This window comes from Bos javanicus, chromosome 3 (assembly GCF_032452875.1).
Source record: "Bos javanicus breed banteng chromosome 3, ARS-OSU_banteng_1.0, whole genome shotgun sequence".
Taxonomy (NCBI): Eukaryota; Metazoa; Chordata; class Mammalia; order Artiodactyla; family Bovidae; genus Bos; species Bos javanicus.
Window position 1 is genome coordinate 33,738,543 of NC_083870.1, and position 72,089 is coordinate 33,810,631.

The 72,089-nt window shown below is 41.9% G+C and overlaps 1 protein-coding gene across 2 annotated transcripts; it reads right to left on the reverse strand.

The window, feature by feature from the left end:
* Positions 1–773: 773 nt before the first annotated feature.
* Positions 774–41,816, reverse strand: AHCYL1 (adenosylhomocysteinase like 1). Of its 2 annotated transcripts, XM_061410889.1 has the most exons (17): positions 41,401–41,816; positions 15,963–16,074; positions 13,558–13,701; positions 12,071–12,171; positions 11,560–11,662; positions 9,575–9,669; positions 8,890–8,996; positions 7,953–8,069; positions 7,634–7,697; positions 6,770–6,858; positions 6,345–6,415; positions 5,663–5,757; positions 5,485–5,583; positions 5,057–5,125; positions 4,557–4,635; positions 3,325–3,445; positions 774–2,821 (listed from the first exon to the last, which is right to left on the reverse strand). In XM_061410889.1, the coding sequence occupies exons 1-17, from the start codon at positions 41,518–41,520 to the stop codon at positions 2,815–2,817; spliced, it is 1,593 nt and encodes a 530-aa protein (XP_061266873.1). In that variant the 5' UTR covers positions 41,521–41,816; the 3' UTR covers positions 774–2,814. The 2 variants fall into 2 exon arrangements, with proteins under 2 accessions (XP_061266873.1, XP_061266874.1); XM_061410890.1 differs by lacking the exon at positions 774–2,821 and having other exon boundaries at positions 3,321–3,445.
* Between the last annotated feature and the right edge of the window lie 30,273 nt (positions 41,817–72,089).

A 72,089-nucleotide genomic window follows, 5' to 3' on the forward strand; every position in this document is an offset into this window, starting at 1 on the left:
CTCGTTTCACTTGTATCCCGAATATTTAAAACAGATCCTAGCACATAGAAAGCAATAAAAGACACGTTGAAGAATTAATTTTATAAAACTGCACAAACAGTTCATTTAAATTCTTTATATTCAAACACTTAATTTTCAAATATTTTCCCATCATAATAAACTTTTTATAAAGTTATCAGATTCAGGAAACAGTTTTTTTTAAAAGTTTAACTCTAGGCAACATGAAGTTTATCTTATATTTGGATTTATTTGCATGGATAAAACCTTGCAGAACTAAAAACACTCATTTTACCAATCTGCACTGCAAAATCAACACTGGGATCAGTTTAATAAAATAGAAAGGGTATTACTTTTGAACAATATTAACAGATACACTGTTAAATCAGAAAATATGGAGACTACTTCAGAGATGGATACAGGTATGGTGTGGGGTGGGGATGGGCTAAAGCTTATGTAACTTTGGAGGCATTTTTTAAGAATTAGGTACAGGGTCTTATGAAGGGGACTGTGTACCTGAGGAGGCCTGAATTTTAGGCAGCAAGGTGCAGGAACGAAGTTAAAGTGAAAGTGTGCAGGCCCAATGCTGGGCACAGAGCAGACACAAATTTAAGATATTACTGAGGAACTCTGCATCTAGCCTCTTCCTCTACATACTAGGTCCTAAAAAATCTCTTAGATATTGCTAACTGACCCATGACTTCTCTCATCTTGGAAAACAGATTCTAAATGAAGGTGTTGTTCAACCAAGAATGACACAGGATTCCAATAAGGTCTTATCATTTTAATTGACTTTAATGATTATTGCTCATCTGCAAGGATTAATATTGCATTCATTAAAAATCATTCAATACAAAATAAACTTGTTCCTCCTAAGTTGCTCTCCACATGCTCCCTCTGATGCCAGACATTTTCCCACAGTGTCCTTTGTTACATGGCTTGACAGAGACGGAGCCCTTACCGAGTATTCCTATGGACACAGTAATAGATATGGGAGCAGGGGGCAGGCCAGAGGGCAGCAGGACCTGAGCCCCATCCCTCTAGCAGAGCTGACATGATGGATACCACTGCTGGCCAGGTTATCTCCCCTAAAGGATGTGCTGTTCTGATTGGCTGGTTAAATGCCCTGGGAAAAGGGCTTAAACTCTTAGCATCTACAAAGAAGAAAGCATGGTTGCATTGGCAAGGAGTGGGAAGGGTAGGGAGAAAAAAGAAAGGGAAAAAATTTTTGGCAAGATCACTGTCCCCTGATAGGAAGTCACAGGGTGGAAGCTTTCCTTTCTTATATTTCTGTTTTTAATTAATGCCTGTCTCTCTGATCAATAGCAACAGGGAAATGAAAATTTCTAGTATCTAGCACTAATGCCTGACCCAACTTTGAAGGATCACAAGCTACAACAAGTTGAGGATTTAGAATCCTGGATAATTATGCACTTAAAGCTCATGAGCATAAAGCTCATCTGACCATGCAGAAATGCTGGTAAGCAGGGTTCATGGCAGGGGAATACATCATCTTTCTGATTTCTAAGAGCCTTTCTGGGGATTCTTACAGAGTGTGAGCCAGGACATACCGATTACTCTATGCACAAACTGCCCTTTGAGGTCTCAGTTCATACATTTTCTGTGTCACGTGTAAATCAAAAGTGGTACTACTTCTGTAAAACTAAAGTTATATGGGGCCTAATGTCCCAGACAAGTTAAACAGAGCCGATTTCCTTCGCCCTGGCCCAATTTAGCCTTCCTCCTCCCATCCACACCTATCTCCCTTTAAATATTTTAAATTGCAGAAGCACAGCTGATCAGACATTTGCTCTTAAAGAGAGTTCAGTGCTATATACTGACTAATGACTCAAGAAATTTGCTTCCAGCACAAGCTGATGGGCAGAGCTGATAAAATCCGCTATTATGGCCTCAGTTCATTGATGCTATGAACTATGGGCTAGAAACTGGGATTATCAGAGTTTGAAATCAGCATTTCTCTAGACTCAACTCTGCACTTTTAGCTCCAAAGGTTCAAAAGATAAACTGATAATAACTAATCACTCAAGCAGCTCCTCAATATTAAGACTAAACGTTTTTCTTACTTAAAAAACAAACAAAAAACCCTAAAACAGAAACAGAAATAAATGCTAGGGGACAAAATTCAACTGAACAGAATAGTCTGGTTAAAAACCTGGAAAATGAGAGGGTCTGGTGGGAAGCGGAGGAAGGGCTGTACTAAATCCAAGTGGGCCTACTGGATCTTAACAAGCAACACTCACTAGTACACATCTCTGAACCAAACATACCACCTTTACACAGGAAACAGGGCTTGGAACATCTAGGGGAAATTAACATGCACCACCTACATCTAACCTACCTGCCTGGTAGGTACCATCCCTGCTCCTCTGAAGAAGTGAAAGAGCACTGATTCCAGCAGCTGAGAAATGGGCTCTTTTAAGGCAATTTAGACATTGCAGATTGTTCCACACAGACGGTACCTTAGCGTCTCCTGTTAATAAGGTACCCAATTAAGACTATTAAGTCCCCAGAAATGCAAAAGAAAGGATCACCTTTCTGGGCTGGGAGAGTAAAATCCTTCTTTAGTGACTAGGGTGAGAAATCTTTAATCTCAGTTTCATCTAAAGAGCCATGAAGCAAGTTCCTGCGTGGTCTGTAGAACTTGGATAATGAAATGAAAAAAAAAAAAACAAGAAAGAAATTATAGGAAAAAAAAATCAAAAGGAAAGGATTAAGAAGAAAATAAAAGTTATTTTAAAAAATATTTCTTTTAGAATTGTGTGGTTCATGTGTTCTGGTCCTTGGTAATATGGTCCATTAGTATCTGTAAAGAAAGAGTGACTGGTTAGCACTTGTGTCTTCCACATGAGAGTTCCAAGAGAAGAATCAAAAACAGAGAACACTCTCCAGGGTCTTCCCTCGCACAGGCCAGGGATTCCTGCAGTCATTCCCCACGGATCATTTCTCACTGTACTTCCACAGGATTTCCAACAATGCCATCTCTAGCTTTCTCTCCTGCTCCCTAATAAGTCAGTGATTTTCAATGTGACAATATGTTAGAATAATCTGAAGAAGTTTTACAAAATAAGCCTGGGCCCCATTCTAGACTAACTCTATCAGAATCTCTGAGGGGAAGGCTCAAGCTCCAAAATTTTAGAAAATGCTGACTTCTTTACATTTACTACTAGATAAATACTTTTTCTGTTTACTTTTTAGTGTGGGACAGAGTTCTTGTATATTTCAAAATCAGCTATACTACTATTTAGAAAAGTCTGCTTGGCATAATATCAGGGACAACATCTTTTCATTTACTTTCCCCCAAGTTACCTGTAATAATTGGGTTTGAATGGCCCATTTTTGTTGAGTCCCAGATATTTTGCTTGGTCATCTGTCAGCTCTGTCAGGTGGGCATCAAATGATGGCAGGTGCAAGCTGGCAACGTACTCATCTAAGAAGAACAAAGCAGCAGGGAGCAGACTCCATATAAAATATGCCTCTCAGGGCATAACCTCCCATTACTTCATCTGAAGCTTTCTGAGAGATAGGACAAGGCTTGGAATAACACTGAAAGAATCTAACTTGGAATATTCGCCTAATTAAAAAAAACACTCAAAGCTGTCTTTAAGGTATCTTTCAGTACAACCAGAATGTATTAAGAAAGCCATTTGCTAGGGTGGTACGGCAACTTGTACCGCCCCATTCTTCTCTGGCAAAGCTTCTGGGTTCACCTCAATGGCCAACATACCACGGACTACCCTCACCTTCCTGCAGCAATTTCCTTAGCTGAATTATAGTCAAATTCAGAGTCAAGGTGGATCCTAGTGAGCTCAAAAGAATTAGTCATCAACATTTACTTAGGGTAAGATCCATAATGGCTTCAAATCTTTGGATCACAGATTTCTAAGGCAGCTGGCACAACTATATTAGTTTTCCATAGATAAGCTTCCTGGGCTTTTACCTTTATGAATATTAATTAAAAACCAAATAGCAATCAGAAGTAAGCTGCTGGAGGGGACAAGAATAAGGTGGTTTTTAGCTTTAAGAGGACAGGGGTTTGGGCTGACGAATGAGAGGGGAGATTGGCATCATATCTGGAAAGGTAAGCATCTAAAGATGATGCATTTGTCATGTAAATACAGCACAGCTGACCGCTGGAATGACAGGAGACTGCTTACATGTCTCACAGAGGATGGACAATAAAACCTGTATTTGGTTTCTGTTTCTTCCATTTTGGTCCCGGGCTGTAATCAGTGGTAGTTAAGTTTACTGAACTTCAAAAACTACTTGGGATATAAGAGCATCTACCCTAAACCACTGTGCTAAAGCACCTTTACTCATTAGCTGTATTTCTTGCTACAATTTTGCAATGTACGTATTCTCACCTTACCGATAAAGAAATTGAGGCTCATGGAGATTAGAACTTGTCCTGAGGTCCGAAAACCATTAAGTGCCAGCGCAGGGATTATAATCCTGACTCTAAATCCAATGCTTTTCATGATACTCATTTTACCAAACCACCCAACATCTAGGGGTCAACACAGGTTTCTCTTTCCACTCACCCATTTTCTTAGGGAGCAAGTATACATCTTGTTTGTATCGTCCCTCAGGCGCATTATAGAGTTCTATCAGTGCCAAAGCCTAAGGCAAAAGTGGGTCAGAAAACACAAAAACACTTCTTAGGGACATTAAAATAAAAGTAGGTTTAACAGGGTCTTGGGGTAAGTACTTAGTGAACTACCACAGCAGCAGCATCCAGGACTTCGATTGTAATAAACACCAGCACACATCATAAGAGGATTTATTGGTGTTTTTGCTTAGTTCCTAATAAAAGAACAGACTACATACAACTACGCTGGAACACTGTATTCCTAATGAAAATAGTTAATGCAAAGGAACACGAATACTGACTCTACCTAACGATTATTTTCTATACTTGACAACTTGTAACTTGAAGAAAACAGGTTGCTAAGAACCCAGGAGGCCACGCTCGCACTGGAACTCGGTCTAGGCCCAGATCCAGGCATCTCAGTGCAGGCCAGGCTGATGTTCTGTCACGTACCTGTGTTGTAGCTGTGATGGACAGAACAAAGGTAGGGACCGTGGAGCAGCTCAGATTGAGCAGACGACCCTGAAATGTTGAAACAGAGCCCTGGGGTGAGTTGTGTGATCCCTGTCACATCACAAAAGCCACGCAAATGCAAGAAAGGACTTTATACCCCTCTCAACTCAGCTGGTAGAAGTACAGTTCCAAATCAGGACTCTAGGTTTTATCTTATTTTCTGTAAGTCCATCTGAATCTGACACACTAATGAATCAGTTGTGGTCAGGGAGTGATTCTATTTTGGGAACCAGACTATATTTGAGAAATATACTTCTATCCAAAGATAGAGCTCAGGGAACAACAGGCCGAATATGTTTACCCTGCCACCCCTCCCCCAAGGGTGCTAAGCACACTGCTGTGCTGCCCGAACCCTACAGTATGTGCACCTCTGCCAGAAGGACGACACGTTTGCCATCCGGCCAGATGACATGATCCACCTGAGAACGTACTCGCTCCCATGTCAGCTCAGGAGTGCGGAGGCTGGTCTGAAAGGAAGAGAGCACAGCTGACTGGCTATAATGGAAGAAGGAAAAAAGGTCTAGTAACAGGTAAGAGAAACCTTACCACATCAATTTCTGTGTTTGAGTGGCCCATATTGCATACGATACAACTGTTTTTCATGCGATCCAAATGCTCCCGTGTCACTACATTCTTATTTCCTAAAAGTAAAATAGAGTAGCTGAGGAAAGAAATCCTGTGGGGGAAAGGTACTGACTGACTTTCAGTTAAAACATGGGAAAGAACTCCTGGCACTGAAGAGCATGTATACACTGCAAGCAAAGAAGTGTGTGTTGCATAACAGCTCTTTAGGTTCAGTTATTTCATTTTAAGATCAAGCAGTACATAAAGACATCAAGGAAAAAGGCTCTTTGTTCTGGAAAATATGTTAAGGTTCTGACTGCTTACTCTAGTTCTCAGACTTTTATGTAGGACACAGGTCTTACCTACTTTATATGAAAGTCAACTAGATCACATTCAAGATTTAACCTCAGTTAATACTCTTTCATGTATACCAAAGCACTGCTGGGCTTCCCTGATGGCTCAGACAGGAAAGAAATTCCCTGCAGTGCAGGAGACCTGGGTTCCATCTCTGGGTCGGGAAGATCCCCTGGAGAGGGGAATGGCTATCCACTCCAGTATTCTTGCCTAGAGAATTCCATGGACAGAAGAGCCTAGCAGGTTACAGTCATGGGGTCACAAAGAGTCAGACATGACTGAGTGACTAACACAAAGCTCTGACACTCACCTGTGCAAGTTATTACAACATCAACTTGCCGGATGACTTCATTTAGCTTTACCACCCTGAACCCATCCATGCTGGAAGAAAAGGAAGGAATACTATGAGTAAGAGTAGGACGGAAGCTGGTCACAAAATGAGGCAAATTTGTTTCTGAAGTTAGATCTAGGGCTACCTCACTGGAATGATAAGTGATAAGCTGTGCTAAGAGATACACACTGGCCCCTTCAGACTGCCCAAGATTCCATCCAGGAAGGGAAAATACCAAGAAGCTCTATGAATGCCCTATGATTACAATGCAGAGAACAGAGCAATCATAGCTGTCTCCTCCTTTGAGGAATTTTCCCAAGGACTAGTTAATACAATCAATCACAAACTCTTGGAAATACAAAGTACCTGGAGCCAATCTAATGGTATTACCACTCTGTTCTTACCAGGCCTGCAGAGCACAGATGGGGTCAATTTCCGTGATATAGACAATTGCTCCAAGGGCCTTGAGAGCAGCACAGCAGCCCTTTCCCACCTGCAGACGTAAAACAGAAGTCAGGTACACTAAGGCGTGGGTATTTAGGATGGGTTTCCCTGACGGCTCAGCGGTCAAGGATCCACCTGCAATGCAGGAGATGCAGGTTCGATCCCTGGTTTGTGAGATTCCCCTGGAGTAAGAAATGGCAACGCATTTTAGTACTCTTGCTGGAGAAGGGAATGGCTATCCACTCCTGTACTCCTGCCTGAATATCCCACGGACACAGGAGCCTGGTGGGCTATAGTCCAAAGGGCTGGACACGACTACTGAGAAACTGAGCACAGCACACACACATTTGGGCAGATAGGCTCTCTGGGAGATGGGAATTAACCTCCCTAAACCCATCAATCATCTAGCAAATCCTTGCAAAGATGCTCCAATCCAAGCAGAGGAGAAACTGATCCTGATTATATTGTGATCAGAGAAGTGATTTAGCAGACATTTCATAGCAAAGGCTGGAGACTGGGACAGTAAAAGAGATAAAGGAAATGAAAGTATCACCATCAGGGAAATGGACCAAGGAAGAGCAGCTTGGTCTGAAGGTTACCTTCAGATTCTTATTCTAGGAAAACTTGATTAATCGTCACTTAATTCATTCCCTATGTCTGTATTTGTAAGTGTGAATAAAGGACTTTTACTACAATTTTGAGATACTTTGTCTAAAAGCATATTTTAAACTCTATCAGTACTCTACACTGACAACACAAATCTCCTTCACTCAACATTTGTAACAAGCCTGTGAAAAGGCAGACACTGAGGCCCAGCTACTTACCTCACCATAGCCACACACTACCACTTGTTTCCCACCAAACATTACATCTGTGGTCCTCTTCAGGCTGTGGAAATAGACAAGGGCTCAACTCAAACATTATTAGCTGAAACACAGTCCCTCTGAAAGTAAGTGTGGGGCAACGCCCCATGAAAACTTCAACTAGAAGCAGGTTGGACTCAGTATGAGATAGAACCCCTCTAACAAACTTTTAAAGCCACTGGAAGACCAGGGGGCAAAACTGGAATGATATCAGACTAACATTATAACCCAACCCAAATTTATCTCCTACAAATCTGAATAATTATACGTTTCAACCTACCCATCCAAAATGGATTCTCGGCAGCAGTATAAGTTATCAAACTTCTGTTTGGTAACAGAATCATTGACGTTCATGGCCGGAACACAGAGCTTCCCAGCTTTGGAGAGCTGATACAGCCTAAAGGGGGAAGAAAGCCACAAAAACAAAAACAAAGTTAGCTGGTAAAACACAGTAACTGGCAAAGTCTGCCTAATTCTCTTCAAGCTCTGTGCTGCCCTCCCCAGTCTTATTTATTGCCCAAGAATATCAGTAAACAAGATATTTCCTTGTTATCCCTCCTCATGTCTTTTCATTTTCTCTTCCCCAACACCCACTCCTTTTTTTTGGAAGGAAAAAAACAATCTTTCAATTTAAGAAATTTACTTCTCTTCCATAAAAGGGGATACAGTTCCTTAGACCAAGCATTTTCTCTATCTTTAAAAAAAAAAACAAAACCCACGCCTACTTCTGAATAAGATTATCAATGATTCTGATATGGTTCCGTGTGTGTGTGTGTTTAAGCATATGCAAGGTGCCCCCAAATGAGAAATACTCTCTCAGGTATTTTTTTAGGTATTACAACAAGCAAATCATATTTTGCCCAGGTTTATTTTTTTAATATGTATAACATATAGTTTTACAATAGATTTTTTTATTTTAAATATAAAAGTATAATCTAAAATCAAATACAGGTTTTCAAGATATACTCGCTCCCTACCTCCCAGCACTGATTGAGAATCACAGTGGAATAAATGGGTGAGAAAATGTCTGAACTAGAATCTGAAATAACTTCTTTAGGGTCTCCTTGATTTTTTAAAGGTAAAAACTCAAACGTTTTATCTAATGAAAATACTCCCATTTAAGTTACAAGTCGGAAACACAGCCCTAAAGCCTAAAAGAGACCAGAAGAATCTGCTGAGGCAAGGACACAAGGGGCAGCTACTCCAGAGTCTGTTACCTGTGAACACCAGTCACGCTCTCTTCCACAATGCCTCGGATCTTCTTAAACACGTTTGGATACTTCTTATAAACCCAGTGGGTTAAGTCTCCCCCATCATCCAGGATCTATAGAACAGCCAGAAGACTTCTATGGGCATTCAGGCTGCTAGAGCTGGGGGGAACTTTGAACCCACTTTCTGCACTAGTAAGAGAGCCCTATATGTTTTGGAAGAGCACTCCTCAGAGCTCCTTAGAGCAGGTTTAGATAATGGAAACACAGTCAAATTTGTTGGTGTAAATGGTTAAAAGGATTCCTAAGTTTGTTCTAGGCTACAGTGAAGAGTAGTGTAGGCTAATCACAGACTCATTTTTAGTCTAGAGCCCTGAAATACAGCCCCTTGGAACACAAAAGGAGCTGGGGCAGGAAGGAAAGAAACCATAATTCTACTCCAAAGAGATACCATATCACGTTCTTCTATTTCATTCTGCTGTGTTTGAGCCACATGTGTTCAGTTGGTTTTACCCTTCCCCCGCCTTTCCATTCAGCACTGAGACCCATTTTGAAAAGCTATCAAGCTAAACACTTTGGCAACAAAGTAAGTGCGTAAGACCAAACATCCAAAACATATTTAGGGAACCATGCTTTGAGGGAAAAAAGGAAAGAAATCCATTGTCAAAAGTATAGGATGAATATGCATTATTACCATATTGGCTTGCCACCCATCCATGTTCACACAGCGGTCAATACACCACCAGAAGTCATCTTCTGACTCGCCCTTCCAAGCAAACACTGCAACTCCTGTAGAGATGAAAACAAATCAGCTGATTCCTCCTTTGGGCAGTGTCCTACACCAACATCTCTGAGATCTGAAGAGAAAAAGGCTATGGAAATTACTCTGGAAAGGAAACAACTTAGGAAGGGCAAAAAGTTAAAAGAGCATCTTTAGTCCAGAAATCAGTTAAGAATTTAAGGGATTTTTATTTTTAAAAGTATTTTAGAACCTTAAATGTTATTCTCTTTGGCCAAATTTTTCTTTTAAATGATTTTATTTATTTATTTTTGGCCGTGCTGGGTCTCCGTTGCTGCATGGGCTTTTCTCCAGTAGCGGCAAGCAGGGACTACTCTCTACTTGCAGGCATGTGGGCTTCTCATTGTGGTGGCTTCTCCTGTTTTGGAGTATGGATTCTAGAGCATACAGGCTTCAGTAGTTTAGCACATGGGCTCAGTAGTTGTGGCTCCCAAGCTCTAGAGCACAGGCTCAATAGTTGTGGCGCACGGGCTTAGCTGCTCTGTGGCATGTGGGATCTTCCTGGATCAGGGATCAAACCCATGTCTCCTGTATTGGCAGGTGGAATCTTTACCACTGAGCCATCAGGGAAGCCCCTCTTTGGTCATTTTTTATATGGAATTTTCTTCTAAGGAGATAAAATGAAGCGGGAATCAAAACGAAGTTGTTCATTACATTGTTTATGTTAGCAAATATCTTGAAACAACCTAAATGTTCAACATTAGGAAAATAGTGAAGTAAAAAATCACATGGTCACATGACTATTATAAATGATACTGTCAAATTTTTGAGAGACATGGAAACTACTTCTGAAGATGTTATATTTAGGTTATAAAATTGGACATATACTGAGACTTATTTCATCTCTGTAAAAAGTGAACAGAAAAAATGAGAAATATATTTATCATATATCATGCTATGCTATGCTATGGTAAGTCACTTCAGTCGTGTCCAACTCTGTGCGACCCCATAGACGGCAGCCCACCAGGCTCCCCTGTCCCTGGGATTCTCCAGGCAAGAACACTGGAGTGGGTTGCCATTTCCTTCTCCAATGCATGAAAGTTTAAAGAGAAAGTGAAGTCGCTCAGTCATGTCCGACTCTTAGCAACCCCATGGACTGCAGCCCACCAAGCTCCTCCATCCATGGGATTTTCCAGGCAAGAGTACTGGAGTGGGGGGCCATTGCCTTCTCCGATCATACATCATAATATATGATAATAAAAAAAGGAGATAATATATTATCTCTGTGTAGCAGGATTTTAGGTTTTTTTGGGAACCTCTAAAATTTTCTGCAATAAATATCTGAAAAGAGTAAAGAAGAAAAACAAAAGTGAGATACAGTTGCTTTCTGAGGATCACAGGAAAGTGGAAGAACCTTAAAAACCTTCAGAGTGATTTTCCTTTGAACATTTTAACAATAAAAATTGTTTTCTGTTTAACTGAACGCATAACTAGTTCATATATTTTCAGTTCAATACTGAACACCAAATTATCTAATGAACTATCAGATCTAATGAACACAAGGTACTTCTTGTGTCCTCTCAAAAGTGATGAAACTTTTGTGAAAGGAGACCAGCTGAGCTCATACTCATATAGCTCACATAGTTTAAAGTTTTTATTCATTTAATATTACAATTAGGCATTTCTCCACATATTAGATTCTTTACAAAGATCACTTTTTAAAAAAGTGAATGGGTACAAAGATCATTTTAAATGACTATATAATGTTCCATTATGGATCTGGATCTTCACTGTCCATTTCCTTCCTTTTGACATTTTTTATTATCCTCTACATTTTATAGCTCCTAGACATACATGACAGTAAAGATAATACTGGTATGTAAAAATTATGTTTGGATATTTACTTTGAGGTAAAGTCAGTGAAAAACAGCTGAACTTACCGGCCTCAGCCAGTGCTGCAGCCACCTCATTCTGAGTGGAGTAGATGTTGCAGGCAGACCAACGGCACTGTGCCCCCAGGGCACAGAGTGTCTCAATCAACACCTACATAGATGTGTCAAGAGACAAAGTGAGAAAGATGAGGCCCAGACAGGAGTGCTGATTAAGAGAATACCACCTAGGAACTCAGTGGCAACAGGTGCAACACTGGGAAGTAACAAAAGGGTGTAATCCCCTACTTAATAAACTGGAATCTACCTTTACCCAAAATAGGTAATCTGAATAACATATTTATAGCTATCATATTTTGCAAATCTAGATCTCCCTAAGGCAGGTTTGTTAAAAGTAAGCTATACAATCAAAGTAGAAAACCCCGTTATAGTGTAACTGGAAGGTTCAGTTGGTAGTCAGCATTTGGAGGTTAGGTAGGGAAGGAAAAGCAAACAAAAAAAATCACCACGCCCCTCCTCAACCCACCACCAGAAGTCCATCATTTTCTCCCATCAAACTCACCGCTGTCTGGGCTGTGATGTGTGTACAGCCCACTATTTTAGCACCAGCCAAGGGCTTCTCCCCCTGAGCACGTTTCCTGAGTGAAATCAGAGCAGACATGTCTGTGAAAGAACAGAGGATTTGAGCTAGGTCTGCACTAGTGAGATCATTAATTTCTGCCCCAGCAACATCTAGGGCAGAGATGTGGTGAGGTAAGGGAGAAAAACTATTTTTTTTTTTTTTTTGGCCTTGCCACACAGTTTGTGGAACTTTAGTTCCCAATCAGGGACTGAACCTGGGCCCTTGTCAGTAAGAGCACAGAGTCCTAACCACTGAACCACCAGGGAATTCCCTCTAAGCATATTTATTTGATGTCCAGCAGCTTCAACTGCAGAACAAGAGGAGGCAGGGAGTTGTCATCTAACCACCTGGAATTCCTCTCTTCCTCTACTGTTTCAGCCTTATATGTAGAGGGCTTGAAAGTGAAAAGTGAAAGTGTTAGTCACTCAGTTGTGTCTGACTCTTTGTGACCCCATGGACTGTAGCCCGTTATACTCTTCTGTCCATGGGATTTCACAGGCAAGAATACTAGAGTGGATAGCCATTCCCTTCCCCAGGGGATCTTCCCAACCCAGGGATCAAACCCAGGTATACTGCATTGCAGGCAGATTCTTCACCATCTGAGGCACCAGGGAAGCCTGTAGAGGGCTTATATGTAGTCAAATTCTCAAAAGTGGAAAGTGAGTGTCATCCTTCCTTTGGGAGAAGAAGGAATAGTTATGTCACTGGCTAATGGATTCCTACAGAGTAAAATCATCAGACCTGGAAGAAAGACTTTGCATCAGCAGACGCCACTTGCTTCTGTTTTTCTATGCTGCCTAATCCTATTCTGTCAGTTTTTCTGAATTCTGTACTCCCGCCCAGTATAGAACATGTTTCCAGTGTGAAAGCAACAAAAGTAAAGAGACATTATTTTGAGTGGGGCTGGGTAGAGAAACCAAGATTTAACTGATGGTCAAATTATTTTTACTCTTATTCCAGCAGAGGGTGCTCAGGATCAAAGATCAAAAGAGACCCTAGGTCACCACATCCTTAGCTGAAAACCCTCCCAACATTTGCTACTTCTGAGAAATCTGGGTCTCTGAGATTGGCAGCGATGGAAGGATCCCGCAGAACTAACCACTAGGTACTGATCCAGGACTTGCTGACTCTGCAAGCAGATCTCTGAATATGGTGTCATGGGGGAGGAAAAGAGAAACTACTCTGTGTAATTACCACACGCTGAGAACAGGAAGCAGCAGAGAGAACAAGAACAAGAATCCTGAGGCTCAAGCTCCATACAGAGAGAGCTGTTACATAAACAGCTCCATACAGAGAGAGCTGTTTATGTCCAGGATATTGGAGTTTCCCAGGAGACTTTCGTTAGCTTTCAAGCCTTAAATTGTTTGTGCATCCTGATGACCAGCAAGTGGGTTGCTTCTGGTCCCCAACCCACTCCCTTTCTTTACCTTGCTCTGCAATCTCAATCTCCCGGCGTCCAAATTCTGCCTGCTTGATGTTCTTCACACAGAAATTGCTGCTGCCCTTGGAGTTGGTTTGCTGCTTTTCTCGGGGGGAAACCTCATCATCAGAGCTATCTGTGTAGGATGCAGCTAAAGCCAGGAAAGAAAGAAATGAGGAAAGAAAAACCTCAATGGCCCCAACTCCACAGGGTGCAGTCCCCAAAGGACTCTCATTTAAGTTAAGCAAATGCTCTTAATTGGAGCCACCTTTAACATCACTCTCTGTTCTACCTTTTACATCACTCTCCATTCTACTTCAGGTCTAAGAAATGGTATGAATGAAACTCCTGTAGATCCTTCAGTGTTGTGGCTCTTTTACCCATCCTGATAATTCTGCCATCAATGCCTGTGATAAGGAGCTACTGATCCCAAAATATGCACCAGCTCATGAGGTGCTTGGTCCCAACTGGGACTGGAACCAGACATGGCGAAAATGGAAGAGTAATTTAGGGCATATAAGGAATGCTATTTCCATAGATCACCAGTTCTCAAAATATCTAAAGCATATACCAGAATCACATGGAAGGTTCACTGAACCACAGAAGGCTAGGTCCCACTGCCAGAAATTCCCATTCGGTAGGTCTCAGGTGGCACCCAGGAATTAACATTTCAAACAGGTGCTGCTGATATCGCTGTTTAGAGGACCAAACTCTGAGACCCATTAATGCAAAAGGATACAAACAATAAGATAATCTTTTATTATAAAATCTTTTAGAGATTTTACACTAGGTTGCACCGAGGAACAGAGAAATGACACAAAAGATAAGCAGCTCCGGTTCTATTGCCAGCCCTGAGACCACTCAAGACATTCAACTTTATACAAGCAGCCTCACAAAACACTAAAAAAGTCCTTTCAGATAGACATGCAGGAGGACATGTAACAGTCACTCTTTACCTTTCAAATCACTCCTTTTCCATTTTCCTCATCACAGACCCAGTATACCAGGTCTCTCAGAGTGCTACATACACATCCTCCTCTGTCCAGCCAGCACAAATAGTACTAAAGGTTATCTACCCACTAGCACAATCTAACTCTCTCACTAAGCTTTTTAACATGCTCTACTAGGTCCCCATAAAACATGGCCATCAAGATCTTTAAAACTTCCTTAAAGCTTTTGTCACTCATCTCAATCTTCTTTCTCTTATAACTCAATCTTTCAAAATTTTTTCTTTCTTAGCTATAACTAACCTGCTTGTCACCTATCACTTTTTGTATCTATCTCACTCCAGGACACTTTTTCATTTATGACAGCCGTTATATCTGGAACTTTCCTTGCACACAGGCCCACAGTGAGTGTGCACGTTCCCTTCTCTTCGAACTAGACCATGTGCATACACTGCCATTCGTACTTGTCTGCGTATCCTGTCCATGGGGGGGACACAGCGTAGTGGCACAGGGCAGAGGAGAAGTTTCCAAAAACTGTTTGTTTATTTTTTAAAAGTCCTTGTACCTCAAGCCCAGTCCTTAAGTTAATAATACAATGCAAACAAGATTCTGGCAAAAGAGAAGAAATGGCTTTTGGTACAAATTCCTTTGCTGACATTTACAGCAATCTATGACCTTGGGCAAGCAAGCCTTTTAATCTTTTAACAATGTTTCCTCAAGTTGAACATTGAGGGGGTTGGATTATATGCCCCATTTCCTCCAGTACTCAAACTAAGATTGTATATCCTTTTCCATGGTAATTTTCTGATACCCTCCTCTAAAGTTGAGAACAGCACAATTCAAAGCAAAAAAAAAAAAAAAAAAGATTATATAAGGTTAAGATAGGAGAGGAAAACTAAAAAGAAACAGCTGGAGCCATGTAAATTGGACTCTTTCCCATTCCAGAGATTAACAGGGGAGGATACTTCAACATCAAGGGTAGCCTAGTAACTAAAAAGAGTGAAATACCAATTTTTTGTGATGATTCATGCAGTTAAAAGGCAAGAAAAAAAATAGGTGACAGGGTATATCTTAAACAAAGAAATCAGAAATTATGCTTCCAAAGTATACCTCTTTTTCAAGGCCAGTTCTGTCAGCCAAAATGATTCTCTCCCTTCTCGATGTGGGCAGTAAACGTGGGAATGGGAACTGGCCCAGTACTATCAACCACGCACTGGCCACAAACCACAATCAGAAATCATCAGGGGAGGAAAGTCTCAAGACGACAAAAGCTTCTCCAGCTACAAGCCTGGCTGGGAACATTCCCATTGCCACCCGCTAGTTATCAGCTTTTAGCACAAAGATGGGCAGTCCTGACATGAGGCATTTTCAGATCCTAGATACGTGAAGAGAACTGGGTAGAGCACTAGCTCAAGGCTCTGGAACAGGGACGAGAGATCAGAGAGAACAAGGAGTTCACACCTACCTGAACTGTAGCTGTCAGTGGAGGACTGAGAGATAGAGCGAGACAAAGATCGTCGGCCAGTCTTGGTGGGGAATTTGGTGAACTCCTGCATGTCATCAGCAAACTGAATTTGCTGTAAGAGGAAGATGAAAAGTTGAAACTTAAAACAAGGATTCTATGAAATGTTTCATTTTTAAAGGCCATACAATGTCTCCCTTAAAGTTAATGTTACCATGTGAAAGTGAAAGTGGCTCAGTAGTGTCCAACTCTGCGACCCCATGGACTACAGTCCATGGAATTCTCCAGGCCAGAATACTGGAGTGAGTAGCCTTTCCCTTCTCCAGGGGATCTTCCCAACTGAAGGATTGAACCCGGGTCTCCCACACTGCTGGTGGATTCTTTACCAGCTGAGCCACATGGGAAGCCCAAGAATATTGGAGTGGGTAGCCTCTCCCTTCTCCAGTGGATCTTCCCGACTCAGGAATCGAACCAGGGTCTCCTGCATTGCAGGCCGATTCTTTACCAACTGAGCTATCAAGGAAGCCCTAATGTTATCATGTGGCTCCTACTAAATCAGCAATTCTTCCACCAGAAATGAGGATGGCAGAAGCTATTCTTTGACTCCTCCCAAAATGCCAATTACTATCTCTTCTCAAAAGTTTCAGCAGAATTGGTGGGGGGGGGAAGAAGGGGAGCAGAGAGAGAAAGCTTAAGATCCAACTTGGTTCAGCATTTGTTTAATTTTACAGGTCTTCTTTCTCATATTCCATAAAGTTTTCTTTCCTCTTATAACCTCGACACATTAAACTCTTTACCCCCTTGTTCACAACTCTATCAAAAAGCAGGCATAATCTCTTAGGGCTTCTTCTTGTTTTTTATTTCAGAATATTCTCTTGTAGCATATCTTATCCTGAAGTTAGCAATGGTTTTGTTACTTGAAAAGATTATGAAGAGATGCCTTAAATGGTGATGGGCATGGAGGTGCCAATAGCCAGAGTCCAGTCATACACCTATCCTTTACAAAGGCAATGGAATAACACCAGAGCCTGCTATATCCAGTAAAATACTAGAATATCCTAATAAAAATTTAAAAACACACACCATAATAAATTCCAACTAATTTGAAGGAAGGAGAAAATAATAACTTGGTAAACTCTAGGTTTAAACCTTTCTTAAATGAAATAAAGCAGAACAATATAACTGTGGAAAGGATACTTGGAACAACTGGCTTTAATAAATGGCAAACAGCTTACAATTAAAATTATTTATAGATAAATTCATGAGTGTTTCTAAAGTGTAGGAAAACACTCTATTAAGTGTTTTAGACCTTCCTGAATTCCTGTTTAAACTGATAAACCCTTTCTTTGAAATGTAAAATAAACCTCAACCTCAGCTGAAAAACAGAACTTGAGATTCTGAATTGAGAAACAATTCAAGTTTGAGAACTTGAATCAAGCTTCTCCTCACAATCTGACTAAATCTGAAAAGGTTCCACGGAGAATTCATTAGGCTGTTTTCAGCAAACAACTGGAAATGTAACCTATTACTGGAAATGTAACCGATTACAGATGAAAATCTTCTCTCCATAATGCTGGCAGCCTGGTTACAGGCATTTTGAAGCCAGCATTAGTAAACTGTCCATTATTCACCTCTGCTAAAGGTTCCCCCTGTCTCATGTACCCTCCAGCTAGGGCAGCAGCTGGTGGTAGTGTAAGAGTCAGGCTTAAATGTGCAGCTAAACGTGAACAAGGCGATTACTGAATTAGGAGGAAAAAGTAAGGAAGAGGGAATCAAGAGAATCAAGATTTGTGTTTTTATGTCAAGAATCAAAGCAGAGAATACTGATGTCTTTGGTGTTCAGCTTTCTTTACGGTCGAACTCTCACATCCATACATGGCTACTGGAAAAACCATGCTGACGTTACTTTGCCAACAAAGGTCTGTATAGTCAAAGCTACGGTTTTTCCAGTAGTCATGTATGGATGTGAGAGTTGGGCCATAAAGAAGGCTGAGTGTCAAAGAACTGATGCTTTTGAACTGTGGTGTTGAAGAAGACTTTTCAGAATCCTTTGGACTGCAAGGAGATCAAATCAGTCAATCCTAAAGGAAATCAATCCTCAATATTCATTAAAAGGACTAATGCTGAAGCTGAAGCTCCAATACTTTGGCCACCTGATGTGAGAGCCAACTCATTGGAAAAGACCTTGATGCTGGAAAAGATTGAAGGCAGGAGAAGGGGACGACAGAGGACGAGATGGCTGGATGGCATCACCAACTCAGCGGACATGAGTTTGAGTAAGCTCTGGGAGATGGTGAAGAAGAGGGAAGACTGGTGTGCTGCAGTCCATGGCGTTGCAAAGAGTTGGACACGACTGAGCAACTGAACAATAATACTGATGTCATAGGTATTCAATTTTGTGGTTTTTCTTTAGGTTATTTTGTGAAATAGAGAGGAGGCAGAGTCCACAAACTTTTTTTTTTTAAGTATAAGGACAGATCCTAAAGGTGTGGAAGGGAAAGAGAGCTATATTCTTGGCACCTAGCCCAAGGTCTTGCACATAGAAAGCATTCAATAATTATCTGTGGGATGAGTGAGGCTTTCAAATTTCTTTCTTATATAAGATCAAACCAATCAAATTTCAAAATTAAATACTAAAGATTCAAGCGAAACTACATATACTACACCTGAACTTAATTAACAAACACTTTTAAGCATCTGAAGAAACAGCTTTTTAAGTTTAGGTGCTAAAACTTTAAATAGCTTAAATGTCAAAAACACAACTGCCTTTCCAAACCCAAACAAACCCACTTACTGAAGTGGCCACTAGTCAGCATCTGCCCTTCTAAATAGGATTTCCCACTGCGTGTTCACATGACTTCTGCAGTCAACAAAACTAGTTTTACTGAAGGGATTAATCCAGGACCAAGGTGATGACTTTCAACCCAATAGGCAGTTATTTTGGTGGCAGAAAAAAAACACAGTCAAGAGACTATCAACACCATTCAATGCTGCGCAGAGGCAGCTCCTTCTCCAACAGCTTCCCTGCTCCTGATACGGGCAGCCTGTTTGGGAGCCGCTTTCCTGTAATCGCTGTTACAATTCCCCGCCCTGTTCCTCTTTTTAGTTCCAAAGGTTCTGGATATATTCTCAGATACCACCTACCTGGGGGTGGAAGGGTGGGGGAGGGAACTGCAGTAACCTTTTCAGTTTTAAAAACAGAAAACAGAGAGAAAGCCTGCTGTGTCAAGATAGAAATGTATTTCTTTGGCAACCTAAGAACTAACAGTCATAATCCCACCTTGTATTAATACAGCTCATCGGTAGCCTAAAGCTTAGCAAAATCTTTCCCATCTAAAAATAGGAGACTGTTGCACGTGGCTTACTAATCACTGCAGTACCTCAACTCGCAAATAATGAATATGGTCCATATTTCAAGTGGGTAAAAAGTTAACTCAGGCTGTGACATGAATGGTTACTGTCTATTCTTGCAGCATTTTGATAATCTCAGTGCTTACAAATAAGACGATTCAGATACACACAGATGTACGATAACCTTGTCTTCTCTTCGACCCTGAGTAACTTGCAGAAGAGAACCTGTATCAACAGTTGCTGTTGTGAAATGCAGCTTCTTTGCCAGATTCCACCAGGCCCGCAAGCTCCACTGGCTGTCTTCACAGCAAGAAGCTCTGTCTTCTCTGTGGTGAAGTACCACCTGGAGTGTTATTCACCTTCACATTGTAAATAAAGACAGTGCTGCCAAAAGCAATTTATAGATATCACAAGTTTTCTCTCTAGTGAAATCAGATCTCAATAATAGCCTTCTAATTGGGTTGGACTCACTCCATTTAAGCTAAACATGGTCATTTAGGTGAAAACAAAACACAGAGAATGACTACAAAGTTGTTATGTTTACATTACTTCCTATTTATTATGATTTCTTCTAACCATTATTAAGTTTTTACTGGTATGCTTTCACATTTCTTCAAATCTAGATCTGTAAAGACTGCCAGGTCTAAATATGACATAGGATGGGGATGGAAGGGAGGGGAAAGAAGATAGGTTGAAATCTAAAGTGGATCTGAAAACCAAAAAGTCCTATGCTAAAGAACTATTCTGTGTTTTGATACTCACCTCCATAAACAGCAAATACACAACAAACATACTAATGTCCCTTTTTTTTTTTTTTTGGTTTATTTTTGGCTATGCCACATGGCTTGTAGGATCCGGGTTCCCTGACCAGGAACTGAATCTGGATTCACCGCAGTGAAAGCACCAAGTCCTAACCAATGGACCACCAGAGAATTCCCACCAGTGCTCTATTCCTGAACTAATATCAATCACATCTGAGAAAGGTTAAAATATCAGACTGACCCATTCTCCAAATAGGACATTCAAATATGGAAGTCTACTTGCTGTGCCTTAAAAACTCAATTAAATGTCAGGCCAATTTTACATGCTAACTATCTTAGAGCACTTTTTAAAAGATGACTCTTATCTATGTGATACTGAGAATGGTAAAGAAAAGTTCTACTGAAGATACAAATTGGGGTATGGTATACCACCATCTCGTGGTAAGTCTGGTGACAGTGAACTAAGAGTTGCTCTACAGAACTTAGCAAGAAAAAGGAATCACAGGCAATTGAAAACAACTCCAGAGAAGAAAAACAGTTGTATACTATTCCTTGTTGCTGCTGCTAAGTCGCTTCAGTCGTGTCCGACTCTGTGCAACCCCAGAGACGGCAGCCCACCAGGCTCCCCCAGCCCTGGAATTCTCCAGGCAAGAACACTGGAGTGGGTTGCCATTTCCTTCTCCAATGCATGAAAGTGAAAAGTCAAAGTGAAGTCACTCAGTCGTGTCCGACCCTCAGCGACCCCATGGACTGCAGCCCACCAGGCCCCTCTGTCCATGGGATTTCCCAGGCAAGAGTACTGGAGTGGGTGCCATTGCCTTCTCTGATACTATTCCTTAGTTGATCCTAATTGATACTGTTTTTACCATCAGAAGCTGAGTTTACTTCCACAAACACATGGTCTATCTACTCAGATATTTAAATAGCTTAGTCACACTTCCTTCCCAGGTCCCACCCAATTTTGCTTTCTAGCTCCTAAATCAGAATTAACAGCCACAAGAATTCTGCTATGATACTATGGCCAATGGACAGTGATCAGGGTAACACTCAGAGTATTACATTCATTTAGTCAACACATCTAGGAGGCACCAACTAAGTTGTCGGTGCTATTATAGGAAAGAGCTATGAAAGGAAATATGGTCCCTTACAATCTGTAGATGTGTTCTGATCCACAGTATAACAACCCAAAGCCATATGACAAATGGCTTTGTCATGGAATTTCACTGTTTCTTTAGGAACATGCTAGATACTGTAGTCTTCACAGCGTAATCTGGATATTGTTTAACTGAGGCCTCCAAAAACCAGAGGTTAGGCTAGACAACTTATTATTAAGATGTTATTTCACATGCCTATCTAATAGTTTTTAATTTCCTCAGAAAGGTTTCCTCCTAAGGGTGAAGAACTAGGCTCAAAGGTAAATAGCAATTATTAGGAAAACACATCATTAAGAAAGCATAGCTTGAAGTGAATAGAGGGTTCAGTCTTCCTTACTGCTGAGGATTATTTGAAGGGCCAATTATCTTTTCTGGTACACTACTGGTTTTCTCAGATGTTCTCAAATTTACATGATGTCCCACTGTCCCCAGCATATTATCTGTGCAATCTTTTCTGTTTAGAAATTATGGTCAGCACTGAAGTGACTTAGCAGCACATCTCTTAGCTAACCCTTGTCAACTGAGCAAAAAAGTGACTATCAGAAGCTAGAAATTTTAAAAAAGGCAATTATTAAGCAGTATGCTAGAACACCTTTCAGGATTCCAACCACATCTTTTCTAATCTTTTTTTCCCGCACATCTTCTGGCTAACTTATTCTTTCTTCTACAGACTTTACTCTCATCTGCCTTTTTTTCCCCACTCAGAGGAAAAGAGAGAATGGCTATCAGGATAAAAAGGTCTAAGACCTGTTCTTAATACTTACCATTGATCAGTCTGATTCCCATTTCAAATGAATCTAAAGAAATAGTTATCAATAAACACTAGCTTCTTGGTACAAGGACTATATAAATCTGAACATCTTTCAGACTTGCAATTATAATGGCAAAATAAATTTCCCAAAGATGAAGGACATCCTTTTCTCAACTTGTAGCCTGCAGGTATATCAGAAAACAACTCATCTCAAGGGAATCAATCTCAGGCCACACAGTCAAATCAAGAGCCATCTCCAGTCATTTCTTCCATTCCCTGGTGCAGAAACCAGTCTTCTGAAACTTGGTAGGTTTTGGCTGCTCACTCTTCTCCTTCCCTGTCTCAAGTTTCTTAAGTTCTCAGTTCCCCCAGATGGGCCCTGAGTTTCTATAGGGAGGTGGGCAGGCAAGCTGACTACAGCACACATCTCCCTCCCCCACTCCACCTGGCTCTGTGTCTCAACAGTAATAGGATATAAAACACACACACACAGCCAGAAGCCAATTCTGCAGTCAGAACAAACACTGTATCTCAACAGTAGTAGGATAACACACACACACACACACACACACACACACACACACACACACACACACACAGAAGCCAATTCTACAGTCAGAAGAAACACTCCTTTCAAAATGGAACTCAACCTGATCCTTCTTTAATGTTGCTGGGAGCAAGGGGTGAGCAACACCAAGCAAGGCCCACACTGTTGAGTCACTTAAATGGTAAGTGAAGTGAAAGTCGCCCACTCATGTCCGACTCTCTGCAACCCTATGGACTGTAGCCTGCCAGGCTCCTCTGTCTATGGAGTTTTCCAGGCAAGAATACTAGAGTGGGTTGCCACTTCCTTTTCCAAATGAAAGGAAGGAACATAGAGCTTGAAAAACTCTGCCAAAGAGTGGTTTACCCTATAAGCTACTCCCCCTCTCTTCATACCAGACTGTGCATTTCATAGGCTTTCTACTGATATTATCTCCAAAAGTGCACCAGTGAAAATGAGTGATCTTGGCCTCTGATTGCCAAGTAGAGATAAAACTAATAGGTTTAAAAAATGGCAACAAGAGGAAAGGCGTCCCGATCTTCTGAAAACCACAAATTACAACAGAACATAACATGCATCCAGACTATGTTTCAAAGCGTATTTAGCTATCTGCCTGGCCAGTTCCTAGTTTCTCCTCTTCAATCAATACCAATATTGTATGAAAACATGCCTGTCATTCTTTTTCTCCTGACACTGAATTATCATTAACTCCAGGTTAATTTTGGGGGGGGGGGGGTAATAGGTGACTGAAAAAATCTAGGTTCCTGAAATATACCCATGTCTTTAGAGATACACCAAAACTCCTCCCCACTCCAACCACTGCACCCCCCCATCACCACTCTTGCACTTTGCCTATCTTTATTATAATCATTTTCAACATAAAAAATTTAATATAAAGGACATTTGTATACCCTCCATCTAGACTGAAACTTTCCCTTTTCCATATTAGATTTCTTTCTCTATATGCACACATGCATACTTTCTAGCAAAGCTATTCTCCTGCGGAACCACTATAACATTGTAATACTTAAGAACATTAACAGTTCCATATCATCAAATATCCAATCTGTATTCAAATTAATTTTTCTCAAGTATATCCTGCATAGTTGTAAACTCAGCTCTACCACCTCAGGATGGAATCAAGGTTCACAAAATATATTTGCTGTTAGGTTCTTTCGGTCTCTGCTAATCTAAACAAGTTCCATCCCTGCCCTACCCCCACCCACCACCCCCTCCATAATTTTCCTCCAGAGTCCAGGTCAGTTGCAGTATAGAATCTCCCATATTTTGAAATTTTCAGGTTGTTTCCCTCCTGTGAACTGAAAGTTCAGCTTTGAAGTTGGATTAGAGAGAGATTAAATTTGGCAAGAATATTCCATAGTTGATATTATATACTTTACTTTGCACTTCAGGAGGCACCTAAAGTCAGGTTGTTCCACTATTAAGGACACTAACTTGAACCCTTGGTTAGAGTGATTAACATCAGTCTTTGAAAAGAGTATTTTCTCCTTTGCAAGCAAAGGTTAATTTGTGCGGTGATCCTTGTCAGCAATGTCCTGTTCCCTAGTGACTTTACCATCTGTTCATAATCCTTGCCTGAGTCAGTTACATTGGGGAGGGGGGGTTATAGAACCCTGATTTCTGTCATTCCTTCCACATACATTAGCTGGCATTCTTTTGCAAAGAAAAGTTCTTTTTTTTTTAACTTGTCATCCGTATTTTTATTTATCTATGTTACACTCAATTGCATGAGTGCACTGAACGCTCCAGTTGTCCCAAACTGGGCCAGCGGGAACTTCCTTTAAGCTAACTTTTCTTCTGACATGATCGCCTTTAAATGACTCCTCTCTTTCTGACATACAAGATATATCAGGCTCATCTTGTTCTTTCTCTGCTTCCAATCTAGAATCAAGTCATTTCTCCAAGGAGCCCTCACTTCTTTCAGAGGGAAAAGGTATTTAGAAACTAAAATCTGGATACAAGGTCTGCCCATTGCTATGAGGTGTCAGTGCTTCTAGCTTCTTGCAGTAGAGAGAGAAATTAATCTTTTGGTTTTACTCATGAATTCATATCAGTACTTCTATTTCAAATTTAACACTCAATTTTTAAACTTCTCATTTTCCTATTTATATCTTTTCTCTTTGGTGACAATCCTGACTTCGAATAGCAATAAAATATTTACTTATTTGCTTTAGCCTACAATGCACATAAAATAATTTCAGAATTATAAGACTAATATTAACAATAATCTTTGCAGTGAAGTGTCAATATTTCCTTGAAGTTCTTTTTGTCCTTAGGATATATTTCATACAAAAAAGGAATATATTTCACAAAGAGTATTGCATAAGCAAAGTACTTTTTTTCTAGGTGACTGTGTAATCTTCCAGATATGCAGTTAGGTTCATTTGTTTGTTTATACACAATTTTAAGGTTTCCTTTGTCTTCTCTAATTTTATTTTTGACATATGAAGTACACCTCAAATTTTAAAGATATATTCAGGAAAGGCTCATTTCCATTCTTATCCCCCCAACTCTGTTCCACTCTCCTCTATTAGTTTCTGGTTTACACTTATGTTCATTTTTGAGGTGGGGAAAGCAAATATGAATTTATATTCTTATTTTCCTTCTCTTTTTTCCTACATTTTCTGAAAAGGTAGCATGCTAAAATATTCTGCACCTTTTTTTTTAACTTGGAAATCATTTGTATTGGTTCATAGAGTACAAGAATCAACAATTCTTGAATGCTGGGAAAGACCAAGTCTGGTTACCTATACAAATATTATATGTTGTAATCAAAAGTCATCAGCCTTAATTTGCTCTTTGGTGCCAATATTGATTTTAAGGGAAGCTCACAAAGGGTTGCTGAGGGTTGGACACGACTGAGCGACTTCACTTTCACTTTTCACTTTCATACATTGGAGAAGGAAATGGCAACCCACTCCAGTGTTCTTGCCTGGAGAATCCCAGGGACGGGGGAGCCTGGTGGGCTGCCGTCTATGGGGTCGCACAGAGTCGGACACAACTGAAGTGACTTAGCAGCAGCAGCAGCACAAGATGTTAGGGGGCTTCCCTGATGGCTCAAGCGGTAAAGAATCTGCCTGCGATGCAGGAGTTGTGGGTTCAATCTTTGGGTTGGGAAGATCCTTGGAGAAGGAAATGGCAACTCACACAAGTATTCTTGTTGGGAAAAATCCCAGGCACAGAGGAGCCTGGTGGGTTACAGTCCACGGGGTTGCAAAGAGTTGGACACAACTGAGCTCACACACGCACAGACAAGATGTTAAACTGGCAAACCTGACTGCAAAGTATACTGGAACATTTCTTAAGATGAAAACTTGTCAACTGCTTACAAATTAGGTAAATCTGTATTCTTCAAACAAATTGCTATGAGGAAAAAAAGTTAACACCGAAAGCAAGTAAATAGTGGACAGCTCTAAAGGAAGACGGAGTCTGTGGCATTTTGGAAGGAAAGCCACATAGATTGAATAAATGTCATCTGTGTAACTTCTTAGCCTATCAAGTTGGAACAAGATTAATTCTTCCTTCCTTGATTTGGAAGGCTAGCTTAAATAAAGTTTAAAGTCAATGGCATCTTAGAAACTTAAATCCTCTTCACATATTCATCTGAGTGAGTGAATCCCACCTGTGATATGGCAGAAGAAATACAAGTAACTCCAAATAAGTAGCAGCTGAGTCTAAAAAGAATCAGTTTCCAGAACCCTAGACTAATACTCAACAAGGGTTAATGAGATTTTTTTTTAGTCACCATCTACTGCTTTCCATCAAGGAAGGAAAAAGCCATCAAAACTCAATATTAAATAACATAATCTGACTTTAAAGACCTAACATTAAATACTATGTAGTAACAGGCATTGTTTCCAAAGATGAGTGGGTCAATGGGACCTTTCAGAATCCATTCAGTAGTTAGACTGGATATTTTCAAGTTCAATGGACAAGGTGAAACCACTTTAAAGATAAGCAGCACAAGCTTCAGTTTCCCAGCTCTTAAAAATAAAATACATAATTTTAAGCTTCTAGAGGGAGAATAGAGACAGTAACACATGGACAAGAATCTATCAAAGATAATCAGTCACATTAAAAACATAATTGTATTTTTAATTATAGAGAGGCAGTATTTGCCATCCTTCTTGACTTTCTAACTTGAGGTGTTTATGTTCAATTTTAGTTAAAAATCTCAGTTTAAAATCATGACCTTAGATAGCCTATAAGAAACAAGCTGGCTGAAGAAACTGTCGGCTGCAACTTCTTTGGAGTTAATGAAACATGAGAGATACCTGTTGCTCCAGAATGAATACAGTACAATCCCCCTCCACTCTCTGCCTCCCATACCAGACAACAAAAGTCTGGGTTTTCCTGACCTATGACTTCCTGACTAGCCATTTTCTAATGAGTAAAGCGGACAGATGCACAAGGATAAAGGTCTCTTGCTTTGGGCTGTATAGTAAATGAACAGTCAAAATCAACTTTTGCATAGGAAAAGTTATTCAGCGAATTTTACCAGTAACAGTGCTAGAATAATATTAATTTAAATGTCTTTTCACACCATTTTTGTTTAAATCTCGACATACAAAGAACAAGTAAAACCACCTGAGACCACTCAATTAGAACTTTTACTTAAAGCTGATTAGAAGTTTGAAGTTCACATTTAATAGTATTGTGAAAACCAAGGTTCTGAATGCCAGGATTTCTATGCCTTTCTAGTTTAAGCACCTGCTTCACAATTAGGGCTTGCCTGGTGGCTCAGAGGTTAAAGTGTCTGCCTGCAATGCGGGAGACCTGGGTTTGATCCCTGGGTCGGGAAGATCCCCTGGAGAAGGAAATGGCAACCCACTCCAGTATTCTTGCCTGGAGAATCCCATGGACGGAGGAGCCTGGTGGGCTACAGTCCGCAGGGTCACAAAGAGTCGGACAGGACTGAGCGACTTAACTTTCACTTTCACTAACTTTCAAAATTAGTGGCATATGACTAAAATTTTTCTTATAGAGGATCTGTATTTTCGAAACATTTTGGAATCCTTTGACGGTTGGATCTACTCTTTACAGATGACAAAACAACAGGGATGGTGGTTAAGTGCCTTGGTCAAGGCAATCTGCTACCAACATTAAGATTAAAACAAGAACAAAAACTCAGAGTAAAAAGCAACAAACAAACCAAAAAACCCACCAAAAAAAAAAAAAAAAAACCCTCCAAAAATGGTACTATTATCCTTCTTTTGGAATAGTCTAGGGGAAGCAGCAACTTTCCCTTTATTTTCAAAGGGTTAGTTTAGAGAACACTCCACTATTGCACTACTGCTTTCTGAACTTACAATACCAGATGAACATGGTAAGCTTTGGGATGGGAAAAGAACTTTCAGTTCCAAAATCCAGACTGATTTTGGAGAAGTGAAACAATGCAAAGAAAATATTTTAAAGTTGCCTATGAATTGCCATTGAGAGATACCACTCCTTAGACTTGGAAAGGGTGAGGAGACAAATTAAGCCCAAACATTGTGGAAGCAAAGAGCTCCACTCCGATACATACTTCCAGCTGTCTTTTGGGGATGGAGTGGGGAGGAGGAGAATGTACAGGCGACCCAATCATGACACTTTACTAGGATGAAAGAAATGACCTCAGAGTTTACCATCACAATCAAAAGCGATTTTAAAACTCCACCTGTATTTATTAATTTACACAAGGAGATTTTCAATTTGGTATGGTTAAAACTGAATAATAATTTTTGGGGTGTCATTTTGGAAACCTGCTGGCTATTTTCATAAGATATGATCATGCTTTGAAACATGCAAAAGAGAATATACTTAAAATTTGGATTTTATCAGTGTTAATATTTATCCTGTGTAGAACAGTGATGGGAGGATGTTTCTTTCACAGACCAGCACTTAGTGTAGTTAGAGCACATGTCCTAAAATTGAGAACATTCTACTAGGTTCTTTTCTCAACTGTGGCATACCACTCAAACAACACCCACTTCAACTCACCCTGTACTTTGTAACATGTCTGAAAGACCAAGTGAGGTTGCATTTTCCCAATTCAAAATGAGCTATAATAAGTTTGGGGACCTCCCAGTAAAAATTTTAAATAAAAATACATTTTGTCATTGATGCCTTCCCATTTTCTGGTACCACTTCTCTAACTCTACAACTAACAAAAAGTTCCTGTAAGGTTATTAATTTTATTGAAGTATTCTGGACTTACTTGACACGATATGTGATTCCTGGATCTTGGTTTCATAGCCATGGTAGACATTATTTAAAGTACTCATTTAATGAATAAATTAAAATATCTTGGCTATATGGTTGGCTATATGGTTTTTAAGAATAGAATTTTTCCAAAACCTGAAGAGCAGGTTTTAACTATAAAGCTTCGTAAGCTGAATAGAACCTCAAAACAAATCTAAACAGATGCAGGAAGTGAGGTCTGAAACTCCTTTGATCATTTTAAAGGGTTTCTTTAAAAATAGAAAACAAAGATAACTGGTGGTATGATTATATTCCACTAGATTAGGTAGCTTTGGCTTCAATGCATCATTAAGCAAACAGTGAGATGTCTTTTATGTTAAATAGCAGGTTGTAAGGTTTCACAGCAGATCTGTTTTTTCCATATGCTAGAGCAGTTACAACTGGAACCATCTAGAGTCTCCTGGCTCCTCTGGGAAGGACTGTGACTTCTGTTCTCCGAATTTACAGAAGTGTGGCCTGAAGGGCCTTGAATACAGCACTTATTCAGCAATCCCTCAATGTGGGTCTGGAAAGTTTCCCTTAGAAACAAGAATATCCCTGTAAAGACCACCTTAAAGAGGTCTTGGCCTGTGGTTACACTGGCACAGGGTTCTGCAGTGCATTGTGCTTCAATCTCTAAATCTGGCTGTGTCTTTTTTTAATGTAATTCTTTCTCCTATTGCCCAAATGAAATTTCATTCACATTTCTGTAGTATGTTACACATTGTACTAACACTGGGCAATCCTTTGGCCATTCATGTAAGTTAAACACCAACTTTTCTAGGGATAGACATGTTAATATTTGTATCAATAAAGCCAAACCTTATCTGCCCTTCCTTTTTTATCCTGAGTTCTATTTGATAATCAAACAATAGCAACAGGCCCCTTGAGGGCTAAAAAGGAATAATCTTTTGTCTGAGTCTCAAATCCATTCACTTTGGCTTAAGGAGGAAGCTGCTCTCCTGGCTACCTGGCTTACCAGCTTAGTGCCCTCCTTTTTCTTCTACCATCTTTCTCCAATCTTTACTCTTTGGCTATTGCCTCAGCCCCTCAATCAACTATGGTGATTTTTCTATGTTTTGAAGCCAGAATTTCATGAAAATGTCCTCTCGTATAATTTTACTATCACCCTCAGTCCAGGAATTCACAATAACCATGTTAAGGAAATCTTATATTCTGACCTGATTTTTAATCTATTGAGTCCAAGAAGCTCAGCCAACCAGAAGCCAGAGGTAGGAATGCAGATGGAGAGTCAAAATCATTCTTGGCATTTCAAAGACAACACAGACTAAAGAAATGCTATTGATTTCCTGGAGTTCTAGCCATTCCTTATACTATTTCTAGAGGTACCCTTGAGTCCTTGGCAAACTGCCTTGGCTATATAGACGAAGAAATCACAACCCAGTCTTGTTAGGAGAAAAAAATGTCCAAACACCCAAACTCCTGGCCTTGCTTTATCCCAATCATGACATTCTTAATTCCAGGCAAGGTTTTTAGCCTGGGGTCCATGGATGGGCTTCAGGCTGCCAACTCCCCCTTATATGCAAACTTACATATATGTAATTTTTCTGGAAGATAAGCATAGCTCTGATAGGGCTCTAAACTCCAAATTGTTAGAACCACTACACCAGACTCATGTGACCCAAGTAATAACCTCAGAAGAATGTAAATGCCACAGGACGGACAGGGACGCTTGTCTTGTTCACCAATGTACCGAAGTGGCCAGCACAGGTCTGGGGACACAGGAGGTCCTCCACCTTGAGCTGACAGGGTGGCATGATTTCTGGTTATGGCTTACTCTGTACACCTTGGGAAAGAAGAGCAAGGAGAAGCTGTTTTCAGGACCTCTCATAAGGGGCACAAGATTTCCCTCAAGGTCAAAGTCATCCAAGATAGGTGGTAGCGGCATTACCATCCAAATATCAGATTTCAAAATTTTGACTAGCCTTGCTAGATAATTCTAACAGAGTGTTCTAAGTCTGGGATCTCTCAAGTTTAACTGAGGAAGCTGTACCAAAATCCACATCCCATCCCTTCTCCACTTGCCCCTTACTTTCACACCCCCTCCCCATTCTGATTAAGTAGGTAAGGCTCCAGTAATGAATAGGTAATGAATATTTTTTTGGGGAAAAAAAAAAACTCCCTAGGTGACTGATACCTTTTATTCCTTCTTACTGCATAAGAAGGACTGATCTGAGACAATCTAAGCAGGATCTGGAAAAGCAAACACAGGCACGTGGAGTTTACCAGGCTCTTGATAAAGTGACTCAAGGAACACAGGGAACAAATGAGTTAGACAGTATTCTTCAGAAAAAAATAAGGCCAAGGAAGTAGAAAATCTGCTTTTAATACCAACTCCATCTGTCAGCTGTGGACAATCCATTAGATGGATCCACAGAGGTTTAGTAGAACATGACAAAGAGCCTGTCTAAGGAAGAGAGACTATTTTTACAATGGGTTGGTCCAAATTCAGTAAAAATTGGCAAGGTATTCTCATTCCAAACATGCCCAGGGCTCAGCTAATCCCCTCCCTGTGGAGTCAGAAAAGAATGTGCAGAATTCTGAACCCTCTACTCTCCAAATAGAAGAGGTTCCTTCTCCTGAAAGTAAAGGTTGAAATTAATCCCATCAATTCTCCACTCCTAATTACAAACAAGGTAGAGAAAGGAGGTGCCCCTCAACATGGGTATTCTCTTTAACCTTCATGATTTGTAAACACCCTTTACCCCACCACACTAAATACCAAGCCTCTGCCAACCTTGATCATTCTCAACTGGCAAAAAAGAACAGAAACCATCACCAGAGTAATGCTTCCCTCTGGGAAATTCCAGGGAAGGGGTGTGATAGGGTCAGTCTGTCCAGTATGCATCTTGCTTGGACTTACACTTAGAACACCATGTTCCCAACTAGCTTGGTCTCTTTTCTGTTACAAACCCGAAGTAAACAGATTCTACAGCAGCCACAAGCCTGTTACCAAGGTCACTGTATTGATCAGTATAATTAACATTCACAATTCATCTAGTTCAGTATGACAAGCCAGTTGGGCTATTCTCCATAAGAGCTGAACATTGGGAATCTTCTTGTCTTGCTTGCAAAGAAGTCCGGTGCTCTGGACACTAGAAACAAGTACTGTATTGGAGGCTGGATACCACCTGGCCACCCATAGGAAACTGAATTAGTTACTGGAACAAGTGAACATTTGCCACCTCTACAAAGCACAGATTTCTACTTTTAAAGCTGAAAAATTCTGGAGGTCTTCCATTCCCCTGAATCCTGCCTGGGTTACCTACTATAGAAAAACAACCTACACAGATTTTTCAGTGCCAACCAGAGTCCAAGTTCTTGATTACGGCAAGCACTGGCCCAGCTCCCTGAAGACTGTGACTTGAAGAAGGTGTGTTTCAAAAACAAGGGCACATACAGCTTTTGAGCACAGAGCTCAGCCTTTGGTGCAGAAGGGGCAGTCAGGATTGCAGAATGAGAAGAATCACAAGTTTCCTCAGCACCGCCAGGCAGAGATGTTGTTTATTACTTTTAGGATTCCAACACAGACTCCAAAATGAAACTGTTCAACTCATCATTGGCCCCCAAATCTCAAGGACCCTAAGAGTAAGCTTAAATCAAGAGTAAACCAGAATACCAGTTTCAACTGGTATTCTCTGGGCAGTGTTTCTAATGCTAAGTGTTCAGAACTTGGTGGGAAATTCAAATGACCTTTCCCATTATGTCTAAGGACACCTCTACGCTTCTAGCCTACTGGCTTGTGGTTCTCATCATCTTAGCTCCAAAGATTCTCTTACCTATTTCTGGCATTACTAAGCTGCCGGAAATTTCCATCAATTTCTTACCTGCAGTTCTTGGTACTGCATTATCATTCACATTAGAGGGGTTCAAGAAAAACAACACTGGCCAGCGAAGGGGAAAGTAAGCCAAAGTCACCAAGAGAGTTCAACCCACTTTCTCTAAGGGACAATCATCTCACGGTATTTTACTCAGTGAACAGTTATTGACACTGTAGGGTGCAAAGCCCTTCATACTATACATATGTTATGGGATATGGTCCTTGTCCTTAATAGACTTGGTCTAGAGAAATCAAATGAAAAGATTCGGATATCAAGTCAGTACTGAAAACAGTCGGAAAAGTACTACACTGAAATCAAACCTACTTCTGAGATACACAGTGGAGCAAATTATTTTACTGAGTTTTGATACTCAGCCTAAAGATGTGAGCCCCCTATTCTAAATACTCCTATGGAATGAACTCTAGAGCTCTTGGGGTATCAAAAGTTCATTTGAGGACAATGGGGCTGAGAAGGTACAAAACCCCCCAAAGTTACTGAAATGCTGGTTTCAGTGCACACAAGTTCCTGAGTTGAACCCTCAAGGCATTGATAATGAGTCTCTTAGGAAGCTGAGGAGCATCCCAAAGAGGGGGGTGAAAAGAACACGAACAACCTCAGCTTTGTTTCAAGGATAAACTGCAAGCCTGGAAATTTAACCTCAGCTGTTTCTGAATCTGTAAGGGAGAAAGATACCATGGCTTAGAGCCCTGTCCTTCTAAATCAAGGTTTTTAAAGCCAGGATCCAGAGATGAGTTTCAGGGAGCCCCATAAATTCTCTGAAAGCATAAATAAGTTTTTGTGCTCTGGAATTTTGCTGAAGAAAGAACAGTGATTTTTGTAAGATTTTTAAAGGGATCCATGATTCAAAAGATAGGAATCACTGTTCTAGAGTCTCTAATCCAGTGACTACTTCACTGGTTTGAGCATTCCCTCAAACTGGCAAAAGAGAAGCCTATTTATCTAGCTTTCACACAAATTTGTCTACTAATTGACCTCTTTTGAAGTTAGAGACAGGATGCTGCATTTTGAGAATTCAAAGCAAAGAGCTCTTTTCTAAACGCTCAAAATAAAGCTAACTGTCATGAGAGCCCCAAAAGGTTTCCCTTAAAGCCTCTGAGTAAGGAAACAGTGCAGGGTGGTCAAAGGAGGCAGAGCAGAATCGGTCCTCTTAACTTTCCCTGACAGGCCTCTTCTGACTTCAGGATCCTCAAACCGTTAATAGGGTTAGGTCATAGCCCCGAAACTTTGACTTGCAGTCAAGCCAGTCCTGGGGTAAAGGGACACAGTGATTTCCATTATGCCCATGGAAACCTATACTCCAAAGGTTCACCTTAATACAATTAAAAAGTACTAAAAGACGTGGAGCCATTTATGAAAAACAGAACTTCCAAAATCCTGCTGCTGCTGCTGCGTCACTTCAGTCGTGTCTGACTCTGTGTAACCCCACAGACGGCAGCCCACCAGGCTCCTCTGTCCCCGGGATTCTCCAGGCAAGAATACTGGAGTGGGTTGCCATTTCTTTCTCCAATGCATGAAAGTGAAAAGTGAAAATGAAGTCACTCAGTCGTGCCCGACTCTTAGCGACCCCATGGACCCGAGCCCACCAGGCTCCTCCGTCCATGGGATTTTCCAGGCAAGAGTACTGGAGCGGGGTACCACTGCCTTCTCCATCCAAAATCCTAACACTGCTCAAAGCTCGGAGATATGAACAGCTTCATTGCTACTGCTGCTAAGTCGCATCAGTCGTGTCCAACTCTGTGTGACCCCATAGACAGCAGCCCACCAGGCTCCCCTGTCCCTGGGATTCTCCAGGCAAGAACACTGGAGTGGGTTGCCATTTCCTTCTCCAATGCATGAAAGTGAAAAGTCAAAGTAAAGTCGCTCAGTCGTGTCTGACTCCTAGCGACCCCATGGACTGCAGCGCACCAGGCTCCTCCGTCCATGGGGTTTTCCAGGCAAGGGTACTGGAGTGGGGTGCCATTGCCTTCTCCCGAACAGCTTCACTAGGGAGGCCAAAATGAATGAAACATGGTTACACTCATCTGCTCCAGCCTTTAGTCCCTTCATTCTGCTACTCACCAGCTCACCATCTACCTCACAGAGCTGTGCACAATGCAGATCAGCACGTGAGCACTTTCCTTGGTACCTTGAGCACACAGGCACAGTGGATCCCACCGAAGCCAATGCACACACACAGGTTCAGGAAAGAAGAGACAAACACGGAAATAACAGGGCTTGCTCGAGTCGGGCAGTTCTTCAGATTGTAAAGAACTAAACTTGAGGCAGGTCCAAGATGAACAGCATGGAACAGTGAGCAGTCCCAAATCCTTCCTGTTTAAGCCTCCCTGCTAGCACACAACTAAGAACAGGGTGCCCATTTTAAAAGAACTGAACTGGTTTGGGCTGGTAAAGGAGAATACTTTAAGCCCATTAAGCCGGAGAAATTAAGTACAGGGGCACATTAGCTGAGGCACTGGGGCTTTTAAGACAAGAAAGCAGAAACAAGCTTTGCAGTCTTAGATCTGTGGTTTTGTCAAAGTCCTTTCTCAATCTCTACCCAACATCACAAATACTACCTTTTACCAGCAGTTCATTACACTTTTTTACTTTGTGTCCTGTTTGGGCAGTAAATGATTAACCCCATTGTACATTACTAAGCAGTACTAATCACTATATACATTCTGAGATTAAGGTACTTGACTGAATTGTTTTAGAAAAACTGAACAGAGATAGGAACAAAAATGAAACCCGTATGACTGTCAACAAAGGCAAAGGGTGAGCCACCCTAGGTCCGTAATTGCTGTGGAGTAAAGGCCACACATTTCTACAAGAGAAAATCAGTTACACATAATTAAGAGCAGGCTGTTAGAGGAGAGAGAAACAGAACCTGAGTGGGTTTGGAGGGAGCTGGGGTACATAGGGATGGGATCTGAAGGTGACTGTATACACAAAGACAAGGTTACAGCTCAGAAGAGCCTCTGGAATTGCTTCATTTGATTCTAGGATTCTAGTTTTGGAAGACTCCCAAACTATTGGTTGCAGGTTAAGGAAATAAACTCCTGGACTCAGCTAGGCCAATGTCTGAGAAACACCCATATGCTATAGGTACACTGTGTGTCACAGGGAAAGAGGTGGGGGAGCAGTCCAGTAGAACCCACCTCATTTCCGTTACAAGCTCTAAGCTCTCCCACTGTCTATATACCTCCTGGAACTCAGTCTAGTGTTCAACAGGAATAAGCTCTACATAAAATAACATTTTTGTCAGGGAAATTTCCTGCTGAAAGATACTCCAATAGAAACATCTTTGTTTTCACTCTTTGAGAGTATTTTGAAATTCCATATAAAGCAGGGTACTTTTGTGTAAGAAGGCACTCATTGAATAGCAGGCTGGGATAACAGGCATAAGCCAGAATTGTACTAGGCAAACCAGGACATATGGTCACTCTAGTCAGAAACAAATAAATACACTAATTAATTAGTCTTTATTACATTCTAATCTCAGCTATCCTGTAGTACTATCATTATTCCTCATTTCACAGATAAAAAAAAAAAACAAACGGAGGTTCAAACAGGTTAAGCTACCCAAGTTGTCCAAAGGTCACATAACTTCAAGCTGGTAGATTCTGAAGGCAAACCTTACTGCAAAATCAAGTGCTTAACTTACATTGTACTACTCCTCACAGTTTTAGAAACAGAAAGGGGGACATTAAGAGGTCTTATGTAACAGCGAAACCAAAGTGGGATCGCAAGAGAACTACTTGAATGAGATAAAGGGAAATGAGACAAAGGGAAATATGGAATCAGAACAGAATTCATGTGAATAGAAATTGATGTGAATTTTTAAATATTTACCACATTCAAGGCACTGATAGCACTGACAAGAGTTGGAAGGAAAATCTGTGTTAAGAATCTGTCTTTAACTTTGGATTCTTGGATTTCAGGAAAAAAATTATATTCTATGTGAATGGATTGTTCTTCATACAAGAGGGGTGTGCTTCCGACCCACCTCAATGTGATGTATTCTGAATTATTATATCCAGTACAAGGGTGGCCTTTCTTTATAAAATTTTAATATTCAAATTTCCAAACTTGAGAAACAGTCAGGTATACATGATTCTCCTTTAGTGGCTAGTTCCTTTAAGTAACAGCTTCAAGAGAGCATTAAAGGGTTTATTTACAGATTATAACTACTTGAGGTGGCAGAATAAACTTTTAGGAGTCACAGGCAACTAAAGATCGATATGATTCTATGTATCAAAATATCTTTTACAAACAATTTTACAAGAATAATACACTGGGTAACACACTGGAGCCGGAGGACACCCTCCTCAAGAAACAAAAGGTACAGATTTATAACACTGACAGCAAGGAATGTAGACAATGAACAGATTTCTGTTACAAGCTAAAAATCTAAAGGAACTTACAACAAAGTAATATGAAAACTGTGCCTGACAAACTGAACAGAATCCAATAAGAAAAAGAGAGCTAATCAGTATCTGTAGAGAAATCTAAAAGAGATAGGATCTTCTTACACCTCTGACTCCTGTTCAAAGACTGCACTACAACAGTGGTCATTCTAAAGAGAAGTAACAGATACTAATGATGTGGAGAGGATAGGAAATGCCAATCTATCAAATCACTTCTCAGGGAATCCAAGAAGTACTGGTGTGAATTTTATAAAACTGCACCAAGAATTAGCCACAACAAAACCCTGACTAAAAAAAAAAAAAATCCTGTATTTCGCTTAAATGTCTAAGCATTACTTACTGGGTCTCTATCTGGTATGCTTCCTAAGTCTCAGCTGACCCTTCTGATGAATTAGTTCCACATATGCTTTATTCAAATACATCCTACAAAGAATATCCTACAAGCAAAAGTAGTTCTGTCGTGTTCTTTTTCTCTTCTTCCTACTATGTTGGTGGTAAGGTTTGACTGTATAGATCCTAGTCAAATGCCTAATGTTTCACTCTACAGAGTCACTCTATATGTTCAAAAGTACAGGTGTTCTGACAGGCCTTCCAAAGAAACGTGTCTATCTCAGGAGGCTTCCTCAACAAACTTGGGTTTACACTATGGGGGGAAATTAAAAAAACCAACAATCCAATTTGACATAATCTCAATTTCCAAAGGTCCAAGGACAAATATTACCATTGCAATACAAAGTAGCAGAAAAAGAGGGATGAATACCCAGTGAAGATGAAGAACTGGCTGACTTGTTCAGTTTGACTGATAACTGCCAATATTAAACAAGGATCCTCTTCAGCTGTGATACAATGTACATGGCCCTTACAACTCAAGGTCTCCTTTTCTCTCCCAAATTTTCCTGGCAATTCCATCTGAAATCACCAGTGACAGCTGGCGAACAAGACTTCACACACAAATCATACTATAGCTATTAATACTATCACATGAAAATATCCTTTAGAACTTAGTGTCAGCAGAAGTTGCCTCCCTGAGGAATTGGTATAGATTATTTCCCATGTCTGCTAATAAGACTGTAATTCTGATTCATTCTCCAGCTCCTAGGGAGCTTAGGGTTGCATGTGATGATCAGCCAGCCTCATCAATTGTCTTAGCCCTCAGGGTTAACAACATTTTTTCCCTTTTTTCTATTATTCGGGCTCCTCATGTATATTGTATGTGTCCTGTGTTGTAAATCATTTCAAATGCTCATTAAAGACAGAGAGTATACTAATATATTTCTTTTTAAAAATCATTTTTGCTTACTCCCAACATATACCTATCTGCACATATTCTAAACACAAAGCACTTATTCAGCAGATAAGAAAATTGAGGCACAGCAGCTCATTTGCTCAAGTTGGGACCCATTTAGCTGGCTTTCTGATACTCAGATCAAGCTTTGAATAGGACTGTGGAGTCATATTATCTACATAGTACTGTGGCAGATCTCACGGCATACAAAAATGAGTAACTTGTGATTACAGTTTTAGAATCTTGCTATTTATGCATTTAATGGAAGGACATCCAAACTTCCCCAAAGTGAATAAAACTTCACAAGTTGCACAGGAATCTGATCTGACTGAAGACCATCAGGGTCACCCTGAAGTAACCTATAGCCTCTGGCTGGCACCAGAAATGTCCTCATTTCCTAAGGGGCCTCAGGCTTAGAATGATCCAAGGATTAGCTGGTTTAGAGCCATGCTGAATTCTCACAGGCAAAGGACAGCACTATTTGAAGAGGCCTTTTCTCACACCATTCAATACATGCCAAGATAAAATTTTTTCTCTTACTTTGCTCATGCTTTCTCACATTAACAACACATGGCAGAAGTACAAAAGTGACCTAAGTCATAATGTCCAGTTCAGCTAAAGTGGTGAAAAAACAGTTTACTTAGGACTTGCTATGTGACCTTGACTAGTCCTCAACAAACCCATTAACTAAATAAAGGCCTTTTTTATCATCACTGGGGGAAGGGTAATTAGTCATCATAAAGCACTTTAATAGAAAGTGCTGTGCAAACACTAAACAACAAAGCTCACAAAGAGCAAGATTAATAAGAAACACAGGGGTACATTTACCAGCAAATGGAAACTTACAACAGGGTCTTCCCACATTCCTGGCAGAGACCACTCCTTTGAGCTAATGGAATATGAATCTCTTTTTAGAGATTTTTCATTAGTACTTGACCTGACAGTGATACACATTAGCAACACTCCGCCTTGGGAAAAAAAGGGGAAAAAGAGTTATTTATTCCTGGTAGGCAGCCATACAGACATCTCAATTACCAGTTAGCCAGCCAGATGGGCAATTACTATTTGAATACCTACTATATGCTTGGTACAGAGCTGGGGCACAATGGATACAATGGTGAACACGCGTTGCCGCCTTTATGGAGTTTACAGTCTACAACACAAACTTTTGTTTTATTACTAGTGGCACCTGCAGGAATAAAACCTTACTAAAATAAAGGCAAGTAAGAATAAAGAGGCCTAATCCCTGAAGCCACTAGGCCAACAAAAGGCTATGCGCAGAGGAAGAGTTCAGGGAATGAGGGTACCAGGGTGTTCCCATTCTTCTCCCTAACTCATCGCCAAGTACTATCCTTAAACATTCTGCTTATGTACACTTTGTCTCCACCTAGTGCAGATTACAACGGAGAAGGCAATGGCACCCCACTCCAGTACTCTTGCCTGGAAAATCCCATGGACGGAGAAGCCTGGTAGGCTGCAGTCCATGGGGTTGCTAAGAGTCAGACACAAATGCAGCAACTTCACTTTCACTTTTCACTTTCATGCACTGGAGAAGGAAATGGCAACCCACTCCAGTATTCTCGCCTGGAGAATCCCAGGGACAGGGGAGCCTGGTGGGCTGCCGTCTATGGGGTCGCACAGAGTCGGACACAACTCAAGTGCCTTAGCAGCAGTGCAGATTACAAAGGGTTACTGCTCCAACAAAGCAGTCAGCTGAACTGAGAGCACTAAAAATAAGATTAATCAGACTTCTTAGAATCAAGGGATCTTCTGCAAGGTTTTATAAGGCATTCTGTGGGGTAAGATCTAAATTTTGTGGGAAGACAGAGCTACAGCACACAATGGTGACCTATCTTCTCAATCCTGTATTAGATTTCTGGAGTGGCAGGTTCATTTCCTTAAAAGAAAAAACAAACAAACAAAAAAATCATCTCTCCCACAGCCTGAAGGACTGTCACTATCTACAAATCTTGCTTTGTGCAGCTTACACCAGCAGTGCATCCCATCAAACACTGCAGGTGGGGACAGCCTTGAAACTCTGTCTTTATATAGGAGGGAAATATTTACCCAGGTTCTTACTGGTTTCAGAAAGGTCACCTCTCTGCAAAGGTTCTCTTGTTCTCCGTTAACTGGTGCCAGTGATGTAGAAAATCAAAATGTGGTTGGCAGTAAACACTCAGAAAGCACCAAGGATCCCAATTCCACCACTCAGAGAGCTGGTTAGATTAATACTTCCAAAGGCTGCCATTTAATCTTCCAAAATAAAAGAATTAGAAGGATGGTCTTTGAGCTCAACCCACAGCATAATAGACTAAACCTGTTCTTCCTCAGTAAGTGCAGTAAAGAATGAGCAATCGCTCCTTACCACCCACCCCTCCAACCCACCCAAGCTCCTTTCTCAAGGGATGCCGAAGTGATCTATTCACACGACTCTACCATCAACCTGTATCCATGAGTGTCTGCTGTCACTAACCTCCAAACGTTAATTTCTTACATGTGTCGAAGCAACTAGACGACCACAGAAGATGAAAATTAGTCTTCAATTTCATGCTGCCCTCATGCTTTTCACCTGCATAAAAGAGCTAGCTAGCTCCACGCATTTTTTTTTTCCCCATCTTGCCTCCAAGATCACACGCAGTTGTTGGCTAAGCCGGCCACTGCTCCCAAAGAAGCACTATCAGATTTACCTGCTCACCTGAGGGGAGAGTTCCCGTACACCCTCATCCCCTGGGGCTGGTCACTGGGGTCAGCAGACTTCGCTCACCTCTCTCCCACTCCCATCTCTGAGGCCCTTCATCTAGGATAAGTCAGCCGCAAATTTAAGGCCTGGCCGTGCTGGGTTTCGAAAAGATCCCGGAGGACTTGGGCCGAGGGACAAAGGAAAGTGAGGTCAGGGTCGACCTTTCCAGCTTGGGATAGGCCTGGGGCCGCTCACTCTCCACCCCTCACACCACCTCCGTAGTCCTGGGTCCCTGAAACCTCGCCCCTTAAGTCCCAAACTAGCTGGAGCCCGGGGCCGGGGCTGGCTCGCGCCCCTTCCTCGAGGCCCCAACCCGGACCCCCGCCGCCACCCAGAGCCCCCGCACCTTTTTGGGCGCCTTGGTGACGGTGGCCATGAAGGAGTACTTCTCGGCGTCCTCAATCTCCTTGGCCTGCTTCAGCTCCTCCCCGACACCGGGCAGCGGCATCGCGTCAGGCATCGACATCCCCCGGCCGGCCGGGCCCGCGGCTGACCCGCCGCCCCCGCCTCTTTCCCTCACGGGCGCCCGCCCGCCTGCCCGCGCGGCGCCCTCCGACACGCGCTCGCCCACCCTCCCGCCGGGCCCCAAGCTAAGCCGCGTCGGGTGCTGAGGTGCTGTGGCCCGCGCCTCCTCTGCTCCGCGGTCCAAGACAGCCGGACAGCGACAGCGGCGACAGGAGCACCAGAAGCAGCAACGCGGAGCTCCGACCGGCCCGCGCCGCCACCTCCGCCGCACGCAAACACGGACGCAAAGTAAGGGTAGAGGGCGGTGACGCCACGTCGAGTACTGGCAGCTCCCAGCGGGCGGGGGGAGAGGCGGGGAGAACGGCGCTCTGTCATGACGTCACTACGCTGGACTGGGCCGCTGAAGCCACCTTTTCTTCCTCGCTCGAGGGGGAAGGGAAGCTCCAGGGGTGAGCCGCGTCCTTGTATGCCGCCAGGTGGCGCCATTACCTTGCGAGGAGCGCGCGGTTCCTGCAAGGTTGCCGCGGTGCTGGAGGGCCTTTGGACTGCGGAATGCCAGGGGAGGCCTCAGAAGGGTGTAGGGATGCTTGGGAACGAGTACCAGAGCCTTACACAACACAGCCTACAGCCAGTCCTAGGAAGCTTCCGGCGCCCTAGGTAGCCCACTCGCTCAATGCCCCATGCCCAGGCTCTTTGAACCAGAACCTCCTTCCCAAGAGGCAGTGTTTGCCTCTTTGACACCGTAAGAGTGGGCAGAACAGAACCAGAGCAGTGTGGTTTCTGCGCAACACTTTGTGACCTCCTCCACCACCGTCTCCGCTGGGCCTTGCTTGTTTACAAGTTCTTCATGTCGCGGAGCTGATGGGATAGGGCTAACGATGGGTAAGAGGGTGGGAGAGGAAAAGGGGTGGGGGAGGGGAAGAGAAGTCGACGAGCCCTTGCATTCCCCCCACCCCCAAGCGTTTCACTCTGCCAGCTTCCAGGGCAGCACTAGGGCATTTATGAAATATTCACATGCTTTTACTGGGCCCGGCTATGTGCTACCCCTGTGCCAAGGCCCTGGATAGTACAGATGTGTGTAATACGTTTTTTGTTTCTAAAGGCTTAGTCCAGCTGGTGAGGCAATGTCAGCTGAGGTTGCTTGTCCTTTGACATTCAAATGACATTGGCTCAAATGTCCACGTCCTGTGGAAAGTCCAATGCTCCCCCCTCCCCGATTTCTGTGAATTACTGGGGGGACAGAAATTTTCAAGGTTACCTCTGGCTCTAGTTTTCTGCCTCATCTGAAGTTTTAGTCGCTATTCTGGTCTTTGTGGCTGTTTCTTTAGTTCCTGCTTGTCAATTCAAATGTGGAGAACAGTCCCTTCTCCTTTCAACCCCCACCCCTATTCCAAAACAACCACAAAAATAATGCTGTAACATGTAGCAGAACTTTTAATGAAGTTTTGTGGGCCACAAGGGAGAGGTTACATCACATCACAAACAATTTGAAGTCACATTTCTGAAATGTTCTAAAAAGTTATTTTGGCCATCTCGTCACCCGGGACTTCTCATTAGCCCCACCACCCCACAAAGCTCCCTAGTCTATTGCCTGTTTCATCCCCTGTCCTCCTGTTCCTCCCTTCCCATGCCTCCGCCTCACCCTTCCCTCTTTAATTGACTGGGAAGCCAGATTCCTCTCCACTCTGCTGAGTGTTCAAGACTTCCCAGGGCTCTTTTCCTAAATTCCTCCCATCCCACCTTCTTCCTTCCACTTCAGAGACCCAACAGGTCAACTCTGAAGAAAGAAGTTGTGGCTTGAAGTAACATTTTCCCAACTGGTTTACAAAAGGTTGGGAAGAGTGTAAAATACTTGCTTCTGGGGCCTCAGGAGTCTTAGTCAGAGAATCCCATGTTCCAACCGCCCAGCCCCATGAGGTTGCCTGTTTGAAATAGGTTGTGGAAGTGTCTGGAAGGATGCATTTCTGCAAATTTTCATTTTAGGATTCTCTCCTCTGCCCACTCTTTTTTAATTAAAAAAAATTATTCAAATGTAGTTGATTTACAATGTTCTGTTAGTTTCAGGTGCTGTAAATACTTTTTTTTCTTTCTGGCCATGCCATCCTGCCTGTAGGATCTTAGTTCCCTGAGTAGGAATCAAACTCAAGCCCCCTGCAGTGAAAGCACAGAGTCTTAACCACTGGACTACCAGGGAAATCCCGCCTATACCCACTCTTTCAGGCCCCTCGACTTCCCTCTCAGAAGTATTCATGTAGCAGAAGGGACAGAGATTGGGCAGCAGAATATGAGATTGATCCATAAGGGTGCCAGACTGGCACTTTCCTTCTTATTTCTCAGCTGAGGCCAGGAGCTATGCCTGCCCACCCAGGACTCTCTGGTTGTATGGCCTGAAGTAGCTTTCATCGTGTGGGTTTGGCCAAACTGTTGGCAGCGTCCAGGGATCAGAGCTGTCTCCTTAGAGACAGAGCCAGCTAGAACAGAGGTGAAAACTCCATATCCCATGAATAGGAAAGCATGTGACTTAGGTGAGCTTATTTGAAAAAAAGAAAAAAGCATGGATGTCTTTTGGATTTGATTTTTTAAAACTCCTGTTGTCTGAGAGCTTTGTAGTCAGCTCCAGCTCTGCCATGCATGTTAATGTTCAGACTGCTAGAGAGCTGGCTGGGGACTGGAGTTCAGCCTCTCTTTTATTCCGCCTGAACCAAAGTAACAGGTTTTCCCTCATACTAGACTCACAGAATTGCCTGCTGCTGCTGTGGACAATGGTGACAACAGGGCCAGACCTAGAGGAAGCAGTAACTTTGCAGTCTGAGCAGAAAGAAGATCAACAGATGTGACTTCACTTACCTGAGTGCCCGGCCCAAATGGAGGCTGGGGAGGCTGGCCGAGGGGAGTCAGAGTGCTTGTACTGAAAGTGGGGGGCCAGCACGCCTTGCCCGGGTGGAAAGGCAGTAGGCCTAGGTGGCTCATGTCAGGCGAGAGCCACCAAGGGCGTTCCTGGAAACCAGCCCCCTGCAGAGGACATGGGCGGTTGCCATCCCACCCGCCAGGTATGGGCTGCAGATCAAAGCGTTCACCCAGTCAGAGTGTGATGACATGACACTGGTGAGAACCATTGCACGCTCCCTCCTCCCTCCCCCGATGGCCCCACAAGGCCATGGCTGTGACTGCCTATGCGTGAAAGAAATAAACATCCTACCCAACCTGGCCCTGGGTCTGGCTACCAGCCTACCCACCCAGCTCTCTGAACTGAGCCTCTATGCTGTGTCAGGTGGGTGAGTCAGGGCTTACTCCCCTGAACTGCATCACCCACACAGAGACGGCAGATGCTATGCGGACCCAAGGTCGGCAGGGACCTAAGGACAGGTGCACCTGTTATGTGTGGTGGGGGGAAGTAGTCTCCAAAGGGTCTAGAAATCAGAGGGGGGCCATGCTCTAGAAAGGAGCAGTCTGAGGAGAGAGAGATGAACTAGGACATGCTGTCACCACAAGCATGGTAGCACACTGGTACCATGGTGGGCTGGGACTGCTTAATCAAATTCATTCTTCTGTCTACCCCCCCCCCAAATTACTCTCCATGTGCATTCATTTTTTTAATTCATAAAATCTACAGTGAATGCTGGGCTTCCCTGGTGGCTCAGATGGTAAAGAATCTGCCTGCAATGCAGGAGACCCTGGTTCGATCCCTGGGTTGGGAAGATTCCCTGGAGAAGGAAATAGCTACCCACTCCAGCATTCTTGCTTGGAGAATCCCATGGACAGAGGAGCCTGACAGGCTACAGTCCCATGGAGTCACAAAGTGTCAGGCACGACTGAGCAACTGACACACACACACCATGACTGCTGAAGATGTGCTCAGAGCAGTACTAGATGCTGGGACCACAGAGACAAGTGAAGTGCCGATCTCTACCTGGGAGTGATGGTGGGTGGAGGATGGGAGGGTGAGCAGGAAAGGCTTTATACAGAAGGTGCTGCTCCAGCTGACTCTTGACAGATAAGCAGCTGGATAAGCCAGGGAAGGTATCTCAGGCTGAAGAAATAGCCTGAGAAAATGCAGGGCCCTGAGGCATCCTGGCATATCAGGAGAGCTGTAAAGATTTCAGTGTGGGTGGGGCATAGGGGCAGGGCTGGGTGGAATGAGAGCCACTGTGAGAGCAAGATCCTGCGGAGCCTGGTGAGCTGTGGGTGGGTGGTGGTGAAGGCGAGGAGGAGGAGAAGCAGGTCAGGTGGAGAGACTGCTGAGATAAGGAGTGAACTTGAGCCGTTTGAGTTTTATATTTGTGTGCAGTGCACACATATCCCAGAGGCCCCGGCGCTCCTAGGGTGGCGCCCTTCACACCTGCCTGCTCCCTGCTGGCCTGGCACACTCCAGAGCAGGGCTGTGCTCTCCCTAGGGCCCCTTCACCTCCTGTGGTACTGACCCCACTTTAGCCATCTTCTTTCTGTCCCAGAGCTGCCTGATTGTGCAACCCTGGAGGCACCATAGGTGTAGTAAGTGATGTGAAAGGTGCCCTGGGAACACAGCTTCAGATTGCTGATCTGCCCTGCTGGCCCTGCGGGGACACCCGGGGCAAGATTGCTGGCTGTACCTCTGTGGCTCTGGGCACTGGCTCCCCTGGTGGGCCTTTCTCCTACTTCCCTCAATCCCCTGTTCCCCTCTTCTAGCCTTCTTCCTGCTCTTCTCTGCAATGCCAGCCCTGTTGGGAAGACTCTCCGAGGGCCAAGGCCAAGGAGAAAGGCTCCTCCTCCTCTTCTGCTTATGATGATCATATGTATTATTTATTTTACTATTTATGCTCACTTTGAACATACTCTTTAGAGGAAAGAAAAACCTATGAAGATGAAAATCTCTAGATCTCCATAAGTTCACTTGCAGTTCTTCTCAGTTTACAGAAGTGTACTTTTGCATACCTGATCGGTATGTACATGTCATTCCGTTTTGGTCAAATTATAGTATTTTGAAAACACATTACCACATACTGAGATTGTTTACATACTTATCATTGTCAGTGCTTCCCAAGGGTGCCATCATATTGCCATAGGAGTTTGCTTAACCGTTATCCTCTTGTTCTTAGAGTTCTTTCCAACTCAGTGCAATATAAACAGAGTGTATGTCAGGGTAGGAACAGTATGGGAATGGCTTTCAAGCAAAGCCGACAAGCCGGGGTCACAGCACCAGGTCCTGCTGGAGAGAAGGAGGAAAAATGTTAAGCAGTGGGGTCAATTGTCCTGGCTGTAAACAGGGCCTGGGAGAAGTCACACTTTGGCCGTAAGGGCATGTAAGGTCCACTGCCCGGAACTCACGAGGGCTGACTCATGTGGAGGCTGCATGGTGTGCAGGGAAGCTGGGCATCCAGGCAGACTGGAGGTGTGGCCTCCAGTCTTGACTTGACTACCAAGTTGGCCACTGGAATCCTGTGTTTTTCCTGGTCTCTGCTTCCTCATGCAAAGCAGGATGATAGCTCTCCATCTAGGGCTTGTGATGATCCAGTCCAACAAAATAATAAATATCAAAGAGCTTTGAACAAGTTGCATGTATTGTGCAAATATCAGTTATTAAGATGTGGGTCCAGGCTAGAAATCTGGACGGGAACGGAGTTACTATTGAGAGTTTGGAACTCTCTCTGTGCCCTGCTTCCCAGAATGATAGGAATAAACAGAAACCTGCTGGCTGCAGAAAAGGATTGTCACTGCTGATCCTGAGCACTTGTTTACGCTGGGATTGTACTTCCTTGAAAAGGAGGGCCGGACCTGCTCCAGCCGTGAGCAGCTGTCACTTCTCTGGGTCAACTTGGCTCCGGGTCTGGCTACTGTGTGTCTAGCAGCCTCTCCAGACTTCCACAGGTACTTTTTTCTAGGTTGGACCAGAGAGTCTGATATATTTTTTTTCAGTTTCTGGAGCTGAAGCTCATAAAAATTAAGGCTGAGAAGTCATCCAGTAATTGTAAACAATGTTCAAGGAATCAGTTCTGATGATTTTTTGTGCTGCTTTGTGTACTTTTCTGTGTGTGTGTGTTTATGGTGAGGAGTTTACCAAAAAGGCAGACTCCAGAAATTGTGAAACTGGCTTTGGCCTTCAGCCTCTGCCCATGTCTCTGCCAGTCAGTTATTTATTGATCGCCAACTCTGCTAGGTGCCAGGGAGCCCAAAGTCAGCAAGACAGACACACTTCCTGTCCTCATGGGGCTTAGAGTCAATAGCAGGCCTTGGTCACCAAATCTGGGTTCCAAATCTGGGTTCCTTCTGAAAGAGAAGCCCTCCTCTTTACTCTCCCCCTGTGCCCCACCCTGAAGAGCCCTTCCTAGAAGTAAAAGTCATCTTCTCCATGTCTCTGAGACGCTGCCAGACCCCAGGGTGGGGAGGAGGACAGCAGTCCAGCCCGAGTTCAGATTGACTTACCAACCCTTGGAGTTGCCCCGAGTCTTTTAGAAGCTTCTAGAACACTATCTCCCTGACAGATATCCTTTCCCAAGGCAATGGAGAGTGGGCTGGTGGAGGTGCCAGTGTGCCGAGAGTAGGCGCAGCAGGGCCTATCTGTGCCTGTCACACGTACCGCCTCCCCACCCACTGCCTGCTACCTGCTCCTTGCCAGGTCAATTAGACACCCTGCTGGGAGCTAGTAGAGGCATCTGCCTTGATTGGAAAGGTCCTACTGGGACTGGCAGGACAGGTGGGAGCTACAACTTCCCAAATCTCAAGTGGCCAGGGTCTTGCCCCCGTTCACCCCAAGGCCCTGCCTGTGGCCAGTTTGTTGGAGCTGGAGGAGACAAAGTGGTCAGCTGCTGGTTGTGTGGAGGCTGCTGCTGGGTGGGAACTCGCCTTCCTCACCCTCTCTGGTGTGCAGGGCGGGCCCCATTGCATCACCCTTGGAGCCTCTGCTCCTGGCTTTGCAGCCAGCTGGGCCCCTGGAGGAGGGACTCTCCCTGTTTTTCAACAAACCGTTAACCATTTCATCCTCCTGGGCCTCCCTCTAGCAGACCTGGATTCCCAAGGCTGTCACTCGAGCCTGCCTGTCCAGACCTTAAAAACTTCCCGTCTGCTTCACAATGCACAGGTGCTCTGCCTTGGCAGCCCTTTGGGGGTTGGAGGCCCCATATTCCCCAACGAATGCCTCACCTCTTCCCAGGAAAAGAGTTAACTTCCGTCGTCCCCACCCTCAGCATTTGTCCCATTCTGCAGCAGTGAGGAAAGCCTCTCAGCCTCCATCATGAGCTCATGCCACTTCCACACTCCAAACGGAGTCGGACAAAGGATCAACACAACGTGTCAGATCAAGACTAAGAGCGGGGCCCAAGCCAGAAGCCAGGCACGTGGACGTTGGCCTGGCTCCATAGGACCCTAACCGTTTCCTACAGACCTGCTCAGGCCTTTGCCCTGTTTAGAGGGACCAGGGAAGGTGTGGGTGGGGCGAGGGTCCTCAGGGGCCCAAGGAGCTGATAGAGGAGAGTCCCAAGTACACAGTGTTTCCCTGCTCCTGTAGGGGCTGGGTGAGGAGGCATGGGGGGCGGGGTAGGGACAGGAGGAAGGCAGAGAGGCCCTTCCAGTGAGTAAGGCCCAGGCCACATTCCTGCTCAGGACTTTCATCTCCCAGCCCCAGCCTTCCCCTCACTACCCCACCCATGTCAGGGCCTGAAATAGCCTGAAACTTCATCCAAGCCTAGGCCCAGGTCCCAAATTTAGTTCCACAAACATTTGGCTTCACCATAACTTGCAGAATCCTAGGCTGGGTCCTGTAGAGGATGTAGAGATGAATGAGGTTCAGCCTCTGCCTTCAGGGAGCTTGTAAAATGTTCCCTGTGACTACAGCCAAAGGCACATGATGCCTGCAGGAGAAGAAAAATGGTTTTCTGCGTAAGGAGTGGAAGCAGACTTGTGGAGGAGAATTGTTTTTGTTGAATCTCAAAGACTGAGTAGGACTTCAAAAGGCAGAAATGAGGGGCATTCATTCTGGATGGAAGGAACAGCAAGAGCAAACTTATAGGGGTGCGAAACTTAAGAGTATGTTCTGGAACATGACCCACAGTCTGGACTGGAGCACATGGGAGAGTACTGAGATGTTTTCCGTTTCCAAGCATGTGTCATTTAGCTGACAGTGTGTTTGTCCACCCTTGCTGCAGGCTGAGGGCTCCCAAGAGGCAAAGACGTGTTGGTTCTAAGAATTGTATAGACCAGAACACGGAGGCACAGAGAGATCGAAGAAACTTGTTTGGGAGCTGTAAAATACGTTAGTGATACAGTGAGGACTAGCACCAGGTTCCCTCACCCTTATCTGTCTTGGTCCAGTACAGGTCCCTTAGTCCAAGGAGCTTAATCCATGAGCTGACTGACCCAGCAAGCTTGCCACCTCTTAGCAAGGATGAAAACAAAAATTTAGCTACTTGGGCTTCCAAGGTGGCTCAACAGTAAAGAATCCACCTGCCAAGCAGGAGATGCAGGTTCGATCGGAAAGATATCCTAAGGAATGAAGTGGAAACCCACTCCAGTATTCTTGCCTGGGAAATCTCATGGACAGAAGAGCCTGGCAGGCTACAGTCCATGGGGTCGCAAAAGGTTGGACACAACTGAGTGACTTAACAACAGGTGTTCCTCATGATGTTGCGTGTAAGCAAAGAATGAATAGCCCCATGTAACTGGATAGGAAAGAAAGGCCAATATTCTCTATTTTTCCAAGTTTATTTAATCAGGTCCCAAGCACCATTACAGTTGGTGAGAATTTTAGTATCATGTTAGGGTTAAAGCCATCTGTTGGCTCACTGGGTTAAAAAAAAAAAAAAAAAAAAAATTCCCCAGACAAGCATACCAAGAGCCTGATCTTGTAGAACTGGGGAAGCTGGTCCTCGTTCAGTGGAGACAGCCTTGGTGACTCTGTTCCTTGTACCTGGTGTTGAATGTGGATCCTTTCTCTCTGTGGGCACTGTTTCTCCATTCAGACTGCTGGGCTGCCCACTCACAGAGTCCTCTCCCAACAGCTGACCACTAAGTGGTCTTTCTTCCTGCCTCCCTGTCATGGCCATCTTCATATCAGGTTTTGCTATCTTGAGAGGCTGGAGGCTGTGTGTGTTCCAGTTGGATCTCAGCTTGTGGATGCTCATGATCCCCCACCCTCTTCTCAGGTACCAGAAATCAGTCCCCCCCGCCCCCGCACAGGTAAGGCTACTCCCATTTCCCAGTTGGAAGACTAGCCCCAATCCTCTTTGACCTCCAGAACTGGAAGTCCCACATGTCATCCTGGGAGGATGTGGCAAAAATACTTCACATTCTTTTCTGAAGAGTCCACAACCAAGAAAACCAGATATAACTAATTTCTCAATCAGGTTATGCTGCCACACTAAATGTTTGATTAACCAGCCCATTCCACTACCCAAAGCAAAGAAGCAACATGATGACAGCAGTTGATGCACACAAAGCATTTGACAGAATTAAACATCCAGTTATGATTTTAGAAAGGATATGAAGGGAATGTAAATTGCAAAGGAAGAAATATAACTGTCCCTATTCGCAAAGAAGACCAAAGAATTTGCATACACACACACACAAATCACCTAGAACTAATAAGTGAGTTTAACAAGATTGTAGAATGTAAGGTCAATACATAAAAATCAGTCATATTTCTATATACTAGAAATAAAATTTGGAAATAAAATATGTTAAAACCAATACCATTTACAATAGCATAAGATGAAATATTTAAATATAAATCTCTTAAGACATATATAAGATCTTTGTGCCAAAAACGATAAAACACTGATGAAAGAAATTGAGCAAGAGTTAAATAGCGGAGCAACATATTCAGGGATTAGAAGACTCATTATATAGATTTAATTCTCTCCAAATTGATAAGTAGATTTAACTAAATTCTAATCAAAACTTCAGAGGATTTTTGGTAGATAGATATACAATCTGATTCTAAAATTTATACAGAACAGCAAAGGAACCAGAATAGCTAAAACAATTTTGAAAGAAATACAAATTTGGCCTGATTTTAAAGACTTACTTCATAGCTACAGTATTCAAAACACTGTGGTATTGGCAACAGAAGAGATCCATAGATGAGCGAGACAGAGGCTTCAGGAAGTAAACACATAAATACGGTCCATGGGCATTTTACAAAGGTGCAAAGACAACTCATTGCAGAAAGGATAGCTTTTTTTCAACAAACTGTTGTAGCAGTTGGCCATCCATACGAGGAAAAGCAAACTTCACACCTTATATAAAAATTAACTCAGAATTGATCATGAATTTAAATGTAAACATAAAACTACAAAACTTTCAGATTAAAAAAATAGAAGAAAATCTTCATGGCCTGAAGTTAGGCAAAGAGCTCTAAGACTTGAGAAGAAAAGCATGGTCCAAAAAGAAAATATGGATACAATGGACTTCATCAAAGTTAAAAACTTTTGCTATAAAAGAAGCAATTAAGGAAAATGAAAAGACAAGTTACAGGCTAGAAGAAAATATTTGCAAATTGTTATGTCCAACAATAGATGTGTAAAATATCTAAAGAATTCTCAAATGTTTCTTACTTGACAATAAGAAGGCAAATGATCCAATAAAATGAGTAAAAGACTTCAACATTTTGCTAAAGAGGATAAACAGGGCAAATAAACACATAAGATTATGTTCAACATCATTAATCATTAGCAAAATGCATATTAAAACCTCCATGAAATAGCACAACACATGTTAGAATGGCTAAAATAAAAATACGGATACTGACAATACCAAGTCCACTGTGTGGGTGCTCTCATACAATGGAATGTTGTTCCAATACATTGTTGGTATGAATGCAAAATGGTGCAGCTGTACTGGAAGACAACTGGACAAATTCTTTTTAAATGAAACACAGATTACCATATGAACCAGCAATTGCACTCATAGGTGGTTACCCTAAAGAAATGAAAATTTATATTCCTATGAAAACCTGTCCAGGAATATTTATTCACAATTGCCAAAATTGAAACAATCTAAATGTTTTTCAGGAAGTAAATAGATTAAAAAAAAAAAACTATAGTTCATCCATATAATGGATAAAAAGAAAGAAACTATTGATATAGGTAACAATCTTGATGAATATCTGAGGCATTATGCTGAGTGAAAGAAGTCCCTCCTACTCTCCTAATTATTGTTAGCAGAGTATATCTTTTCCCATCCCTTTAGTTTTAATCATATTCATATTTATATAGAACCTATATTATATCTAAAGCATTTCTTATAGACCACATGTAATTGAGTCTTGGTTTTTTACCCACTCTGACAATCTGTATCTTTTACTTGGTGTAGTAGATTATTAACAATTTAAAGTGATTATGGATATAGTTGGACTAATATCTACCATATTTGTTACTATTTTCTATTCATTATCCTTATTTTTTGTTCTTATTTCTTTTACTTGTTTTCTGGCTTTTGTGGTTTTAATTGATCCATTTTTATATTTTCATTTTTCTTTCTTTTCTTAGCATGCCAACTATACATATTTAAAAACAAGTATTTATTATGTGGCTCGCCAGGTGACAGTTGAGGCACATGAGACCTGTCTTCCTTGCGGCCTGCATAATCTTTTAGTTGCGGCATGTGGGAGCTAGCTCCCTGACCATGGATCTAACCAGGCCCCCGGCATGGGGAGCGTGGAGTCTTAGCCACTGGGCCACCAGGGAGGTCCCTAATTATAGGTCTTTAAAAACTTTTTTTAACGTACCCTAGAATTTGTAATATGCATTTGCAGGTAATCCAAGTCCATTTTCAAATAACACTATACCACTGCAGAAATAGTGCTGTATCTTCTAATAACAAGTATTCCTAATTCCTCCCTCTGAACAAATTGTTATCTATCAGATCAATTAAGAATAGAAAAATGAAAGTTTTAATTTTACTTCCATTTAGTTCTTCTTTGATGTTCTTCCTTTCTCTATGTAGATCTGAGTTTCTGACTGATGTAGTTTTCCTTTTCTCTGAAGAAATTACCATTTCTTGCAAGTCAGATCTACTAGCAACAGATTTCCTCAATATTTGTTTGTTTTATTTTTCCTTCTTTTTTGAAAGATAATTTCACAAGGTATAGAACTCTAGGTTGATTTTTTTCTGTCAACACTTGGTTTGCATGGTTTCTGAAAAGTCAAATTAATTCTTATTTTTGTTCCTCTGTAGGTGTAGTGGAGTTTTCCTCTGGCTTCTTTCAAGACTTTCTATTCATTTCTGATTTTATGTAGCTTGGATATAATATATTTAGGTGTAGAGTTCTTGCCTGGAGAATCTCGGGGACGGGGGAGCCTGGTGGGCTGCCGTCTATGGGGTCGCACAGAGTCGGACACGACTGAAGTGACTTAGCAGCAGCAGCAGCAGCAGCAGCAGGGTTATTTATTTATTGGCATCTATCCTGTTCTGTGTACCCTGAGCTTCCTGATCTGTGGTTTGGTGTCTGTCAGTAATTCGGGGGAAGTTCTCAGCCATGATTTGCTTCAAATATTTCCTGTTATTTTTTCCTTTTCTTCTTCTAGTATGCCCATTGTACAAATGTTACTCTTTTTGTAGTTATCTCACAGTTCTTGGATATTCTGTTCCATTTTTTTCAGCATTTTTTTCCTCTTTATTTTTCAATTTGAGAGCTGCTATTGGCATATCCTCAAACTCGGAGGTTTTTTTCCTCAGCCATATCCAGTCTACTAACAAATCCATCAAAGGCATTCTTTATTTCTGTTACTGTATTTTTTTTAATCTCTAGCATTTCTTTTTGATTCTATCTTAGACTTTCCATCTCTCTGCTTACATTATCCATCTGTTACTGAATGTTGTCTACTTTTCCCATTAGAGCACTTAGCATATTAGTCATAGTTGTTTTAAATTTCTAGTCTGATAATTCCAATTTTCCTGCCATATCTGAATCTGGTTTTTATGTATGCTCTGTCCCTTCAAACTGTGTTTTTTGCCTCTTAGCATGCCTTGCAACTTTAAAAAAAAATTGGTTGAAAGCCTGACATGATGTGCTGGATAAAAGGCGCACTGGTAAAAAGGCCTTTAGTGTTGTGGGGGTAAGGTGCGGGGGGAAGGGTAAGCATTCTGTACTTCTATGACTAGGACTTGGGCTGTTAGTGAGTCTGTGCCCCTGGGTTGTGAATTTCATATGTGATTCTCAATTTTCTCTCCCCTTTGGTGGAATAGAACATCTAGAGTGGGTGGAATTGAGTATTTCCCTTCCCCCAGGTTGATTAAGCTGTGATAAAACCCCAGTAAGTTGGGGCCAATAAGTTGGGCCCAATAAGTTGGATAAAGCAGTTCCTCTTGAGAGCAGGCCTTGTTAAGAGGAACAGAAAGAATTTGCTAGCTTATTTCGGTATGGTCATTTTCCCCTTCCCCTGCCAGAATCACGAGGGGACTTTTTTCTGATATTCTCTATGAGAGCCTAGTAGAGTTCCTATAGCTAAAACTCACAGAAGTATGGGGAATCTCCCCTGATTGGACCTCTTGGAGTTTTAAGCTCTCATACTTGTCCATCCTGAGCATCTAGCAATTAATTAATTACAGTGTAGGTTGTTCTACCCCAATACTGGTTTTCACGGAAGTTCCTGCTCTGGGAAGTAGTGATGTTCTGTGTCTGTCTGTCTGTCTCCCCAATCTGGGGAGCAGCAGTTTGCCCTGAGACATCATTTCTCTGATGGATCTAAGAAGAGTTGTTGATTTTCCAATTTGTCCAGATTTTTACTTGGTATTATGATGGAGTGATGACTTCCAAGCTCCTTGCATGCTAGACCAGAAACCAGAAGTCAATTTATGTTAATTTAAAAAAGAAAGGACTCTTAAAATGGTTAAAATGTAACTTTTATATTATGTATATTTTAAATGATAAAGAATTTTTCAAAGGAAAGAATTAGAAATTATAAATGAGGAATAGCATGTAAGGAACAGGGTAATTTTTCCAAATCCTTGCAAGATACCTGTACTTGATAATGCCATCAACATATTTCAGCATGTTTTAAATCCTTTTAACTTACTTTGTTTCCTCTGTTCTTGATTTTCATTATAGTGCCACCTTTCTGTTGGTTACCCACGCTCCAAACCTTGGGCCCTCTTGACTACTCTTTCTTTCCAATCGTCTGTCAGTTGCCATGTCACATCTATTATGTATTCAGAATTCAGCTGTACATCCATTTTCTCTTTTCTTTACCTCCTGCCCCTCCCCCAGTTCATCACCACTTATTAGGACTTTTAAACAATTATTTCCTAACATTTCCCTCCCATAACAGTCAGCTTCAGGAGACTTTCCTGGTGGTCCAGTGTTAAGACTTTTGCTTCCACTACAGGGGCCACGGATTTGATCCCTGATCGGGGAACTAGATCCCTGCATGCCATGTAGCTCAAAAGAAAAAAAAAAAAAAAAAAATGTCAGCTTTGAAATCAGAACTGATCTGACTCTAAATTCTGGCTTTGCCACTATCTCTGTTTTTGACCTTGAACATAATATTCTTAACATCCTTGCTTTGAGGTCGAGCATCCTCTGTAAAATTGAGGTGGTAATACTCAACTCCCAGGGTGATTATGAGGATTGGAAGACACTGCATGCCAGGGACAGAATCTTAAATGCACTATTACTTCTATTGAATGAGACAATGTATATAAAGGGCTTGGCATGGTGCTGGATACATAGTAAGCACTCTATCATTGCTGACTGCTTTATATAATTATTCTTCATCTCAGTTCATTTTAGCCACTATTGTCAAATTGATTTTCCTAATGAGCTGCTTTGATTCTGTCCATCTCTTGCTCAAAATCTTTCTTTGACTCCCTCTTGCTTGTTGAAATAAGCCCAAACTCTTTTGCCAAGAATTCAAAGCTCTTCTTGATCAGTTCCCTCCTGCCTTTCAGATTTTATCGTCTGAATTTCTCTGCTCACTGGACCCCATACATACACCTGGCTTTCCCTCATCTTTAGCTTTGTTCAAACTGTTCCCTCTCCCTGGAATGCCATTCCTCCTCCCATTTTGCTCAGCAAATATTTGCTGAGTAAATAGATGCTATCCTTTGGAAAAGCTCCTCTAGAGAAGCCAGTTCTTATCCATGTCTTATGACCCGCCTGTGGTGGACACACACAGGGGAGGGTATGTTTATTTTCAGCAGGACTCTCTGTAGGGGAGACATATATACAAACAGAGAGGTTTTAAAGAAGTTACCCCTGCTCCACAACCCCCTCCACCCCTCCTGAATACTGATGCCACATACAACTGATGCCAAAAGGAGATATTGCTCATGTCCTCTTGTTCAGTGAACCTCTCAGTTCACAGCATATTTTTGGAATACCTATCAAGCACTCTGCAACTTATTGGGAACTGCAACTTATTGGGCGGAGGGTAGTCAGAGCACATTTAAGACCATCTGGTTGGTGGAGAGAAGGCTTGCACAACAATGGCAGGCAATGTGTGGGAACTGATGCTGAAGAGAAGTATATAACCAAGATGAGGTCAGATACTTCAGATACACCAGAGAGGGGGTCAGAGAAGCTGCAGCGAGATGATGCTTTGTGACAGCCATGCCTGGGGTGAGTCTCCATGTTCTGTGCCCTTTGAGAATGTGTGGTATGCTAAGGCAAACATCTGATGTGTGCTCGGGAAATGCAAATCAATGAACTTCTCTCTTCATGTGATAAGCCAGGCCCAGGGCCATTCCTTAAAAGGCAGCTTTCCTAATCACTGGTAACTTTCTGCTGCTAAAGGCATAGGTACAGATTTTTTCTAAGGACCAGCTTCCCACACCAAATGCAATCCATGTGGTTCAGCACAAGCTCAGTTATTTAAAAATGCTAAGGCATCTTTAATAACAGTAGGGGTGATAAGTTTCAGGTTAATGAAAAAATAAGTATGTTTAGCCTTGTAATCTTACTTAAGACCTTAACCCAGTTTAACTCAATATCTAGGTTCTTGAGGTCTCTAATCTAGGTTTTATTCCCAGAACATTCTCAGCTCCTGGATTATTCAGAATAGGATAAGTATTAAGTTTAATCACTTACTAGCTCTGTGACTTTGAAACTCAGGGAAATGCTCTGTGATTAAGTTTCTTCACTTTGACCGTTGGGATGATACCACTGATGTTAAGGTTTGTTGCAAGGATTTAATGAAATGACACATGTGGAGTGCCTGACAGAGTAGGTGTCTTTGATGGTTACTGGAGGCCCCTCTGCCATACTCCAAGCTATGCCCAAACTCTCTCCTTCAAAGCTATCTAAACTCTAAGTTTAACAGCTTCCTCTGTATTTCCTTTACACCACTTACTAACAATAATAGTAGATATTAATAACAATAGCAGTAGCCCAGCTATTACAGTGGGCCTGCTGCATGCCATGCCCTGTGGTGAAACTTTCCAAACTTTATCTTCAATCCTAATTATTTCTAGTTTACCGTGTAGGAAACTGAAACTCAGAACAAAAAAGCACCTTGTCCAATGTGGCACGAGTTGGAATCAAGAATTTAAGTCTTCTTTCTCTGAAGCATATACTCTTTCTTCTCAACCATATTGTCTCTTCTGGGAAGATATCTCTTCTCTGGATATGAAGACCAGAGATACTAGCTACCCCTAATAACTTTCAGACCTTTTCTAATAATTTGCCTCTGTAACTGCAATTCATTCATTCATTCCACAGATGCTTATGAGTGTTCACTAGATGCTATAGGGATGTAAAACTGAAGAAGAGTCCACGTCTCTAAAGAGTTCACACTCTTCAGCAACATGGGTGGATCACGTTGATAGAGATTATCATACTAAGTGAAGTAAGTCAGAGAGAGGAAGGCAAATACTGCATGATAACACTTCGATATGGAATCTAAGCTGGTACGAATGAACTGATTTACAAAATAGAAATAGACTCAAGACATAGAAAACAAACCTACCATTACAAAAGCGGGAGAGGAATAAATTAGGAATCTGAGTTTAACAGATACACACTACTATATATAAAATAAACAACAAGGACTGACTGTGATGCACAGGGAACTGTATTCAATATCTTAATAATCTATAAAATAATCCAAAATTTTATATATATATAAATATCTGAATCACTTTGCTGTATACCTGAAACCAACAAAATATTGTAAATCAACTATACTTCAATTAATAAAAAAGAGTTCACACTCTCATGGAGAAGACAGACAAGTGGATAAGTGGGGAAATCAATGATTAAGTAAAAGGGCATACTGGGACCTCAGAATCCAGGTCAGGTTGAAGGGAGTAGTGTTGGTGTCAGATAAAGCTTTCAAAGGAGGTGGTTTGAATTGATTCATTATCCTGCTCTTTATTTCCTTCATTCCCCAAACATGTTTTAAGGAACTATTGTGTTTCAGGCTTTAGGCTTAGCCCTGGGATTAAACACAGGCAAGTCTCCATCCAGTATATGTCCCTAAGAAACTTACAGTCTAGCCCAGAGGGATAGACAGCAAATAACTCAACATTAAAATTGTGTTGGGGCGCACAAGGCATTGTTGATGCTATATGCCAAGGGTTGTTTCAGAGGTCTAGTTTCTTAAATGCTTTTTTTCTTCTTTTTCCTATTCACCCCAGTCTTTTGGCACTTTAAGCACCTTTCAGGATATTCCACAGACCATGCCAGATAAAAATGGCCATCTCAAACTGCATTTATATTTTATGATATTCTCCAGAGGAAGAGGCTATCATTCAAACCACAATATGTCAAGATGGGGCAATGTCTCCACAGCCAGCAACATCTGGTAAATGAAGGAGATGAAACATTGACCACAGAATTACAAAATGCAGTATTAATTATGTTTTAACTGCCTGTTTGTCCACTGTGGCCTCTTTTAGAGTGACTAACAGTGCAGGACAAAGTCTAGCTGTCCAGTTGCGTGATTCTCATTTCATGAATCATTTTTTCGATCTACTGAACTTCAGACTCTGTAGGTAAAATATTCAGTAATAAGTATTCAAAAATAAGGAAATTTAATATATGGTAAAGGTGTCCTTTTATAACAACTGTTGGCCATTTGGAAAAAAAATTAATTTGATCCATATTCTATGCCTATATACCAAAATAAAATCAAGATGAGTCAGAGATATTTAATCTTTGAAAAATGAGATCCTAGAAGCACTACAGGAAAACATGAGACAGTTTGTATCTTCCTTTTCATAATCCTACAGTACAAAACAGCTAAAGCTGTTTGTTGATAATAGAAAGTGTTGATAAATTTAGTCACATGAAAATCAAACGTTTCTACATGACAAAAAAAACACCATAAATGGTCAAAGTAAAATAGCAAACTGGGATGAGGGTATATCTGAAACTTAATATTAGCAAAAAGGACAATATATAATATCCTTTTAATATAGTAATGTATAATTTAATGTATAATTATATGTTATTAATATAAAATACAGATAATTCTTATTTTTGGATATTACAGGTAGATCCAAACAATCCTGGATGGAATTACATATTCATTAATATACAAAATTATAGTACATGCATACATATATGTATATGTATATATTTTGTTGTTGTTTTTCTCCAGTTCCCTCCAGAATTGTTCAGATCTACCTGCTCCTGCAGGATCTCAGTTTCTTGCTCAGTGAAGTGTCTGGCCACTGCCCTTGTTACCTGGTTCCCAACATACTGCCTAACTTGTCCTCCACCAGGATGAAGGCTGGACTAGAACCACAGTTGCATTGGTGCCCAGAGCTGAAAGATGTAATTCCTCCCTCTTTTGGACTCAAGTTGAGCATCATGCTATGGGACATGGAACTTGGCTTCCCCACCAGCTATTCTGGGTGATGCAGCCTGGAAGTTCAGGGCCATGATGCCTTGTGGGCAAATGTTGAACTATGAGAGACTACAGATGGGGGGTGAGGAAATGACAGATCTGAATGAAATTCGAATCCCCGTTTCTACCTTCTCTCCACCCAGCGTTCTGGTAACTGAGCAACTGTTCCCTCGTGAAGCGGCAGCAGCTCTGTGCTATACCTCCTTGTATTTGCTTTCCCTCCTCACTCCCATTTCCCCCTTCAGTCTCACTCTCGTAGGATTGTACTCCCAGTACAGCATGAGAATGCGAGCTTTGTCTCAGCCCCTGTTTCCTAGGGAATCTGAGTCAAGATAATGGAATTCTCCAGGCAAGAATACTAGCTGCTGCTGCTGCTGCTAAGTCGTTTCAGTCCTGTCTGACTCTGTGCGACCCCATAGACGGCAGCCCACCAGATTCCCCCATCCCTGGGATTCTCCAGGCAAGAACACTGGAGTGGGTTGCCATCTCCTTCTCCAATGCATGAAAGTGAAAAGTGAAAGTGAAGTCGCTCAGTCGTGTCCGACTCCTAGCGACCCCATGGACTGCTAGAGTGGGTAACTATTCCCTTCTCCAGAGGATCTTCCCAAACAAGGGATTGAACCTGGGTCTCTGCATTGCAGGCTGATTCTTTACCATCTGAGCCACCAGGGAAGCCCATATAAAGAACTACTAGAAGACAATATGAAAAAGACCAACAATGCTATAGAAAAGTATGCAGATGTGAAGAAATAGTTCACAAAAATGTTACTTTAAAAGACACTAGAAATAATTTTTTTAATATGAAAAGATTAACCTCACTCATAATAAAAGAAATACAAGGTAAAGTTAAAATGATATATATTTTTCACCTGTCAAATTGAACAGTCTGATTACATACTGTGCCAGAAAGGTGTGAAGAAAATAGGCACTCTCCCTGCTGGTGGAAATATATATCTGTATAATCTCTAAGGAGGATAGTTTAGCGATATTTTTAAAAATTAAAAAAAATTGCATACTTTTTAACCCAACAGTTTAATAAGCTCATTGTTGTTTTCTTTGTAAATAGACTGGAAATAATAAAAAAACTGGTTCCCTCCATTAGAAACTGGTTTAGTAAATTCTGGTACATCCATAAAAGGACAACTATACAACTATTAAAAACTAGAGAGTATTTTTCTTTTAAATGTACTGATATGGGAAAGGTTTCCAGTTTATATCAAGTAAAAATATCTCTAGAAGGAAACTGGTACCAGTGGCTGCCTCTAGGGTGGACAATCTTAACTTTAACACCTTTTGTACCTTTTGAATTTTGTATCATATGGATCTATTTTTTCCTTATCAACTTTATGGAGGAATTAGTGTGTACAGGAGGTATTATACTACATCCATTTAAAAGGCACAATTCTATGAGTTTTGAGAATTTTATACACTTGTGAAAACATCACCACGATCAAGATACAGAAAACATTTACATCATCTCCAAAGATTCCCCATGACACTTTGCTGTCCATCTCTCTCTCTTCCCTGGTCCTTCACAACCACTGAACTGCTTTCTGTCATTAGAGGTTAGTGTGTATTTGATATAAACTGAATCATACAGTATGTACTCCTGTATCTGGCTTTTGCACATTGCATAATGACTCAAGATTCATTCATGTTGTTATGTGTATCGATAGCTCATTACTGAATAGCGACTTCCCTGGTGGCTCAGACGGTAAAGCGTCTGTCTACAATGCGGAAGACCTGGGTTCGATCTCTGTGTTGGGAAGATCCTCTGGAGAAGGAAATGACAGCACACTCTAGTACTTTTCCCTTGAAAATCCCATGGATGGAGGAGCCTGGTAAGCTACAGTCCATGGAGTCGCAAAGAGTCAGACATGACTGAGTGACTTCACCTTACCTTACCTTACCTTACTGAATAGTAGTCTATCATACAGTTGTACCACATTTTGTTTATGTAGCCAACTGTTGGTTAACATTTGGGTTGTCTACAGATTTGGACTATGTGAATAATGCTGTTGTGAACCTTTATGTACAAGTCTTTGAATGCAGCTATGTCTTCATTTTTGTTTTTAGTAAATACCTTGAAGTGGAAAGGCAGGACTGTATGGTATATGTATGTTAACTTCTTAAGAAATGCCAGTTTTGCAAAATGATTGGATCATTTTCCATTCCTACCTGCAGTGTATGAGAATTTCCATTGTTCTACATCCTTGCTAATACTTGGTGTTGATCTTTTAAATTTTATAATGAGTATATGATGGTGTATTACCTATTTTAAAAGATACACTTTAGATTAAAAATGGATATTTATTCATAGCCTTTCTCCCCAAGTCTGTAACTAATGTGATAATAAGAGAGTTAGATGTTGAAATTTTTAGAAAGGAGGGATATAAGTTTTCTATTTCTGTGCAGAGAAAGTATCACAAACTTAGCAGCTTAAACAATCTGCATTTATTATCTGGTAGTTTCTGTGGGTCAGGAGTCTGGGTGTGGCTTTGCTGGATCTTTTGCTCAGGATTTCACAAAGCTGCAATCAAGATTTGAGCTCAGGCTGCATTCTTTTGTGGAGCTTGGAGTCCTCTTTCAGCCCACATAGCTATTGGCAGAATTCAGTTCCTGTGATTGTAGGACTGAGGTCCATATTTTCTTGCTGTCATCTGGGGCCTGTTCTTATAGAGGTCACCCACGTTTCCTCTCATGGGATGGCAAATTACCTCTTCAAGGAGGGAGAATCTCTCCCCTCTGATATAGTTTTATATAATGTAATACAATCACATGAGTGTCTACCTTTACCATTTTCTATTGGTTAGGTGCAGGTCACATATTCTTCCCATACTCAAGGGAGAAGGTTACACAAGCACATAAGTCACTGGGGCCATTCTACATGTGTTCACCATAGGAAGCATACTTTCCAAACTTGGCAGAGATTCTCAAATTTTAGTGTGCGTAAGAATCACCTGGGGGAGTCTGTTAAGATTAAGTTAGGTTTCCTGGGACCTATCCTCAGAGTTTCTGACTCAGTAAGTCCAGGATGTGGTCTGGAAATTTGTTTTGCTGGTGTGCAGTTAATTTTTCAGTTGTGTGTAAGGCAAGGTCCCTAGGCTGCCTCTACAGAAACACTGTCATGGAGGTTACCTCGTGACTTTGGAGAGAGGCACACCTGGATCTGAGCCTCCCCTCTGCCAATAAGCAAGTGAGACTGACCGCTTCCAACTTCTCTTTTTGAAGAGCAAGGAAGAGTGTGGATACTATTTATCAGCAGAGCCCAGAGGCAAAGACCACAGCCAGGGATGAAAATGTCTGCAAAACAGAAAAACCCTTAGGAAAAAGTAATCCACCTGAGACATTGCTGAATCAAAGTAAAAATTCATTTACTTTGAACTTCGTTTACTGTATGAATCAAAGTAAAACCAACTGGTAATATAATATTTAATACAATTTAATTATGGTTCTACCACTTACTAGGTGTAAAACATTGTCACTTAACCTCCCTGAGCCTCAAAGTATACAAAGCAAGGCTGATAATATCTACTTCCCAGATTTGTTAACACATGTCAATGAGACACTATTGGAAAAAAAATGCCCACATTCAAATATCTGCCAAATTCTACCTAAAAAAATATAATTTCAAAAGGAATTCAAGACTGTCAAAATATTACCATAAAGGTTGATGCTTCTGTTTCTTCACAAAGTTAAAGAAAAGAGGGAAGTAAAAAAATGGTGCAATAAAAATAAGTGCACAATAAAAGATCATATTATTTATATTACATGTCAAGGACATAGACTTCTCTATGAGGAGAAAATAAGTTTAAAGACTGGGTTATAAGATAAATATAACTATTCATTATGTATAAGAAAAATTTTGTCAGTATTTAATCGCTAAGTCATCTACGACTCTTTTGTGACCCATAAACTATAGCCCACCAGGCTCCTCTGTCCATGGAAGTTCCCAAGCAAGAATACTGGAGTGGGTTGCCATTTCCTTCTCCAGAGGATATTCCCAACCCAGGAATTGAACCCACGTCTCTTACGTCTCCTGAATTGGCAGGCAAATTCTCTACCAGCTGAGCCAGTGGGGAAGCCCCAAATAGCTATTCGGGAAGGACATATAAATTTAGGGATAAAAAGCATGCTTTTTATAGTTGACACGATTATACACCTGAAAATTCCAAGAAAAGCAACCCCTAAATTACTAGAATTAATAAATGAATTCAGCAAAGATACAGCCAGAAGAAACCCATGTAGAACAATGGCATTTCCATCTGTCAGTGAAATACAGCTGCATATTAATAAAAACATAAAACAAAAACGGGAGAATGATTTCATTTATAACCACAAACCAAAAATAAGTTTGAGGACTTTCTTTGAGCCACAAGATTTATTCCAAGAAAATTATTAAACCGTAACAGGAAAAGAAAAGGAGGATGTGAACCAATGGAGAGATATACCAGATCATTATTGAAAAAAAATCTGATAAATGTGGCAGTGTTAATAGATTTAATGCAGTGGTAGTTAAAGGCTTTATAAAATACTTAACAGAAGCTGAGTAATTGGTATCAGCCTTAGAGGGAGAATAGTGGGAAAAAATATGGACTCTCATAAGATTTAAAATGCATTACAAAAAAATATTTATCAAAACCCTAGGTCCCCAAACAGAAAAAATAAATCAGTAGAACATCTCCACTTGGTATACTATCTTAAACTTAAAACAGGACCAACTCCAAAGTCCAAAATATTTCTCCAAATCCAAAACTGAGTTTGCTCCATCTAAGTAAATGGCAAAACCACCCTTCCAGTGGTCTGCCCCAAATATCCGAAGTCATCTTTGACCTTCTTTTTCACCACTGTCCACATCTAAGAGGTCAAAAATAGATCCAGAATCGCCCCCTTTCACTGCCTCACCTCCATCAGCCTGACAGAAGCCCCACGGCCTCTTGCCGGTGCCACTGTTGCGGGCCTCCTAACACATGTGTGATCTCCACTGCTCTCCTACAGTCTATCAGCACAACAGCCACCCCACATCAGGCACCTTCCTCCTCAGGGAACCGGGCATTCCTTTACAACTGCTGTTCTCTCAGCTGGAACCTTCTTTCCCTCAGCTATTTCCATGCCTATTCCCTCCCTCTCTTCAGGTCTTAGCTCAGATGTCATCTTCTCAGTGAGGTCTTTAAACTCCCCATTGAAAAATTCAGCTTTAAGGGAACCCTCTTACACTGTTGATGGGAATGCAAACTAGTACAGCCACTATGGAGAACAGTGTGGAGATTCCTTAAAAAACTGGAAATAGAACTGCCATATGACCCAGCAATCCAACTGCTGGGCATACACACCAAGGAAACCAGAATTGAAAGAGACACGTGTACCCCAATGTTCATCACAGCACTGTTTACAATAGCCAGGACATGGAAGCAACCTAGATGTCCACCAGCAGACGAATGGATAAGAAAGCTGTGGTACATATACACAATGGAATATTACTCAGCCATTAAAAAGAACACATTTGAATCAGTTCTAATGAGATGGATGAAACTGGAGCCTATTATACAGAGTGAAGTATGTCAGAAAGAAAAACACCAATACAGTATATTAACGCATATATATGGAATTTAGAAAGATGGTAATGATGACCCTATATGCAAGATAGCAAAAGAGACACAGATATAAAGAACAGACTTTTGAACTCTGTGGGAGAAGCCAAGGGTGGGATGATTTGAGAGAATAGCACTGAAACATGTATATTACCATATGTGAAATAGATCACCAGTCCAGGTTCGATGTATGAGACAGGGCACTCAGGGCCATGCACTGGGTCAACCCTGAGGGATGGGATGGGGAGGGAGGTGGGAAGAGGGTTCAGGATGGGGAACACATGTACACCCATGGATGATTCAGATCAATGTATGGCAAAAACCACCACAATACTGTAAAGTAATTAGCCTCCAATTAAAATAAATAAATTAACTTAAAAAAAAATTCAACTTTCACTCCCCCAATGTCAGCCTCCCTTTTATTCTTTTCTACCTTGTGCATGCATGCTAAGTCACTTCAGTCGTGTCTGACTCTTTGTGACCCCATGGCCTGTAGCCTTCCAGGTTCCTCTGTCCATGGGATTCTCCAAGCAGAATACTGGAGTGGGTTGCCATGTCCTCCTCCAGGGGAACTTCCCAACCCAGGGATCGAACCCACATCTCGTATGTCTGCTGCATTGGCAGAAGGGTGGTTTACATCTAATGCCACCTGGGAAGCCCTTTTCTACCTTACTTATTATCTATCCATCTACCATCTATTTTAAAAGTTTGTCTCTTTCCCCTCATTCCTCTACCAGAATGTTAGCTCCATGAGTGCAGCTATGTTTGTTTTGTTCATTGCTTTACCCTTAGCACATAGAACAGGGCTTGAAGTATAGTAGATGCTCAATAAATATTTGCTGAGTGAATGAAACAAAACAGAAATTCCTGTAGCTTAGATGTCCTATTTTAGCAGCTTAATTACAACGAAAGAGAAACAATACAAAAATGCAGCAAGACTTCATTGGCTATTAATTATCTGGGCAATGGGATAATAGAAAGGAAGTTATTTACTCTAGAGTAATGTATCACATCATATAAATAATAAATTTCAGATGCATTAAAGTAAAATGTACACTAGTATTTTTAAGAATAGGAAAAAATAACATGATTATCTCATGTTTGAAGAGGTGATCAATTTCTGACTTGAAGAAATGAAAAATATTACTAAGGACAAGACAGAAATATGAATATGTAAAGATTATTCTAAATTTTATGGTAGATACATATAAAACAGGCTTCCCAGGTGGCGCTAGTGGTAAAGAACCTGCCTGCCACTGCAGCAGACATAAGAGACATAGTTTGGATCCCTGAGTTGGGAAGATCTCCTAGAGGAGGGCATGGCAACCCACTGCAGTATTATTGCCTGGAGAATCCCATGGACAGGAGAGCCTGACAGGCTACCATCCATAGGGTCGCAGAGTCAGACATGACTGGAGTGACACAGCCTGGACACACCCATGCACATATAAATCAAGGCTATAGAAACAAAAGATGCATGAAAAATATAGTTATTAGCAGCTTATTCCAAAATAGGGAAGAACTGATACAAATATACAGTTTGTGTCTGGATTCCACTCTGTAAGTAGCCAAAGATGAGTTTATTTCTAAATAAAATGGCAGAACAAATATCACATAGAAAAATATACAACCTTGAAAGCAATAAAAAAAATATATTTAAACAACTTAAAGATATTCCAAAACTATCAAACTATTAAATAAAAGTGGTAGACTGCTTATTAACAGAACTGTGAGGAAATAGATACTGATATGTTGCTGCTGACAATATGAGTTTGTTTGTTTTCTTAAACATTCAAACAATCAGGTGATATGTATCAAAAGCTACAACAATGTTTATCTCTTCCAGACTATTCTATTTTATGAAACTTATTGACAAGTAAATAAATGAAAAATTAAGCAAGCAAAAAAAAAGTAACCTGTTTTTATACTATGTAAAAAAGTGAAAAATTGGAAATGGCCCAAATGCTAAAGAGTAAAGAAATTTCTAAGTGAACTTTCTTATAATAACATGTTGGACCATTAAAATTGGCAATGTGGGGACTTTTTTTTTAACACTTGGGAATGTGAATGTCAACACAGCATAATTACCATCCAAAGCGTTGAACTTAGGTGTGATCTTTCTATAATTAAGCAGAGGTCAACTTTGGGATCAGAATTCTCACCTTTGGGGTAAGGCATCCAGCACTAATTGTAGCAAATGAAGGACCGCCTTACACAGAGTGATGCCAGCTTTTCAGAATGAAAAGTCTAAGGAATTCCTTGGTGAAACTTGAGGCTGGAAGTCAGGGTTTAACTTAGGCTCTTGCGGCTGTTAACTTGGTCTTGTGGACACAATTACCCTGCAGTTAGTTAGAGGGAGGAGGAGATAGACAGGACTGAACAGTTCAGAGGCTGAGCCCAGCCTCCTTCAGTTCAGTTCAGTTCAGTCACTCAGTTGTGTCCTACTCTTTGTGACTCTATGGACTGCAGCATGCTAGGCCTCCCTGTCCATCACCAACTCCCGGAGTTTACTCAAACTCATGTCCATTGAGTTGGTGATGCCATCCCATCTTATCCTCTGTCATCCCCTGCTCCTGCCACCTTTAATCTTTCCCAGCATCAGGGTCTTTTCAAATGAGTCAGTTCTTCGTATCAAGTGGCCAAAGTATTGGAGTTTCAGCTTCAACATCAGTCCTTCCAATGAACACCCAGGACTGATCTCCTTTAGGATGAACTGGTTGGATCTCCTTGCAGTCCAAGGGACTCTCAAGAGTCTTCTCCAACACCACAGTTCAAAAGCATCAGTTTTTCAGTACTCAGCTTTCTTTATAGTCCAACTCTCACATCCATAAATGACTACTGGAAAAACCATAGCTTTGACTAGATGGGACTTTTGTTGGCAAAGTAATGTAATGTCTCCTTAGAGGCTGAGAACCCAAAGAGGAGGAAGCAGTAAAGCGTCTCAAAGGTTCTTGGAAACTAGAGGACCTCACAGGGAGCCCTGGGCTTGGGTGCTGCCCTCAGAAGTTACAGGGGTGGCAAACCTGAGGATGAGAAAATGCCAGAGGAAGGGGCCAACATTAAGGAATTTTATGTGGCTCCGGAGCTGTCTGCATATGAGGCAGGATCCCTGAAAGCTTAGATAGAAGACACGGTAAGATGGAGAGAAGCAGCAGTTTATTTGTCCAGTTCACAATCCAGGTAACCAGGAAGATGAGGTATTTGCTTAAAGTTGCCAGGCTGCCTGGATTTGAACTCCGTCTCCACCGCTTGTTAGTCGAGTTACCTGGGGCAAGTCACTTAAATTCTTTGTGGCTCAGCTTCCCCCTGGGGAAAATGTGGGATAACAATAGTACCTACTTCATAGGGTCACTGTGAGGATTAGATGCAACAAAACAGGTAAAGCTCCTACACTGGAGCGCTTGTCATTTTTAGGCACTTGGGGTGACTTGCTCATACAACAAAGTGTCTACGAGCACAGCTAGGAGAATCAGAAAGGGCTAGATCACATGGGAGCATAAGGAATTTATAGCTGAGAGTTACTGGACCAAGTGAGATTTTATCCACACTCATTTTGTTGTTGTTGTTGCTGTTGATTTGACATGAACTTGGGAGGAGGAAGAAGGAATGCCTTCAAGGCGTTCACATTGGAGATGCTGTGCTGGCTTGGGGAGGTGGGGCATCCCTGAGCGTTCAGGCTGATGGGCTGTCAGGCAGGTTTCTCTCCTCCCCTGACTCCTCCTTGGAGTCAGCTTCTAGGCCCTGGCTGGAGGCAGTTCTCCTTGAGTTTCTTCTTGTGACTGAGAACTGGTCCTAAATATGTCCAAATGAGACTGCCGGGGACTCAGACCCTGCTGTGTGGCAGACAGATCCAGGAACACGCCCAAGAGTTTAGGAAGTAGATGGTGGTTTTTTTTTTTTTTTTCCTCCCTTGATAGCCTGGCCATTGGTTAAAAGCGAATAGTGTCAAAATTAAATCCTGATGCTCATGTGTTTTCCCTGGGAACAGTTACAAATTTGGCTGCCTGGGGCAGTTGGATGGGCAGGCAAATGAAGGGGCCTGAAGGAGAGGGAGGCATGTCTCCAGGGCATTTTTAGAAAGCTTTGCCATGTAATGTCCTCCTCCTCTATGCCTGCAAGAGAATTTTGCTAAAGACTGATTCATCGTTAAGCGGAGAAGGCAATGGCACCCCACTCCAGTACTCTTGCCTGGAAAATCCCATGGACGGAGGAGCCTGGTGGGCTGCATGCAGTCCATGGGGTCGCTAAGAGTCGGACACAACTGAGCGGCTTCACTTTCACTTTTCACTTTCACACATTGGAGAAGGAAATGGCAACCCACTCCAGTGTTCTTGCCTGGAAAATCCCAGGGACAGAGGAGCCTGGCGGGCTGCCAGGGGTCGCACAGAGTCGGGCACGACTGAAGTGACTTAGCAACAGCAGCATCTTTTAAGGCTTCTTTGAAGTTAGATTTCATTGGAATGTTGTTCCATGGAAACAATCCATAGATACAGGGTTATTTTATTTGTATAATTATTTATTAAGCACCAACTGTGTGTGAAGGGCTTCCCAGATGGCTTAGTGGTAAAGAATCTGCCTGCAATGCAGGAGATGCAGTTTCAATCCCTGGGTTGGGAAGATCCCCTGGAGCAGGAAATGGCAACCCACTCCACTATTCCTGCCTGGAAATTTCCATGGTCAGAGAAGCCTGCTGGGCTACAGTCCGTGGGGTTGCGAAAGAGTCAGATAAGACTTAGAGACTAAACAACAACTATGTGTCAAACACCATATTAGAAACAGAGGTAAAAAAGGTAGACACTTTGCTCTCAAGTTGCTTACAGCCTACTGGAGAGACAGGCAAGCATACAATGAAGAGGTGAATTTGTAAGTATAATGATCATCAGTAGGCTGTAGGATGGCTCCTAACAATATCCAGTCCTAATCCCTGTGAATGCTGCTTATCTAGGTGGGCCCTAAATATAATCAGAGGTGTCCTGAGAAGAGAGAGGCAGGGGGAGATTTGGCCACAGAAGTTAAGGTGGTGATGTAATGGTGGAAGCAGAACTTGGAATGATGTAATTTGAAGACAAAGGAAGGGCCACAAGCCAAGGAATGCAAGTGGTCTCTAGTAGCTGAAAGAGGCAAGGAAATGGATTTTCCCTTCAGAGCTTCTTGAAGGAACCAGTCCAAATGATCCCTTAATTTTAACTCAATGAAGCTGATCTCTGTCCCCCAAAGCTAAAAGAGAATAAATGTGTATTGTTTCTAATTGATTAGTTAATTATTTTTGGCTGTGCTGGGTCTTCGTTGCTGCCCTGGGGCTTTCTCTATAGTCGCAGTGAGGAGGGACTCCTCTCTAGTTGCGGTGTGCAGGCTTCTATTGTGGTGGCCTCTCTTGCCGAACAGGCTCTAGGGCTCTGCAGGCTTCAGTGGTTGTAGCACATGGGCTCAGTAGTTGTGGCTTGAGGACTCTAGAACACAGGCTCAGTAGTTGTGGAAAACGGGCTTAGTTGCCCTGCGGCATATGGAATCTCTCTGGAGCAGTGATCAAACCCATGTGCCTTGCATTGGCAGGCAGATTCTTAACCACTGTACCACCACAGAAATCCTGTATTGCTTTAAGCAACCAAGTTTGGTCATGGTTTGGTACAGTAGCAATAAGAAATGAATACACAAGTGTTGAGTGACATAAGGAGCACATAACGGACTAGATGACCTGACTACTGCCCCACTGACATGCAGCACCCACAGATGTTAGAAGAATTCAGAGAGGCATTGCCATTGATTCTTTAGGAAGGACTGTTGAGGCCAGCTTCCTGGCTCTCTCAGGTGTGGAGAGGTGAAGGGATTGTCCAAGGTCATACACATTCTTTCACTAAGCAAACATTTAATGAGCACTGCTCTGAGCTAGATCCTGTATTGAATTTGTTGGGGACCTGAAAATGAGTATGGCAAAGTTCTTGTCCATAAGAAATTTGCAATCCAGCAGGGAATAACAGCATAAAAGCCCTGGGTTGTCATTACACTGGACCGGTGACTTAACCTCTTTAAATTCAGGTCCCTCTGTGTAAATCATACAAAGAGCTACTTCACTAAATGTTGTGAGAACCAAATGATAAAATACATGCAAAATTGTTTTGTAACCAGTAAATCATTTTGTAGGACAGAACCCTGATCTTTCCATAAATGCTTTTTAATCTGCACATTTCTCTAGGCTTCCTCACTTCTACCACCTTCACCTTAGA

Coding starts and splice junctions, on each gene's coding strand:
- AHCYL1 (XM_061410889.1), bottom strand. CDS start 41,520: ATGTCGATGCCTGACGCGATGCCGCTGCCCGGTGTCGGGGAGGAGCTG. Junction 8,070..8,889: donor AGCGTGACTGGTGTTCACAG/GTAACAGACTCT, acceptor TTCCCCCTTTAG/GCTGTATCAGCTCTCCAAAG. Junction 7,698..7,952: donor CGAGAATCCATTTTGGATGG/GTAGGTTGAAAC, acceptor CTATTTCCACAG/CCTGAAGAGGACCACAGATG.